We start from the raw sequence: 72,089 nt of genomic DNA on the forward strand, positions 1-72,089 counted from the left end.
AAAATTTTAATTGGAGGCTGGACAGTTCTGGAACCAATGCCTGGGTATTAACTCATTTTATCTTTTATCATCTCTGTCTTGGGACCTTTAGGGCAGGTGTAATGGTAGTTGCGGTGGCATGCCAGTGCTGGCTCAGCCATCTCTGCACCTTCCCCAGCCCTCAGCTATGACAGACCTGGCTGTTCTCTGTATGGACTTTCTCCTCAGGGCCTCTTGGAGCACGTTGCAGCCTTTAAGCTGAATTATATAGTGCTTGATTTTAAGCTTAGGGAAAATAACATATTAAAATGAGTTTATTTCTAAAAATAATGGCATAAGCCAGTTTCACATGGAACACCTTAGACAAATCCACAAGCACTCTCCAAACTCAGAAGCAGATGTCCTACCCTCTGGACCTATGGGAACTATCCACTAATTAAATTTAACACTGATGTAAATAGCTATTTCCCAGTTTCCCTACTAAAGTTCTCTAAATCAAAATGTCTATTCTCGGAAAAATAAAAATGATTCCACTAATGTTATAATTCTTCTAATTTTATATATAAAAAAAACCTTCTGAAAAAATCAACATGATTTATATTAACAAAATAAAGAAGAAAAATCATATGATCATTTCAATAGATGCAAAAACATTTTTTAAAGATTTATTTATTTATTTTAGAGAAAGAGAGAGAGAGAGAGAGAGAGCAGGGGGAGGGCCAGAAGGAGAGGGAGAGAAAGAAGACTCCCCACTGCGCATGGACCCCCCAATCAGGGCTCTATCCCAGGACCCTAAGATCATGACCCAAGCTGAAAATCAAGAGCTGGAAGCTCAACTGACTGAGCCACCCAGCCACCAGAAAAAAATGTTTTTTGAAAAAGTTTAACATGCCCATTCATGATAAAAACTTTAAGCATGCCAGAAATAGAAGAGGAATTTCTTGACTTGATTAAAAAGACATCTACCAAAAATCTACAGATAACATCATATATAATATGAAAGAGTGAATATTTTTCACCTAATATTAGGATTAGGGCAAGATTTTCCTCTTTCGCTAATCCTTTCAATGCTGTACTGGAAACCCTAGCCAGTGCAATAAAGGAAAAAATAAAAATAAAAACATACACATAAGAGAAGAAGAAATAAAATTGTATCCACTCATAGAAGGCATAAAATTCCAAATAATTGATAAAACACCTTCCTAGAACTAATACATGAGATCTGCAAGCACACAGATAATGCAAAAATCAATTGTATTTTTCTATACTAACAATGAACACTTGGAATTTAATTTTTTAAAAATAATTATTTACAACAGCACCAAAAAAAAAAAAAAAGAAAAAAAAGCAGCAGCAGCAGAGGCAAATATGAATCTAACAAAATATGTGCAAGATCCTTATACTGAAAACCCCAAAACAATGATGCAAAATAAAAGCTTTGAGTAGTCGTGTGGCTCTGGGTAAAGTCACATATTCTTCCTTGACCTCAAAACGTAAACTGTTAAACAAAATTCCCTGCAGTTCTGTGCATACACGTGACTTTCGTGCAACATCAGTCAAAGCCAATAATGATACTTCACATTTATTCAGGACTTAGCAGGCAGGAAGCTAAGTCATTAAGATGCAATGTCTAACTCAATAATTACAATAACTCTATGAGAGTGATATTATTATTATCCCCAAATTACAAATTAAGAAACTGAGGCTGAGAGAGATTATGTCGTTTGCCAAAAATCGCATGGCATCAGTACTAGGAATTGCTTCCATATGTTTCCAGCTTTTCATGCCAAGTTCTGAATGTACACCATTTGCATGGTGAGGCAATGGCAGGAGATGGGATAGGGCCCTTCAGAGTACATGCAGATGGAAGTGTGGCTTCTGCCACCTCAGGGATCATTGGTCTTAAGGTAACTTACCATTCTTCTGCCTACTGGCATTCTTTTTGGGGGACCATCATCAGCTTCTGTATCCTGCTGTTTTGGGGTGTATGTACCAGAGGGTCTTACTGTCAAAGGAGGAGATGTTATGGTTTGTATGTGTCCCCTTTGTGTGGTCTTCATGTTCTTTTCTACATCAAGTCCTTATTTGCTGTTTAACCCACATTCTCCAAATTTGCCTTCCTTTCAGATTTTTAGGGGTGGATGGAGCTCGAGTACATCTCTCAGGAATTAATTCCAAGTCTGGAAGGGGGCACTGAGCCTGCCGCCGGGATAGGGAGCAGCTGAATAGCTAGCCATCCTTACCCTCTCTCAACTCCAAGGTTGTACAAAGCCCTAGAGAGTGGCATGAGCCTGCTTCACAGTAAATATGGTCCAGCCAATCCTCCAAAGCTCCATATTTACTGTCAGAGCTTAGTGTTTGCAGCCTATTTCCCAGTCTTGAAATGCAAAGTGCGTTGTATCTAGAAACTGACAAGTGAAGATTTTTATCCATTTGCTGTGTCTGGTGTGATAGCACAAGCAGTGTGTTTTATACTTAAAACACAAGCTGGTTTTATATAAGAATGCATGCAAGTCGTAAGCTTGAGCCTAGGGGAAGCTAGTTGATGAATGCATCTTGGTAGGCAATTAAGAAAGGGACAAGATAATGCAGGGAAATTATATTTCTCTCGTTTTGCACAAGATTCAGTGTCGTTCGCTTCTAATATATCAGCTACTCCTATCCTCATGCCACATTGGAATTTTCCTTCTTGAAATTTATGGGTGCACATTGGCTATGTATCATTGCTCTTATTTAATTTCATGGCAAACACAAGCGTATCCACACTCCCCTCTAAGCTGTACCTTGCTGCAAACAACAAATCGAAGAAACATATGCATTCACTTGTAGGATAAAGCAGGAAATAAACATTGTTCCAAGGTGAGGGGGGTGGGCTAAGCTTCTCCAGATTCTTCTCTCTGGATCACACAAAGTGGAGTCCCAGCACCCCAGGGCTCCCTGTGCTAACAGGGAGTCCACTGCAACTCTGGCCATGGAAGGGTTGCTGAAAAGATGATTTCTGTAGTTATGCTAATACACACCAAATTCCCAGAAGACTAGATATGGCCTGGAGATTCAGCTACCTTTCAACTACAGCATATGTTTATCTCTTTACAAGTAAATTCCAAACCCCCATTTTGCAGGGGCTCTCATGAGACCCAGATTTTAGAGTTGGTCTCAGGGCTTTAGTAATGTCTGAGGAAACACTTAATCACATCCTCACTATGGGAAGGTGGCTGACAGCAGGGTAAGCACCCCTGCCTCAAAGTCCTGTCAGCAGTCTCCCATGGTTTATGACCTTCCTGTGCTATTCCACAGCGTTCTACCTGGGTTTCAAGGATTCATTCACATTAAGGCTGAACACACTTGTTCTCTGAGCTTCGGAGCACAATATACTGCAAAGGTGTTAATAAACAACAATAAGGGCCAGCAAAAACACTTATTTTTCACTAAAGCATTCTAAGCATTTAATGTCCATGATCACATTTAGCCCACACAACAAGTTTATATGTTAGACATTATATATATATATAGTTGAAAAACTGAAACTTGAAGGGACGAGATCACCCATACAAAGTCATTAATCTTTTAAGTAGCTGACATAGGACTCCAGCCCAGGTCTTTCTGACTAACCTCTGTGCTCAGTCATAAGACCATACTACCCCTCCGGCAACTGTCACTTCCAAAGTGATAATTGGTGTCCTAAATTAGGCTTCCGGCATCTGACAGGCTCAGGAGAAATGAGATAACGAATGGCAAGCTCGGATGGGTAGAGGAAAGAGGAAATTGTATGTTAGCAGACCCTTTGTCTTAACACAATTTGAACATCTCATGTCTCAGCTACAAAGTAATATATAAAGGATTTTAATCAGACAAGAGAGTAAGAAACAGCAATCTGTGCTGGGTGTGTGCTGGAGAAGGGCATATGCTAGGCCAGCATTGAGTTTAAGTCATGTTTTCCAACAGTTTCCTATTAGTTGCATCTGAGCTGAGAGGAGATATCGCATTGGAGCAGCAAGTGGGACCAGGGCAGGGGAAACTGAGTCCTCCAGGGCATGGAGGAGGGTAGCACTGTTCTTTGACTTAGTGGTGACTTTCCAAAATATTTGAGAGTGTATATAGCACAGGGCCTAGCCACTGGACAGACAGTGGTGCTAGGGTTGGAGAGAGGCCCTGAAGGTCCCCCGAGGGGAGCCCTAGAAGGTCATGGAGGAGAAGCTGTTGTGGTAGGGAGGTGGGAGGTTGCGTCATGGTTATTTACACACCAGGATGGAAGATTCTTCATATTTTAACCACCAGTGTGGGTGCATACCACCTGAGTTTCTGCCAGCTTGCACAGAAGGGAAAGCCTCGCGGCCTGTATGTCAGAAGGTTTAGGTCTGAACAGCAGTAGGGACAGTTGTAGATCAACATCTCCCTTGGCAGGGAGAGTGTTGCCAGACCCAGATGAGCACAGGATTCTTACTCCCCTTCAGTCACTCCTGGGTATTGCCAGGACCTGCCTCTCCCTTTCCTTTCTCAGTTGTAAAAAGATATAGCCTTCCCTGGGTCAATACTGGCAAAGCAAGCCAGGGTCAAAGCGAGCTCAGAGACCCCAGTGCAGTGTCGGGAGTCACTCTTCAGCCTTCGGTCTGAGGTTTAGTGGGCCCTGGTCAGCCCCATCCCTCTCCTCACTCTTTAAGCCTCTCCTCATTCCTGAAACCCAGCTTGGTCTCCATGACTGCACTCCCTGAAGGGCATTGGACTGCTTCTCTGGGTCTGGGATTGGTCCTCAATCCAGATGTTTTACTGGGTCCTGCCCCTATAAGAAAGGGCCCTCACTGGCCTTACCCCGGTGATTCTTGGATCTCAACAATCACAGTAAAAGAAGATGTTACATGTACCCATTAAGCTACATGGTTCAAATCCTAGCTCCAATCCTTTCTAGTCAGCTATCCTCAGGCAAGTTATTTTTTTTTTCCTTTTTAAAACCATAACTCTCCACTTCCAGAATGTAGATATGATTTGAAAAACAGTGTTTTGTTTTCAGCTTGTACCTATGATAGTCATACATTGTTAGTATGTAACTATCCCCTGAGAATCAACCACTCCAACCTACTTATAGTGGGAAAAATAATTTATGAGCAGTTATCGTGTGTCCTTGGATATTCGTCTGTCTGTTAAAAGGCACATGTTCCCCAAGATTCAGCCCAGCATTCTCTCTTCTGGGGCCTTCCACCCTCAGCACTGCCCCATAAGACATGCCTCCCATGGACTCCAAGCTTCTCCCGGTCCTGGTACACTTTATGGAGACAATTCTATCATCAGGTCATGATGTCCTTTGAAAGCAGGGACTATATCTTGTCTTTTCTAATTTCTCTTTCTCAAATACCTCACATAATGGCTGAGGCTCAGTACCTCTCAGGAAGATGAATGGATAAAAGAAAACAAATAAGTTTTTTTGGAAAGACTCCTATAGGATCCATCTTTTCCATGGAGCAAAAATTAACTTCACATGATGAAATAACTAAGAAAAAGCTAGGTGAAATGATTTGCTTAACTAGAGTCAAAAGGAGAATTATTAGCAAGATTCTGGGTTAGAACCCAGGTCTCAAAAAGTCAGCACTATAGCCAATATCTCCCACCTGCCCATCATGTACCCTTCCAGTAATATTTTGCTACTAGATACACTGTCTGAAATTTGTGTTTTCTGCTTCAATAATATTTCACTGATGTCCAATATTATCTTGAGCCAGACATATAGGGTCCTTGATGTCATGAAGTGGTAATTATTGCAACACAGGAAAAAAAAAAAAAAAGAAGTGTGCAGTGTGTTTTTGGAGGCTCGCTCCCTGTTATTAATTCAGGTGCTGAAGGTTGTGACACTTGTCATCTGAAAGATAATTTTCCTCAGATTTAATAATCGCAGTTAAGTCTCAGATTTGATTTTAATTTCAGACCTTGATGTCATGAAGTATTAATTATCTCCATTACCTACTGATAATATTCCTGCAAACATGCACATGTTTGATTGGCAGGAATTTTTTATTAATTTACAAGGATGAACTAAATTAGAAAAGCTCATTTTTCGGCACAATTCCACTTGCATATCTGCTATTTCAAATGGAACAAAATCCCAGCCAACTCACGAGTCCAAGTATAGAGGGTCAGATTGTATAAGGGTGGTCGACTCTAACAGAGATTGATTGACACGTATTTCATTGTCTGATCTACCTGAGTTTGCTTTAAAATGAGTGAGAAAAACCTTTGGGACTAATTAAGATTCTTATAGTAAAGTAATGAGAGAAATTTCCCATGTCTGCTTGAAATTTTCTCCCCATTTCCATGCCTAGGGTTTTTCTTGGGGCCGGCACACTCACACCTCACTTAGGGAACTACATTTATTTCCACATTGCTCTAATCATGTAAAGAAAAAACAAAACAAAAGAAAACAAGCACCCTGATGATCGCTAATATTTTATGTAAAGTGAATCAGTTTCTCTTAGCTACCTACCATACATCCAAGCAGAAAGGAAAAACTACCTCAGTGAAATGTCACGCCATCACTTGACAGGGTAGGAACCTTGGGATTTGAGAAAGCGTACTTATCCCCTGTCCTTTGTCACTTACAAGAGTAACATAGTTTGACTTGGATAAATTCCTCCCTATAATATGAATATTTATGAAATTAAGGAAGAGTGATTTTACTTGAACTGGATTCTCCCAACATAAGAATGTGATACGGATAGTTTCTTGACCTTCCTATGGAAGCACATCTTTGCCAAATGACTTTGTAAGAACAGTGCATTCATTCTGGTTCTGTACCAGTAGAGAAAACTCCTTACTTAGACTTGGGAAGAACAATGCGGAAAAATAAAACAAAGAAATTCCAATAATGCCTTTTACTTACAGAGCTCCTCCCTAAGGAGGGTATGCATCATATGCATACAGCATAATCAAGCCATACAACCTTAGATAGTGTTCAGGGGGAAAAAAAAAATAGTCCTGCTCTGTCAACTGGGGCAGATTGGAGTTTGGGGACATAAAGTCCAGCTAGAGTAAAAATGCTGTCTTAAAGAATCCCAAATCTATTTATAAGAGAGAATAATTGTTGTTTGTGATTTGGCGCTAAGGCAAACAACATTTTTTACTTTAAATATTTACCTTCCAAATTACTTTAGCCTCTGCTGTGATGAAAGCCTAAATACTTTTTGTCCAAAGGTAACCATATGGATTTTATGAAAAATAATACATGTTACTAGAGTTGTTTTCAAACACCTTTAAAGATATTTGACAGGGAGTTGCTAAAAACAGGGCCCCTAGGCCCTGAACACAGCTATGCTTTCCTCTGCTTCTCCTTTTCTCTACCTCTTGCTCTCCTGGCCAGACTAGTGCCTGGGTCTATCAGCTACTGCCTGAGAACTGTCTTATCCTTAGTCAGCCCAGCAAAATAACATGTTGAGGACATTTCTCTTCAAGTCATGGGTCAGACACAGGACCACTGCTAAGAAATCCCAGGAAAGGGGCCAGAAAGTGAAAGATCTTGGGAGAGGTTTACCATGCAGAGATCTCACCTCAGAATGCTTGGTTTTGCTGTTTTCAGAAAGGATTAGATGGATCTAAACAATAGAATTCTTTCCTGCCTTCACACACTGGGAGAGTCAAAGGTAAAGTATCAGGAAGGATTTGTCTACATGGTTCGTCAGGGAGGTAGCCTTCCTGCTTCTTTTCTCCTGGCCCGTAAAAGTAATCATGAGCAAGAAACCTCTTGTCACTGGACTATATCTTCCAGAAGTGAGTTCCATAAAAACTTAATTGTTAAGTTTAACTTCATGAAAAGTTAATAAATACTATGAGCAAAAATCATCTCATGTTTACATAAAATGCTCAGTAAGATAAAGTCAAATGTTTAATAATTGCAGGACTTCTCAGTGCAATTTTGTATTTATGTATTTTGTTGTTGCTGTGAATATCCAAGCACGGGTTGTATATATATTCTCCTAAACTGCTACAACTACAGATTACTTGTAATATTCAGCACCGGCTGAGAATTGTTTCCCTGGGCTTGATGTTAGTCCCAGAAAATACGAGCATGATTTTATTCTTGGTTTAGGGATGTAAATTATTTAAGATGTCTTCATTAATTCATTTATTACACTTATTTTTGTAATGTAGATTGATGAAGTGCTCAGTATCCAAAATTATGTAAAATAAGAGACTTCGTTCTTGTCCTTGTAAAGCTAGCAATCTCCCTGAAGAATCAATTTATACACATAGAAGTCAAATTCATTGCATAATAAGAGCTGTGTTTCACATGCTGGTATCACCTGTAAGACTGGGCAAATGGAAAACCATGTTTTGACTCTCTAAAAGCCCAATTCTATTAGATACTTTTGATCTAAATTGTTCTTTTAGTTTTTTTCCTCTTGACCAACCCCATTTCTCTGAATTAGATCGTCTTAGCAACTTCATAGCTCAGTATATAGTCTTCCCTAAGATCTAGAAGAGTCACCTAATACTCAGGTAATTGAATTTGGTTTCCACTTTGAATCTGTATTCACCATTCAATCTCATATTAACAGTATGCCATCTTTAGCCCATGTATCATCCTCTGGAACAATGCTATTGGATAGAAATATGATGTGAGCCATTTTTATAATTTAAAATTTTATAGTAGCCACATTAAAAAATGAAAACAAGTGAAATGAATTTTAATAATGTTACACTTAAAATATTCAAAAATATAATTTTATCAAATAATCATATACATTATTAATATGGTATTGTACATTCTATTTATGTACAAAGTCTTAGAGTCTAAAGTGTATTTTATCATTATGGCTCATCCCAGACCAGCCACATTTCGGGTGCTCAGTAGTCACACATGGCTAGTACATACCTTATTGGACAGCACAACTTTTGAAAATTTTAATTCCTGTATAGTTAACATATAGTGTTATGTTAGTTTCAGATGTATGATATAGTGATTCAGCAATTCTGTATATTACCCAGTGCTCATAATGATGTGTGTACTCTTAATCCCTTTTACCTATTTCACCCATCCTGCCACCCACCCTGGTTGCCATCCTGTCTGGTAACTGTCAGTTTGTTCTCTATGTTTAAGAGTCTTTTTCATGAATTGTCTCCTTTTTTTCTTTGTTCATTTTTAAGGGGTGGAGGTATGCAAAGGGAGGGAGAGAGAGAACCTTAAGCAGGCTCCATACCCAGTGTGGAGCCCAACACAGGGCTCAATCTCATGACCCTGAGATCACGACCTGAGCTAAAATCCAGAGTTGGATGCTTAACTGATTGACTACCCAGGTGCCCCTGTTTGTTTGTTTTTTAAATTCCATGGATGAGTGGAATCATATGGTATTTGTCTTTCTCCAACTGACTTATTTCACTGAACATAATACTCTCTAAATCGATCCAGGTTGTTACAAATGGCAAGATTTCATTCTTTTTATGGCCGAGTAATATCCCACTGTATATGAATATACATGACTTCTTTATCCATTCATCTGTTAATGGAAACCTGGACTGCTTTCATAGTTTGGCTATTGTTGCCACTAAACACAAGAGAGCATGTATCTTTTTGAATTACTGTCTTCATATTCTTTGGGTAAATACCTAGTGGTATAAATTACTGGATCATATAGTAATTCTATTTTTAATTTTTTAAGGAACCTCCATATTGTTTTCCACAGTGGCTGCACCAGTTTGCATTCCCACCAATAGTGCACGAGGGTTTCTTTTTCTTTACATCCTCTCCAAAACCCATTATTTCTTGTGTTTTTTATTTTAGCCATTCTGACAGGTGTGAAGTAATATTTCATTGAAGTTTGAATTTGAATTTCCCTGATAATGAGTGATGTTGAGCATCTTTTCATGTGTTTGTTGGGCAATTGTATGTCTTCTTTGGAGAAATGTCTGTTTATGTCTCCTACCCATTTTAACTGGATTATTTGTGTTTTGGGTGTTGAGTTGTATCAGTGCTTTATATATTTTGGATATTAGCCCTTTATCAGATGTTATTCACAAGTATCTTATTCTGTAGGTTGTCTTTTAGTTCTGTTGATAGTTTCCTTTACTATGCAGAAACTTTTTATTTTGATATAGTCCCAATAGTTTATTTTGCTTTGATTTACCTTGATGTATCTAGAAAGATATTGTTTCAGCCAATGTCAAAGAAATTACTATCTGTGTTTTTTTTCTAGGGTTTTTATGGATTCATGTCTCATATTTAGGTCCTTAATCCATTTGAATTTATTTTTGTATGTAATGTAAGAAAGTGGTTCAGTTTCATTCTTTTGTATGTAGCTGTCCAGTTTTCCCAACACTCTTTGATGAAGAGTCTTTTTCCCATTGCATATTTTTGCATGTGTAAAGGATGAATTGACCATATAATTGTGGGTTTATTTCCATGTTCTCCATTGTCCCATTGATTTATGTGTTTTTTGTTTTTTGTTTTTTTGTTTGTTTTTCTGTGCTAGTGCCATTATGTTTAGATTACAACAGCTTTTGTTGGATATTTTGAAATCTAAGATTTTGATACCTCCACTTCTTCTTTTTCAAGATTACTTTGATTATCTGGAGTTGGACAGCACAACTTCAGAACAATGGTTATCAAAATTGGTACCTGGACTAGCAGCATAGGAACCACTGGGAAATTTTTTTATAAATACAAATTATTGGTGTTCGATGTAGGCCTAGTGAATAAGAAACTTTGGTGGTGGGGCCCAGCTATCTGTGTTTTTACAGGCCTCTTAAGGAACTCTGATTGCTTATGAAAATTGGAAAACCACTGCTCAAATGTCCAAGAAAAAACACTGTGGGTAGAGTACATAAGAAAGGATTTATGCAGAAGAATCATCTTTATACTGTAATGCTCACTGTATTTATTTCACCAAAGGAAGCGAATAGTGGAGGCTCTCCCACCCATAATTTTTTTACACATTGGTGCTTACAACATTGGTCTCTATTTTGAATAAGAGCTAAGTCCAGCTCAAGAGCAAGGGCTATCTTGGGCATTTGTGAAGTGAAACAAATCAGACTGGCCAAGGCCAGGATGTGGAATGCTGGGCTCGCCAGCCTGAAGCATTTGGATTTTCTCCTGCAGAGGGAATATGGTACTATTTCTGCTCTAAGCAGTTGTTTCTTACTCTCTGACACTAACTTCCTCAAAGGGGCAAATGTTTTCCTGGGAAATTCAAACAGTTTTGTTTTCTTTGGGATAATTTCTTATTTTGATTAATATATACTGTGCATAAGTGGAGAAATAGTATGCAAACATATCTTCTTTCATTTGCCTCCTATTTAGGAACTTGAAAAGTGATGCTGGGTTGGAGCTCACCTCCCCAGTAGAAGTCCTGTTCATTAGTCTCTACATTATCACATTAGCATTGTGACCACATAATCTCTCTGCTGGGTTTAGGAATGGCAGGCTTCAACCTGCTGCCTTGTTCACTAAATGGAATCAGCAGATAATTTCACGGTGGTATAGACAGCATGAAAATCCTGCTCAGGATTCATAAATCCTGCTTTGAATTTGGCCAGCGTATACACAAGCTCCCCTGTCAGCCCTGATCAACAGGAAGCTTCAGAGTCCCTCCAGGAATGGGAAATGGAGTTTGGGGAAGAGAAATGTATTTCTAGTCTCACTACATAGTCCCAGAGGAGGGTCTAGAGGGGATTTGGACCAGATAAATGGAGAGAGAGAGTCATTAATCATAATCTATAGTTACCAAATGGAGGAAGAGCAAGTCATATCACAGGGTGAAAAAGTTATCTGCTCTGAGAACCTGGGTCACTGAGTTCTTATTGGGTAAACCTTCACTGAACAGGTGCTTCAGTCAAAGAGGAGGCTAAGTTCATCCCTGCCTCTACATTTATTTATCCCTATTCTCAATTAAAATACTCATAGTACAGGGAATGCCTTAGAGGTCTAGCTGAAAACACTGAACTTGGGATGGAAAGATGAATGAGGGGTAGGGGGAACCAGATGGCATGGAACACCTGTGAGAAGGAAGAAATCTAATGCTGACTGAGCTCCTGAAGTGTGCGTGGTTCACTTAAGTCCATTTGGATCTTCAGATCTCCATAATTTTCAGTACACAGGATATTTCATGCATGCTTAAAAATAACAATTCTGATGAAATCTTCCTAGCCCACATCTCTCTCTCTCTCTCTCTCTCCCTGACACACACACACAAACACACACACACACACACAGAGTTATAGATTTGCAATCTGCATTGATACACCAGGCAAAGTTTCCTGGTTATTTTCTTGGACCCAATTAAATTGTTTATTAAACTGACATGAGTCAGTTTTGGTGGAGAATTTCTTGAATGACTATGGACAGAATGGCCACAGAGGGGTCATCCTCACTTGGCACTATGTGGGGCCTGCTCTGTTCTGTGTGTTCACACTTAGGCAACCACAGCCACTCAACTTTGCAGTCTAATCAGCTCAACAACTGAGGTTTCTGAATCTGGGGAAAACTTCTGTTAGAAAAAGTAATGGATGATTGGTGGGTTTGACCAATGTGAAAAGTATTTAGGGAGTTAAGGATGAACAGACAATCTCAGCAAAATCTCTGAGCTCTGAGATATTGCTTCTAGACACACCATTCTGGACATTAAGTGGACAGACCACTATTGGGGAAACATTTTTTCTTCTTTCTTTTCTTAATGATTCTGTATTTATTCAGGATAGCTCATAGAAGAAAACTTCAAAGTTTAGAAGGAATAAATCCATAATTATTTACCCAGGCTGCTAAATCTAAGACCATACATCTACATGTATTAATTTCTTGATTGTTTAATTTTGGAAATGGTAATTTGTGTGTGGAAAATGAGTCCCAATTCATCTGTAACTTCTTTGGTGAAAACCCCAAGAATATTAAGATGGCTTCTAGGATAATTATACACATGAGTATGTATTAGTCTGTCAGGCTGCCTTAACAAATATCATAGACTAGAGGGTTTAAACAACAAAAATTTATTTCCTCATAGTTCTGGAGGTGGATTCTGAGATCAGGGTGCCAGCACAGTTAGTTTCTGGTGAGAGTTCTCTTCTTGGCTTGTATGTGCCCCCCTTCTCACTCTGTCCTCAGACGGCCTTCCCTCCATGCATGTGTGCTAGGGGAGAAAGCTCTCTGGTGTATTTTCTTATAAGGATGCTAATCCTGTGGGATCAGCCCAAACTTGTGTCTTCACTTAACCTTATTTTTTTTCCAATTAAAAACAATCTTAGAGATTTTCTTTAAGAAATTTTAAATGATAGTTGTATATATTTAAGGAGTACAATATGATGTTTTGATGTACAGCATGATAACTATAGTTAATAGTACTATATTGTATATTGGAAACTTGCTAAGAGAGTAGATTTCAGGTACTCTCACAAATACACACAATGGTTATCTTTTTTTTTTTTAAGATTTTATTTATTTATTTGACACACAGAGAGAAAGATCACAAGTAGGCAGAGAGGCAGGCAGAGAAAGAGAGAGGAGGAAGCAGGCTCCCTGCTGAGCAGAGAGCCTGATGTGGGGCTTGATGCCAGGACCCTGAGATCACGCAGTGGCTTAACCCTCTGAGCCACCCAGGTGCCCCTACAATGGTTATCTTAATTACTTCCTTAGAGATCCCATCTCCAAATACAGCCAAACTAGGGGCTAGGGTTTCAACATATAAATTCCGGGGTGGAGGGGATTGTGTGAACACTCAGTCCATAAGAGAGTATACCCAAGTGTTAGGGAAGGAGCAAGAGCCACTGGTAGATTTTAAGATAAAGCTATTACATGGAATGAAGATCACAAACATTTGTCTAGTGCCTCCATTTCACAAATCTGAGTGACAGAATATAAGGATGCGGGAACTGCCAACTATGGGAAGTGATTTCCACTGGGAAATGACTGCACCTGACCATAGAGTAGAGGCTGAGCCAGACTGAATTTCAGGGTTTCTATCCACCCTGTCTTGGGACCATAGTATTGTTGACCATATAAACCTTTCCAGGAGAGGCATCATTAAGTCCTAGCAAGCCTGCAAAACTCTAATCATTGGGGAATGGATTAAAGCCAACAGATGAAAATTAAAAGAGGAACATTATCATTCTTAGAGATTCTTGGATAAATTACAAAATTCAATTTAGAGGGACGCAGGGGCCAATTGCCATATGACTAATGGGTACTAAACACTCATCTTTGTGGTAGAGAAACCTTGACCTTGCCTCCAAGGAACAGAGTGAGTCATACATGTCCAAATGGGGTTGCTCAGTTCACAGTCATCTACATTCAGCTGCCTGGATCTGAACAAGTGATGTGCCTCATTTACATAGCAAAGGGAAGCAACAAGGGTCTCTATAGAAGACAGGTATTACTGCCCAAGTCTGAGTGCAATAGATGAGAGAGTGGTATGGCTAGTGATAAGAAATGCTGAATTCCAAGAGGGAAAAAAATGCATTTATTCAGAAGATGCTCACTTTCTGCAGAAAGGTTAGTTTAAACATCTGAGCTAATGTACTGTAAACTGTTAAACTATTTCCTAAACAAAGGGAGTGCATAAATGGCACATTGATTGTTTTTGGTTGGTGCATTGTGTATTTTGGGCTACAGCTTGTTTGTAACTGAAAGCAAACAGTAGCGATGTGATGGATTTGCCTATGTGTGAAATGGATCTTCAACAAGGGAATCACAAAACGTTTACACTTCTAGACATGAGCACTCCCAACACAGCACAGTCTGCCTTTCCAATTTCAACCAACTGTGATGGAAGGAAGAAAAAAATTCCATAACATCAATGTGCACTTAATTGTCAGAGGGAAATAAAATTACAAAGTTTAGTAATACCATAAAAATCTGTGCTGTTATGCAACAACCTAAAATTACATGCTCTCTAAAGGAAAGTCATTATACTACAGGGACTCACAAAAGCTTTCCAAACAGAGCTGCATAATCTCACAGTTAAGAGCAGTTACTTCTGGTTGAAAGACAAAACAAAATAAAACAGAGCAATCATTGTCAGGTTGTAAGGATGGGCAGACTCAAGGTGACTTTGGGTCTTTCTTCTGTTTTGAGTCCATGGAGTTAGGGGTGCAAAGGTGAGGATAATTTGTTTTATAAGTATAAATTTAGACTGTGTCCCATTATTTGATTTGAACTCCAGTTAGCACATTATTTTATATTCCAAAAGGTGGTTCACTCTTCTGTTTTAAAAAAGCAATTGGATGCTCTTAAAGGTGACCATAATTTAGGGAAAAAGAGAGAGAGACAGAGAGAGAGAGAGAGAAAGACATGACATGGATAATTAGCTCATATAAACTGGGTGATTTTCCTAAATGTAGGAGAGTTATCTCTTCTTAGTGAGGAGGACAGATGGAGGAAAGGGCACGGAGTTTGTAAATGGTTCTTAGAAGTAGGATTTAGAATTTGGTCTTTGTTTTGTTCTATAGATGGTGAGTAAAGCAAGAAGATGTAAGATGACTTCTCTGGGGGGCTCTGAGAATAGGGACAAATAAATGTGCTTTCAAGTCACTGCTTTGAGTTTTTCTATTCCCTGTATGTCTATGATGGCTCTTCACTGTTGGGTTTCCAGTAGATTACTTATAAGAAGCAGCACAGTGAACTTAGCTCTGCAACTTACAGAGGTCCAGGCACCATTGCTCTAACCCAGCCTAAGATCTCATCATCAATATCTGGAGGGTTTTTTTTGTTTTTTTTTTTTGCTTTTGTTTTTGTTTTATAAAATTTTTATATAAATTCCAGTTAGTTAACATACAGCATAATATTAGTTTCAGATATAAAATTTAGTGATTCAGTATTACATATAACACATGTAACATCACAATAAGTGCACCACTTAATCCCTATCACCTATTTAACCCATCTTTCCACGCACCTCCCATCTGGTAACCATCAGTTTGTTCTCCATAGTTAAGAGTCTCTTTCTTGGTCAGCCTTTCTCACTCTTCTTTTCCCTGTGCTGGTATATTTTGTTTTCTTAAATTCCGCATATAAGCGTACACAAAGATAAACTCGAAATGGATAAAAGACCTAAATGTGAGACAGGAATCTATCAAAATCCTAGAGGAGAACATAGGCAGTAACCTCTTCGACATTGGCCACAGCAACTTCTTTCAAGATATGTCTCCAAAGGCAAAGGAAACAAAAGCGAAAATGAACTTTTAAGACTTCGTCAAGATCAAAAGCTTCTGCAGAGCAAAGGAAACAGTCCACAAAACAAAGAGGCAACCCACGGAATGGAAGAAGATATTCGCAAATGACAATACAGACAAAGGACTGATATCCAAGATCTATAAAGAACTCCTCAAACTCAACATACACAAAACAGATAATCATGTCAAAAAGTGGGCAGAAGACATGAGCAGACACTTCTCCAAAGAAGACATACAAATGGCTAACAGACACATGAAAAAATGTTCATCAGCATTAGCCGTCAGGGAGATTCAAATCAAAACCACATTGAGATACCACCTTATACCAGTTACAATGGCCAAAATCAACAAGACAGGAAACAACATGTGTTGGAGAGGATGTGAAGAAAGGGGAACCCTCTTACACGGTTGGTGGGAATGCAAGTTGGTGCAGCCACCTTAGAAAACAATGTGGAGATTCCTTGAGAAATTAAAAATAGAACTTCCCTATGACCCTGCGATTGCACTATTGGGTATTTACCCCAAAGATACAGATGTAGTGAAAAGAAGGGCCATCTGTACCCCAATGTTTATAGCAGCAATGGCCACAGTCACCACTGTGGATAGAACCAAGATGCTCTTCAATGGACAAATGGGTAAAGAAGATATGGTCCACATATACAATAGAGTATTATGCCTCCATCAGAAAGGATGAATATCCAACTTTTATATCAACATGGATGGGACTGAAGGAGATTATGCTGAGTGAAATAAGTCAAGTAGAGAGAGTCCATTATCATATGGTTTCACTTAACTTAGGGAGCATAAAGAATAACACAGAAGACGTTGGGAGATGGAGAGGAGAAGGGAGATGGGGGAAATTGGAGGGGGAGACAAACCATGAGAGACTGTGGACTCTGAGAAACAAACTGAGGGTTTTGGAGGGGTGGGGGTGGGGGGTTGGGTGAGCCTGGGGGTGGGTATTAAGGAAGGCACATATTGCATGAAGCACTGGGTGTAGTGCATAAACAATTTTGGAACACTGAAAATAAGCAAAATAAAATAAAATGGAAAAAAAAGAAAAAAAGTATATATTATTTAGTCTTTATGAGTGTGTGTCTAAGTATTTAGGTATGAATGTTTATGTACATATGTATGTTTTACAAAACTGAGATTTTACCAGCTATACTGTTTATAACTTGACTTCTTACTTAAAAATATCATGGACATATATAAATAAATAAATATATATATAAATATACATAAATAAATAAATTCTGCATATAAGTGAAATCATATGGTATTTGTCTTTCTCTGACTGCTTAGCATAATACTCTCTAGCTCCATCCACATCATTACAAATGGTGAGATTTCATTCTTTTTTATGTCTGAGTAATATTCCATAGTATATGTATACCACATCTTCTTTATCCATTCATCTATTGATGGGCATTCAGGCTTTTTCCATAATTTGGCTTTGGGAGATAATGCTACAAATATCAGGGTTTATGTATTCCTTCAAATTAATATTTTTATATTATTTAGGTAAATACCTAGTAATGCGATCGCTAGATCTCAGCATAGTTCTATATTTAACATTTTGAGGAATCTCTATACTGTTTTCCAGAGTGGCCGCAGCAGTTTTCATTCCCACCAATACTATAGGAGAGTTCCCATTTTTCCGCATCCTTACCAATACCTGTTGTTTCTTGTTGATTTTAGCCAATCTGACAGGTGTGATGTGATATCTCATTGTAGTTTTTATTTGTATTTCCCTGATGATCGGTGATATTGAACATCTTTTCATGTGTCTGTTGACCATTTGTATCTTCTTTGGAGAAATGTCTGTTCACGTCTTCTGCCCATTTTTTAGGTGGATTACTTGTTTTCTGGGTGTTGAGTTTTATAAGTGCTTTATGTATTTTTTATACTATCCCACTTTGGTCAAAACTCCTCAATCAGTGCAAAAATATTACCCACTCACCCACCCTAACACAGCACTAAGTCTTTGAATTTCTCCTTTATTCTTCCTAATTGTATGGTTAAATGGAAAGAGAAGGACTTTGGTCTCAGACTACTTCATCTTCTAGGATTGACTCCACTGGGGAGCTCTGTGATCCCAGGAGCAGTTTTGAACATATGAACTTCAGTTTTCTTCTTTAGACATTGGGGATAATGATACCTATATCACAGTTATATTATAATTAAGGGGAAAAAATGCATGTTCCCTTTTTTTGTCTTGGCAGCAGATTTCAGTTTATGGGCAGTGAAAAATTATCAGAAGAATGAGACTCAGTTTTGAGGACAGTGAACAGAAAGAAGAGAATAATAAGTATGAACAGTGCTGTTGTTTAGAGGCAAGGCTAATGTGGAGTCACAGGCAGTTGCCAGATGTAGTATAAGTAATATTTGGGATGTATTTATACTAAAAAAAAAAAATTATCTCAAATTCAAATGTAACTAGATTTCTTATATTTTATTTGATAAAACTGATCACAAAGTGTCATGAATATGTGGCAAAAAAGGATTTCTGTCTATGTGAAGATCACCATGCAGTGTTAAATACACACAGAGAAATTGGTGGGTGATTTATAATTGAGTTGGAAAAGCATTAGATTAGGAGATACTTGCTGAAGTTATTTTAAAAAATCAAGTCTAATTGATTATTAGGATATATTAGCATTTAGTCAACCAAAAATTGATAATTGATAATTGATAATTATTAATTATTAACATAATTAATAATTGATATTATTAACAGATCATAATTATCATATTATGTTTAATCAGAAACAAATTGGCAGTAAAAGATTACTATTGATTTGTCATATCCAGTAGTATGATGTGTGTTGGTTTATCCGGAGTCCCTTGTTTGTGGCTTAGGAAGGAAACCTACCATATTCCGGGTTTACTCTCAGGAAATAAAAGATGATATTTTAAATAAAACACTCACACCCAGGACATCATTGGGCAGCATTAGAGAGTGAGATCTCCCAGGAAGACAGAATCTGAGGTCCTCAAGATACTCTGGGCATCTGGCGACAGCCATGGATTGAATTAGGTAAGGCCTATCCCAACCTTCCTGCTGCAAGGGAGTGGAATTCTTGTCTTTTCTTTTCTTTCTTTTCTTTTTTTTTTTTTTTAAAGATTTTTTATTTATTTATTTGACAGAGAGAGAGATCACAAGTAGACGGAGAGGCAGGCAGAGAGAGAGAGAGAGGGGGAAGCAGGCTTCTTGCTGAGCAGAGAGCCCCATGCGAGACTCGATCCCAGGACCCTGAGATCATGACCTGAGCCGAAGGCAGCGGCTTAACCCACTGAGCCACCCAGGCGCCCCTTTGTCTTTTCTTTTGTTGTTGTTTCTAGATTTAAATGAAAACACACTCTGAATGCCAGCTGACCTGGCATTAGGATGAACTGATTTTGAGAACTGTACACTTACTGTATTTCTGCTGCCATGTCTCCCATCTGAGTTTGCACCCTCATTGGATACCGTGCTAGTGCCAAGGGGGTCTGGGTTTCTTTTGAATATTGCATTGCCATCTCTGGTACAAAAGAGAACACATCTTTCCTAATAGGTGCTAGTCATTAAAAAAAATTGTTTTTGCCTTTCTTATGATGTAAAATGTTATACCATACTTTCACTTGCATGTCTCTGCTTTGTAGTGAGTCTGATAGCTTCTTCTTGTACTTATTAGTCAATTTTGTTTTCTTCTATTACCTATTAATATCTCTGTTCACATTTATCTCGGGGTCCTCTCTTTATAGATACTGTTGTATGACCTGCCCTCTCCCTTCTTTTATATTTCTGTGTTATTTGTGTCAAGGAACAGAAGTTCATTTATCCAGATTTTCCATATTTCTATTTATTTTGCTTTCTGTATCCCTTTCTGTTATAAGTATAATAAAATCTCTTCCAACAATTGATAATTTATTTCTCTCTTTAGTTTTTCCCATTTTGGCTTTATATATTTTGTGATTTTATTGTATTAGTGATAGCTGTTTATGATGATTTTATGATCTTGTTCAATTGCACTTTTTGCCAATATAATCCCCTTTCATCTCTTATGATTTTCTTTGCAATTGTATTTTGCTAGATATTGAGAATACTTCCCCATATTTCTTTTGCTTAATATTTGTATGACATATTGCTCATCCATTTTTTACTTTCAACTCTTACTTTATTTTCAAATATTACAGATGATATATTGTTGGAACTGTTTTTTGTTTTCAGTCTGAGTTATTCTGTTTTATTGGTGAGTTTAATCTTATTTTCGTAATTACATGGGGAATTGTTTCTGTGATCTTATTTAATATTTTCCCTTTAACGTCCTTTATTTTTGTTTACTTTGGTCAACATTGGTCATGTTAGGGTTTCTTCTATTGGTTTTGAAATTCTAGGTGCTTCTTTTGTTTTTATATTCCTTGTTTCTTATTCCTTATTCTTTCAATAGAGTATCCTCCTGTTTATATTCATATTGATTTTTTTGAAGATTTTATTTATTTATTTGACAGAGAGAGAAACGGCGAGAGGGAATATAAGCAGAGGGAGTGGGAGAGGAAGAAGCAGGCTTCCTGCTGAGCAGGGAGCCCAATGTGGGGCTTGATTCCAGGGCCCCGGTATCACGACCTGAGTGGAAGGCAGACAATGAATGACTGAGCCACCCAGGTGCCCTTCATATTGATTTCTTAAACTTATTATTTTCTCATCTTTCCTCCAAACAAATAAAATTATGATATTCTTGGGATGTTTTGGTCTTTTCTCCCACTTACCTCCCTCTACATTTTTGTCCTAAATGTATTGTACAACACAGAGTACTGCTTTCCTCTTTTATCCTTGTTTTAAGAAGTAAACCATAATCTGTGCTAAAATAGTTAATCATCCTTACTTTTCAGATGGGTTGCATCATCCCCATGGATATGTATTTTTTCTTCTTTGAATGTGTCTTCCAAGAGTGTTTTCCAAAGGGATTTTTGTATTTTGAATCTCTGAGACCAACATGCTTGAAGATACTTTTTTTCACCATCATATTGTAATGGTGATTTTGCTAAACAAAGAATTCTAGGATCTGATGTCAGTCTCATCCAGTTTCATTATAAGTAACCTATGTTCTTTCTGGAGGATAGTGTTCATGTGTGTTGGCTGTTTCCAACGTGTATAGGTACAGATGTTTCTTTACCTTACATTCCTTATGGATGTTTCCCTTCCTTACTTGGTTCCATATGGATGCTTCCAGCCTGAGGTTTCTTATCATGGTTTTAATTTTAGATTTATCTTCATTCTTTTTGCAAATATCTTCTTTCTCCTGCTTATTAATTTTTGTTCTGAAACTATTACAGTGATTAGCATTCCTATTTCTAACCTCTGTATTCTCCAGCTTTTCCCTTACATCTTCTATTTCTTTTTTATTTCTTTTTTGTGTTTTCTGAGAGTGTTCTTTAATCTTTCAGCTTGCTCATTCACTCTGCAGTTGTATTCATACTAATTAAACCATTTAAAAATGTTTAGCTACTATATCCTGCAAACTTAATACTTCCAACTTTTTATGACTTCTTGTCCCTTCTCTATATTAATAGTATACTTCTTCCTATCTTTGAGAATATTTAGTGTGCTTATTTTATATTCATTGGCCATCTGTTTCAATAATTCTGCTTCATGGAGCATATGCTGTTTGGTTTGTAGTCTTTCTTATACAGTGATTGTACTTTGTAAGTGCTTGAAAATTTGGCATGCCAATTCATATTTTCCTGAATGTTATCACTTGTGGTAATGGACAAGCTCAAGTTTGAACCTACCTTGGCACTATAGTAGTATGAGGAAATAAGATCAAGGTGGAAACTCCTGGGCACCTGTGGTAGACACACCTTTTGGTCACTTACTACAGATCATGTCCTTGTAAATCCTTGTAAGTCCCCTCCCTCTTCAGTGCCAGCAGAACCTGCATCTTGCTTCGAAGCAATAGACCTTGGCAAATGTTATGGAATGTCTTCCTATGATTATGTTTTGTTATATATGATTTCATCTTTGCAGACTGGAGAGAGACATTTTCCTGCTAGTCTTGAAGAAGAAAGCAGATATATTGTGAATTGCCAATGGAAAATGTCATATGACAGGGAATCACAAGTGGCCTCTAGGGATGGAAATGAGCACTTGCTGACAGCCAGCAAGAAATTGGGAATCTCAGTCCCACAACTTCAGAAGCTGAATTCTGTCAACAATCTGAGAGAGCTTGGGAGCACCTCTTTCCCAACCAAGCCATTGATGAGATTGCAACCCCACTTAATGCTGGATTGCTGCCTGATGAGAATCTAAAGCAGAGGACCTAATTAAGCTGGGTCTACACCTCTACAGAAACTGGGAAATAATTAATGTGTGCTGTTCAAAGCCTCTAAATTTGTGACAGTTGTTTATGCAACAATAGAAAACCAGTATATCCTTGGTCCTCTGTTGAGTATTCCTTCTGGCTCCCATACCACCAGGCAACAACACTTCTGGACAGTTTTTTTGTCTTTAAGTGGTTGGAGGCAGAAAGCATTGAGAGGAGTCTTTTGCTTTAGATTTTAAATCACAAGCCAGAAATGTTCGAGAAAGATGGAGAAACCCAGTGGATATCCCCACATGGTTCATAAACTATCTTCTGTTTTCATCACTACTTCTCCTAAGTTTTCATTATATTCTTTACTTTTAGATAATCATAAACTTTACTAAGTTATTTGATTACACTCATTTCCCAAATTTCACATAGCATTGTCTAGGATTAATTTATTTTCTTACATTTTTTCAAAGAGGGGTTTAATTATTCAGGGAATCATCTGCACTCTAAAATAAAATAAATAAATAAAACAATTGGTAGATACAGGTTTAAAGATCTTTAACACTTTGAAAATGTTAGCCTTCTGACATCTTGCTCCCAGTGTTGATAGTGAAAAATTTGGTATCAATCTGAAACTTTTTCCTTTAAAATAACTTCACTCTCTGAAAGCATGTAGAATATTTTGTTAAATTTCCTTAAGATGCACATATGTGTAGGGGCTTTTCTATCTATACTATTTTGCACAATCCAAGGTCCTTTATCTTACATGGTCATATTTTTAAATCCTGGGAAATACTGGTAGAATATTATTTTATCTATTTTGACATCTTCATTTATTTTATTTCATTCTGAAACTGCTATAAATGGCCATTGTGTTTTTATCATCTATGATTATTCTCTTTTATACTTTCCATTACTTCATTGCTTTCTAGCATCCTTTAAATAATTTCCTGGATTTGATCTTCCTGTTGACTAATTTGTGGCTCTATCAGTTTTATTAACTATCCATTTCATGTGATTTTAAAAGTATATTTATTTTTATATCCAATTAATCTATTTCTTCTTCTTGATAATTGTGTATTGCTGCTAGTGTCATCAATATATCCTATCCTAGCTCTTTTAATATATTTATGTTTGTTTTTATTATTTATTTATTTGTTTTTTAAAAAAGATTTACTTATTTGACAGAGAGAGACAGTGAGAGAGGGAACACAAGAAAGAGGAGTGGGAGAGGGAGAAGCAGGCTTCCTGCTGAGCAGGGAGCCTGATGTGGGGCTCGATCCCAGGACCCTGGGATCATGACCCAAGCTGAAGGCAGATGCTTAACCATCTGAGCCACCCAGGGGACCCCCCCCCCCCTTATGTTTGTTTTAAAATATTGATCTCTATATTCCATTTATTCTGAATCATGGAATATACATTGCTCTGTGTGCCTACATTCTGTTTTAAAGGCTGTACTCAGATAGCTTCTTATGTTTCCCTTTTAAGCTCATTTACCTTAACTAGTCATGTTTCCCAGAGGATAAAGGCTTCTGCTCCCTCTAGTGAGTTTAGTGTTGGATAACCTCAATATACCCATTTGCTTTGTCATTACCAGTCTTTCATTCTCTTTTGGAAAATCTAGAAGTTTTCTAAGAATTTCTTTCTCCTGGTTGTAACTGCCTATACTTAGGGCTTAGAAGAGAAGATGGAAATGCTCAGCAGCTGCTGTTTCATAAAGATTTTTTATCCATTCCTCACTCAGCCAGACTTCTGCTTTGCCTTGTTATTATCTTGGGAACAGAAAAATGCTTAGTATGGTTTCTGATAAGTGCCTGGTTTGGAATTCTGGCTCTTCTACATATTAGCTGAGGGATCTTGGATAAGTTTTTCAAGTTCTCTGTGCTTCAGTATTCTTGGGTGTAAAATAGGATAGTAATAGTTACTGACTATTAGGATTGCTGTGATATTTAAATAAGATAGTGTATATGAAGTTATTAGAAAGAACAGTACCTGATACAAATTAGGTAGGGCTTACTAAGCATTTGCTATCATTATCCTGACAGCACTTACAGGGCCCAGCACCTGTACATGTTCAATAACTGTCTATCATTGCATACTGCTTACACATATCCAGAGAGTCATATCTGAATCTGTGCACAGGTTGCTATCAAGATGCACCCACACTTCAGATCTCCAGGACTTCAATGTGCTTCCTGCCATGATTTGTGCCTCTAACTATCCTAGTGATCTGATTTTTTTTTTCTTTGACACTGTTTAGGGAAGAATAGGAAATCAAATCTTGGTGGAATGGAAAAAAAAAGGAGACAAACATTTAAAATCTCTAATATTGCCATTATTTCCATGCTATAACTGTTTGCCTCATAGACAATATGTGAACCAACTGTGCTTGGGTATATATAGCCATTCACAGTTACCAAAAAAAATCACATTTATTATTACATTTAATATTGCACGACATCATAAAAGGTAAAAAAGACTTACTGAACTTATTTTCAAGAGGAAAAAAATTCTCAGATTGGAGAGAAAATGAACTAAATTTGGATGCCTTGAGTATGGAAGATGTGAAGTCAACCCAGATGTTCTGACTCCTAGTAGCATACTTTTTCCCTGTTCCCCTCTCTGCAAAGGAACCTCGAAGAAATAGCCAGAAACCTTAGCTTCTCTAGAAGGTATATGTATGGTCAAACATGAGTGGAAACTTAGATATTTATGGTTTTTTTTTTAAAGATTTTATTTATTTATTTGACAGAGAGATCACAAGCAGGCAGAGAGGCAGGCAGAGAGAGAGGAGGAAGCAGGCTCCCTGCTGAGCAGAGAGCCCGATGCGGGGCTCGATCCCAGGACTCTGAGATCATGACCTGAGCCGAAGGCAGCAGCTTAACCCACTGAGCCACCCAGGCGCCCAGATATTTATGGTTTTTATCCCATTCCATATACCTAGAGCTTGGGGTTAGGTATACACAGACTTTTCTATAAAGAGGAGTACTAATGTTGAGTTATTTACACTTAGCTGGGTGCAGTTAGTGTTGTGTGGTAAAGGTTGTAATGGCCATCCCAAAAGGCATCAGATTTGAGAGTCCTTTTTGGTAGTTCAAGCTCTGACCAAAACATTGAACTGTTGTGAGTCACTTACCAAATGCTTTCTAATGGTTGTAGTTTGTGGAATCTGATACCCACCTTTGTGCTGTTACTTGGGTAATGAATATGGTTTCTTCAGCTCAAGCATTCAGTTGTTATCACATGAGATAACACACTCGGTTTTTTGTTATCGTTTTTGCTTAAGATTTTATTTATCTGAGAGAGAGCAGGCACAAATGGGAGGGGTAGAGAGGGAGGAAGAAACAGACACTCTGCTAAGCAGGAAGTCTGAGGATGGGCTCTATCCCAGGAACCAGGAATCATGACCTGACCAAAGGCAGACACTTAACCAACTGAGCCACCTAGGCACACCCCTGCAGGAGGTTTTATACAGTTGACAGTATAGTGTGCTGTCTGTTTACTGGAGAGATGACATGTGGACACATGCTGAGCAAACATGCCATTAGCCATCATTAAGTATGTTGAACACTAACTCTGTGGCTAGTTCTATGAAAGACATTATAGCAGAGACCAAATAAGACACAAGAAGACACAAGTTCTATTAAAGACATTATAGCAGAGACCAAATAAGATATAAGAAGAATATTTAGCAAATATTTGTATGGGAAATCCATGTTTCTCAATGTATGTGAACATGCAAAAGGAAGTCAATAAGTCGAAGCTGTTAGCTCTGATTACTTAGACAAGAGCTTATCACATGTAGTTATCAAGATATGTTTGTAGAATGAAGGCAAGATTATAACTGTCAGAGTTTCTGTAAGAGATAGGATTTGAGGTATTTGAAAAATGCTTAGAGGAGAGGGCAGCCATCCCAAATGAAGTAGAGAAATAAAAACAAGAATAGCAGTTAGAGAAGAAGGTGAAAAATGTAGGCATAATATCACCCATTATTATAATAAAGACATTGTATAAAGCTCCACTAAATTTACAATAGTCATATAATAACTTCCTTGAATCTGTAACTCATGTCATCTACTTTGATTTTTGAGAGATGATTAAGCCTTCTCATGCTGATATGATATGGCCACTTTCTTTTTCTTTTCTTTCTTTTTTTTCTTTGTTAACATGTGTTTCATGAGTGTCATTTACTTAATTTTTTAAGGAAATGGTGATGATGTAATGTTCTCTCTTTATTTTTTATGACTTCAAAATTACATATAGTTAAAAGACAAAATGAAACACTCCAAGCATTCATTAATGAGTGAATGGGTAAATAAAATGTGGTACATACATACAACAGAATATTATTCAGCCTTTTATTAAAGAGGAAGGAAATTCTGACACATGTAACAACATAGAACCTCATGTTATGCTGAATGAAAAAACATTACAAAAATATTGTATGATTCTACTTATATGAAGTTCCTAGAAAGTAGTCAAATATATAAAGACAGATTTTATTGGGGGAAGACTTAAAGATTCTAGAGACGGATAATAATAATGATTGCTCAATAATATGAACTGACTTAGTGCCATAGGACTGTGCACTTACAATGGTAAAAATGGTAAATTAATTTCACATATATTTTATCACAATTTTTAAAAATAGAAAAAAAATATAAAAAAACCAGAATAGTGTTGACAGGGAAAAGGCTAAGAGTTAGTGTTAAAATTTCTTTTATTCCAGGTGTTTGTATTTATTTTAGGACTCGTTCATTTTTTTTAAATAGACTTTATTTTTAGAGTGGTATTGAGTAGAAGGTATAGAGATTTCCCATATGCTCCTTACCCAGACACATGAACAGCCTCTAGTCATTTCTTTTGTATCTTTGAAAACTCAAAAATTAATTCTTTCTATAGCAAGTTATATACCCCATTGGGAAAATATTAACTTTCTGTTGTTCCCTGAATATTCTATTACATAAGTTAGAAAATATTACATAAGTTAGAAAATATTGGCATGAGTGTTAAGTAGCAACCAGCATTCCTAGAGTCCACTCTAAGTTTGCCATCGTAAAAGAGATTGTCACATTTCTAGGGACATGGCATCTTAGTGGCCTCTGGAAATGTAAAGAGTGGAAGACAGGGCAAAGTTGTCTGCTATAAAGAGACCTAGTGATTCATGGAGGGATGTCAGTGGGGACAAGTAGCTGGCCAAAGTGGATCAGTCTCCTCTAGCTAAAATATTTGACAAGTTAATGTTGATGAGCAAGAATGTGTCCGTGACCTGGGTCAAACAAGGATCTGCTTTAATTCTAATAGAGGCTTTCTTGAGCTTCATCTTTACCTGGGATAGGAGATTGCTAGAAGATGGTTACAGAAGGCCAAAAGGATCAAGTTATCAAGCACAGGACAGAAAGTGTAAGTCTTGGTGGTGTGGGGGGGGTGGTCCCTGGCATATTGATGTGAGAAGTTCCATCTCCTTGAAAATTCAGAAGGAGAATCATGTACAGTTAGTCTCAAGAACTGAGGAAGAGTGAGATGATCATGAAAATAAGGAGAGGTTTACTATTTTATTTAGATCATTAGACATTCATCAAAAGGATCAGAGTTGGCTTCATCTGGCTTCTTTTAGACTCTTTAACACACACTCAATCCTAATATCTCTTCCATTAATCTCGTTCCATTTCAACACATACCTTATCTTAGTGATGATTATTGGTTTGGGGTACAAGTGGCCTCCATCTGAGTTGGGTGATCTTATGCTAGAGGTTTGTACATTGAGCCAGGTGCAACCATAGACATTCTGAGGGGTCTTAGCAATTGTTCAGGGAAGAGGAAGCTCTTGGGCTGGGGAAGGTTGGCTCAGAGATCTCCATAAACATTTCAGCCAGAGTCCTCTGGTTTATTCATTTGAATATATTGGATTTGGGGGATTATTTCAACTGATGAGAGGTATCTGGAGTAAAGCACAGGTAGAAAACCAGGGCTGTTGTGGAATTATTTGTTGATTTTAGACCTTGTTAATCCACTCATGTAATGTGACTAGTATCTATTTTTGTCTTTTAATTGATAAAACTGACCACTCACTTTGGAAATACTTCGGAAATATGTGTAGACACAATGTGTGGTTGAAGTCTATAAAAATGACTTGAGTGAGCTGAGCGAAAGGAAGGCTAGTAATAGCATTTTAACTTGCTTTGCCTTTTGCTGAGGATGGAATAACGGAAAGGCAAGACAGAGGTACAGGCGCAACCTCTCTCTCTCCAGGCTTAGGTGGTAGCATGATCCCATAGCAGTTTACATTGAGAATTTATCCAGACTGTTTTGTTTTTTTTTTTCTTTCCTGAGTCCTGAGTAAGGTTGGCTTAAGGCCTAGAAGCTCTGCAATTTTTCATGTTCTGGCAACCTAGGAAGAGAAGGTATTTTGCAACTTAGCTCAGTTGTTTCTTAATGTTTGGAGAGAAATATGTCTCTTGTAGCTTGTTTTTTTAAGCTGAAGAGAAACACACTTTCTCAATGTACAGAAATGCCTATTCCATATTCATGCTAGATTTGCATTTGAGTCCAAAAACAATATAATGATTTTGTTCCCTGATAATTCTTCAAGCTCAAAAATTAGTGTGAGGCACACTCCCAATGGGATTCCAATGAAAATTGGATTTGCAATAACTAGGGGGAAACACAATAAAACCTTCAGTGTTCAAAGACAAGATTTATGCTCTCCATTTACCTTTATTTTATGTCCTGGGGAATAATCATCTTTGACATTTGTAAACTTCCCTGCCTCCAACAGTCCTTCAGGACTTCCTCATTCAAGAGCTGCTCTCCCAATGTCACTTCTCTACTCAACAACATGCTATTATTCAGTGGTAAGAGGCCAAGGCCTTTAAATGAAGGAGGGCAGTATGATGTGCATAAAGGTAAATTTGAAAAACTTTCCTCAGGGGAGAACCTCTGGGACTATGAATTCCTGTGCATATAAACTAACTTGCCAGCCTGTGTGGCTGGTTGGGACAGTGTGACTTGCAGTACAGCTTCACCCCAGAGAAACTACTAAGTGCACCTTTGGTAATTTCAAGCCTTTGGAAGAGTCCCTTAAAGACCTACCTGGTTTAACTTTAACACTTCAGTGTTACTGATAGGAGACCAACAAACTGTGGTTCATAACAGGGCAAGCATTTCTTAAAATCATAACCTTCTTGAACACAAAATCAGACATGTAAATTACCAGTAGGTCTATTTTGGGAGCAGCTTTCAAAGTAATGAATACAAATGACAACAACCATTATCCTAGCTTATTTGTGGCATCACACTGTCCTGGGAAACTACAGTTATGGAAATCAAGGGAATATTGCTTAATATTACTATTAATAAATTACATGCTAGAGCAGCAGTGGCAATAACTCACCAAGTTGATGTAACAGAATATATAAGTATGCAGATGATTCATATTCTATGGAACCCAATCTAACTTTTAAGTAATTTGTGATAAAAGATGTCCAGTTATAATTTTGCCTTTCATACTTTGAATTACAGTAACTTAACTGTATGTTGGCCAATTTATAATACTTCGAGTATATACATACATGCATACATATCTCTGTTTATCTATCTATCTGTCTATCTGGGGAAAAGCAAAACAAAACAAAAAAGTTTCCATTAAGTTTCTTTAACTGTACAACCAGAATAGAATTATCTACTTCTGGGTACTCATTTTTCACTCTACAGCTCCTAAGATGCCAAAACTATTCTGTTTTGCCTGTGGTTTCACTGTATGGAGAGGGAATCATTTTTCATCTTTCACTCAAATTCTCAAACCTTTTTTAAGGAGGAAAAGTCATATTCTTTTTCTTTTGGAAAAAGCATTCTGTAAGGATATATTCTCTACAACTTCTTCAAAATATAAGATGTGCCTGCTTTTTTCTTCCCCTTAAAATTTCTAGTTAGTATCAGTCCAAATTTATAGGAAAATTTGATTTAGGGCTTCATAAGTGAACCCAAACATCTTATATATTTTTATACTACAATGAGTACAAAAAAAGTTGTAAATTAAAAGAAATAACTTAAAAGCATGTTTATGGCATTAATATTGATCTAGTACAACTAATCTTAATACCTGAATTCAGAAAATAGTAATATTTTTTTCACTTAATTTGAACTAATTGCTTTTTAAATCTTTGAAGATGGGTTTAAAATTAGTGTTACAGGGGGACCTGGGTGGCTCAGTGGGTTAAAGTCTCTGCCTTCAGCTCAGGTCATGGTCTCAGGGTCCTGGGATCGAGCCTCACATCGGGCCCTCTGCGCAACAGGGAGCCTACTTCCTCTTCTCTTTCTGCCTGCCTCTCTGACTACTTGTGATCTCTGTCAAATAAATAAATAAAATATTAAAAAAATAAAAAAAAATAAAATTAGTGTTACTGTTTTTAAAATTCCTACTAATTGAGAAAGGTCAAGTTGCTCATCCGGTTCTGGACTGTTCCACAGTTGGGATTTGGAAAGGGCTAAGACCAGTATTTCAATTGAATGTACGAACTGTCCCGGTCAAATACTCCTTTTTGACTCTCTCCAGTATTGAATCGATAGCATTTATGCCACTTGAAATAAGCATCTTATTCTGTAAGACAAGGAGAATTAATCAGGCAAGTAGTTTTAATGCTAGTTTTCTCTCTTACATCTTGTTGGAACATATACTTGACATACTAACATTCCAATTGGAATACCTGTGGTATATCCAATAAAACATGGATTCCAAAAGGACCTTAAATCAGTTCTAAGTTACCTCCCCCTATCCTGATTTAAAGTTAAAAACAGAGTTTGAGACCATATAATAGGAGCACAATTGTTAACCCAGATGATGTTGATTGGCTTAGAATGAGAAGTTAACCTTAGGATAAAGCACCCATTTACAACTGATACTTCTTAGTGAAGAATGAATGGATGTATTCATTTCATTATTTGCTGCAAAGATAGTCAAGCAATTTTGGATTCTAGCTGTAAAATACCAATAATGTCAAAAGTTCAAGAAAGATGAATAAGGCATTTTCTGCTCATAATGCATTAATGACAGAGAATATAATATAGAAATGTAAACAGGTACTTAAATTCCAATATAACAACTTCCACATCAGGTTGACAGAGAACCATAAAAGCAAATGAATTTATCCTCCAAATAGTCAAAAGACAAATAAAATGTATGAAACATGGTTTTCAAGGCATTGGACTTAAACTTCACCATTTCAAAATCATATTGAATGTAAATGGTTTAAAAATAATCCCAATAAGGGGTGCCTGGGTGGAACAGTCAGTTAGGTGTCCAACTTTGGGGCTCAGGTTGTGATCTCAGGGTTGTGAGATCAAGGCTTGCATCATCACCACGCTCAGCATGGAGTCTGCTTAAGCTTATCTCTCCTTTTCCCTCTGCCACTCCTGCTCATGCTCACTCTCTCTCTCTCGCTCTAAAGTAAATAAATATTTTTTAAAAAATAATCCCAATAAAAAGGCAGATTATCAGTTTGAAGAAAGCAAGACCCTAAAGAAATGCACTTTCTTTTTAATGACATAAGTAAGTTGAAAAAAGGAGAGAAAAATGTATAGCAATGCTAACATTAATGAAAATAAAGCTATAGTGGCTATATTATGGTCCCATGAAGTTGATTGCAGGAAAAAAATATGTTTTTAGGGAAACAGAAGATTACTTCATAATGGTGAAATGTTAATTCATCAAGAGGTCATCACAATACCAAACATTTATATCCCAAATAACAGAGCTTCAAAATACATATGAAAACTTGATGTAACTGGAAAAGAAATAGACAAGCCACAATTATATTCATTTACTTAATTATTCCTACCTCAATAGTAGATAAAACAAGTAAAAAGAATAATATCATTAAGTATATAAAAGACTTGAATAACACAATTGTGTTAGTTAGGATTCTTCAGGAAATAGAACCAGTAGAATATCTATGAAGAGATACATAGAAAGAGACATTATGAAGGGTTGGTTCACATGATTTTGGAGGGTGACAAGTCCCATGATCTACCACCTTCAAAATGGAAACCCAGGAAAGCTGATGGTGCAGTTTCAGTCCAATCCAAAGGCCTAAGCACCAGGGAGCTAATGGTGTAAGCTCTAGTTTGAGTCCATAAGTGCTGATGTCCAAGGGCAGAACTAGGTAGTCAAGCAGGGAGCAAATTTGTTCCTCCTCCATCTTTTTGTTCCATTCAGGCCTTTGACAGATTGTATAGTGCTCACCTGTATTGGTAAAGGTGGTCTTTACTTTAAACTTTACTCAGTTTACCGATTTACATACTAACCTCTTCTAGAAATACCCTGACAGACACACCTAGAAATAATGTTTTCCTAGCTTTCTAGGCATATTTTAGTCCAATCAAGTTGATGCATAAAATTAATCATCACAAGTGAACCAATTTGAAATTCTGATATTAATAGAATACTCCACCTACCAATAGCAAAATACACATTTTTTTTTTCCAAGTGCACGTGGGACATTTACCAGGAAAAAAACATATTCAAGCCTTAAAGTAGGTCTCAGTAATTTTATTTTTCAAAAACATGGTCTCTGCCTCATATCAGGGAGATCATATGATAGTTGTCTTTCTCTGATTGACTTATTTCGCTAAGCATGATACCCTCTAGTTCCATCCACGTCGTCGCAAATGGCAAGATTTCATTTCTTTTGATGGCTGCATAGTATTACATTGTGTATATATACCACATCTTCTTTATCCATTCGTCTGTTGATGGACATCTAGGTTCTTTCCATAGTTTGGCTATTGTAGACATTGCTGCTATAAACATTCGGGTGCACGTGCCCCTTTGGATCACTACGTTTGTATCTTTAGGGTAAATACCCAGCAGTGCAATTGCTGGGTCATAGGGTAGTTCTATTTTCAACATTTTGAGGAACCTCCATGCTGTTATCAAGAGTGGTTGCACCAGCTTGCATTCCCACCAACAGTGTAAGAGGGTTCCCCTTTCTCCGCATCCTCGCCAGCATCTGTCATTCATGGGGGGTTAAGGGGGTAGGAGAAGAGTAAATGAAACAAGATGGGATTGGGAGGGAGACAAACCATAAGTGACTCTTAATCTCACAAAACAAACTGAGGGTTGATGGGGGGAGGGGGATTGGGAGAGGGGGGGTGGGGTTATGGATATTGGGGAGGGTATGTGCTATGGTGAGTGCTGTGAAGTGTGTAAACCTGGCGATTCGCAGACCTGTACCCCTGGGGATAAAAATATATGTTTATAAAAATAAAATTTAAAATATATTGAAAAAAAAAAACCAAAAAAACATGGTCTCTGACTATAAGGGAACTAAATCAGAAATACAAAGGATCTATGGAAAGTTTCCAAATATTTAGAAACTAAATACCATGCTTCTGTATAACCCATGTCAAAAAAGAAGCAAAAAATAAATTAAAATTTTGTCCTAAATGCAAATGAAAACACAACATATCAAAATTTGTGGATAAAGCTAAAATAATAGCTAGAGGGAAATTTATCACATTAATGCCTATATCGGAAAATAAGAATTTTATCGAGCTAATGACCTCAGCTCACCCTAAGAAACTAGAAAAGGGAGAGCAAATTAAGTACAAAATAAGTAAAAGAAAAGAAACATAAATATCAGAGCAGAAATCAGTATACTAGAAGGAAGGAAAAATATAGAGAAAGACATGAAAACCAAATGATCTTTTTTTGGTCTTTGAAAAGATTTTGAAAAATTGACAAATCTTTAACCTGACTAATCAGAAAAATGAATGAAAGATACAAAATTGTCAGTGTTGGAATTGAGAGAGGTGACATTGGTATACATTCTACACATATTAAAATGTTAATAAGATAATATTTTGAATAACTTTATTCCAATCTCTACAACTTAGGAGAGACGGACAAATTCTTTGAATAACTCAAACTAGAAAACCTAATTTAGAAAGAAATGTAATAGCTCTATATCAACCACAGTAGTGTAATTTCTAGTGAAAAATCTTCCCACATAGAAAATTCTACACGCAGATGGGTTCATTGGTAAATTCTACTGATCATTTAAGGAAAAAATACTGCTGATTCTACAAAAAAACTCATCCTTTAAAAAATTGAAGAAGAGAGCATACCTCTTATGTTTTGAGGACAGCATTACCCTGATGAAAAAACTAGACAAAGCTATTATAAGAAAATAAACCTTTGGACTATAGCAACATTTTTCTAGATAGGTCTTTTAAGGCAAGGGAAATCAAAGCAAAAATAATCTATTAGGACTGTATCAAAATAAAAAGCTTTTGCAAAACTAATGGAATAATCAAAATTAAAAGGCAACCTACTGAATAGGAGGAGATATATAGACGTGTCTAATAAAGGGTTAGTATCCAAAATATATAAAAAACCAGTGCAACTCAACACCCATAAAACCAAATAATCCAATTTTAAAATGGACAGAAGACATGACCAGACATTTCTCCAAAGAAGACATACAGTTGTCCAACAGACACATGAAAAGATACTCAACACTTATCATCAGGGAAATGCAAATTAAAACCACAATGTGATATCACTGTGCATCTTTCAGAATGGCTAACATCAAGAAAACAAGAAACGATAAGTGTTGGTGAGGATGTGGAGAAAGGGGATACCTCTTGCACTGTTGGTGGGAATGTAAACTGGTACAGCCACTCTGTAGAACAGTATGGAGATTCCTCAAAAAGTTAAAAATAGAACTACCCTGAGATCCAGCAATTGAGCTACTAGGTATTTACCTAAAGGATAGAAAAATAGTAACTCAAAGGGATACAGGCACCCCTATGTTTGTAGCAGAATTATCTACAATAGCCAAGTTATGGAAAAAGCCTGAGTGTCCATTAATAAATGAGTAGGTAAAGAAGATGTAATGTATATACAGACACACATATATACAATGAACTATATTATTCGGCCACAAAGAGAATGGAACCTTGCCATTTGCAACAGCATAGATAGAGCTATGAAGTATAATGCTAAACAAAATAAGTCAGAGAAAGACAAATATCATATGATTTCACTCATATTTAGAATTGAAAAACAAAACAAATGATCAAAGGAAAAAAAGAGAGACAAACCAAGAAACAGACACTTAACTACAGAGAACAAACTGATGGTTACCAGAGGAGAGGTTGGTGGAGGGATGGGTAAAATAGGTGATGGGAATTAAAGAGTACACTTATAATGATGAAAAAATAAAATAATAAAAAAAAAGAAACATTTTGATCAATATCTTTATGACATAGATACAGATATTCTAAATCAAAATTTTAGCATAGTGCAGTCCACAATATATAAAATGAATAATACATTGTGATCAACTATTTGAATAGGTAAATATCATATAGATTTTTAATATTCATTATAGGATTACAGTTTTCCTGATACAAGTCTTATGTAAACAACATCATATATTTTTTTAAGTCATCCACTGGATTTCCTACCACCAGAAGAGCCCCTTGAAATATTAAACATCCAAAGCTTTTCTCCACTTTCAAGGCTGTGGAAAACAATTGTCACGGTGTCTTTCTTTCCATATCAGTGTTAGTCCAGCCTCCTTGCTTTCTTAGGAAATATGTCTCTTTTGTTGGAAAGAGTTTTCCCAGGGTCATATCTAAAGATACATGAGTTCAGCTGTTCTTCTAGTGAGTATATCCCAGGCTTATCCTCTGTACTTCTTCTTTAGGAAATGCAAGTTATTATATTTTAACCATTCAGTACTTCCAAAAACCAACTCTAAACATTTTAATCTAATGCATATGACCTTTATTAAGACTTCTGAGACTTTTAGTCTTGATTGTTCTTGAAAGTGCTTCAGATTAATGTCCTGGGATTCCCATCTTGGTACACCATGCATTCTCAAAGGCCATAAACTGGGATTTTGTTTCCAGGTACCTAAAGCTTTGTAAAATATAACTTTCTTTTATCTGTGCCACATTTGTCTCCAGTTTCTCTCTGTGCCTCATTGTCATCTTTTTCTCCCAGATATCCTTATTTCTAGGTCATTGCCTGTACTCGCCAACACACCTATCCTAAAATGTTGTCTGTGGCTCTGCTGGTCCTGCCTTTTCTTTCTTTTTCTCTGATTCACCACCTGGAATAACATAATTACAACCAACAAAAATGAGCTATTCCAGTAAATCAGAAGCACTCAGAAATGTCCTATTCCTCCTTTTCTTTCACTGTAAGGCTAATAGTTCAGGAAGCCAAATACAGGAAAAGGAAGAACATAAAGTTGGGATTCCCGTATTTTACAGGTTCTAATTTCTTATAGTCCCTAAGTAATAATTTTATGATCATCATCCATTGTGTTCTGAAAAAGGAAATAACCAGAGTTGGTAAACACATACAACCACATATACACACTCACACACATTAATCACATGTGTAATACCAATGGACAGCCAAGTATGTACAGGAAAGATCATAATATCACATCCAACTGCAGTAATAAATGCCAGATCCAATTTGTAGATACCCTGTTGTATCTGAACCCATAGAAATGTGGCCATTTTGGAATTACACTTTACAAAAGGCCCATACTGTTATTTGGGAAGAGGCAAATCTATTTTTCATAACTTTATATATTCCTATTGAATATTTTCTTCAGCTAAGAAAATTAATTGCTCTATTGCTCTAAAGAAAGATGGAAGTGTTTTGTTGTTGGTTGGGTTTTTTTTTTTTTGTTTTATGTTTTTTTTTTGTTTTTGTTTTTTTTTCTCCAGTGCTGAACAACTACACACTGACAGGGTGACTCATTAGCTGAATCCATTAATCTCAGCCAAATAGAAAGATCCAGATGGGATTGAGAGGAAACAGGCCATTCCTTTCCAAGAGTTAGCATAAGGAATACTCAGCTCAGGGTGGCAGATTTTATATTTAGTTTTGGCTAAGGAACTATAGGTCAAATTTTATGTTTCTTTTGAGGATTACTAAAGAAATGAACACTGCAGAGACCATCTCTTTTTTCTTAATTCCTAGGGATGTAAGAAAAATAAAAATCTTAAAATCTGCAAAAAAATACAAATATTTTCAAATTCCTTTTAGTATAAAAGGGTTAATAATTTATAGTGAACTCAGATATAGCATGTGTATGCATACACACACAAAACTTCTTTTCCTACAAAATATTTATATTCATGTATTCATAGGGGATACAAAATGTTCCGTAGCAAAGTTCTCACAATAAAATTCTGTAAGATTACTTTAAGGGAGTTGAATCTCCTTTACTCAAAACTGGTACTATTTCCTCTTTCCTTGAGAAACAAAGGGTTTTGGTAGGTGTAGTGTAAGCAACACAGGGATGGGTTTGATACAATTTGGTTTAAAGTTTGAATGGTTGGTTTAATTCAGAATTGCTTAGGCAATTCACTTAATCTCTTTTATCTGCAAATAAAGTAAATAATAACAGCTGATTCAGTGTTATGAGGATTATATTAGATCACGTCTATAAGCTGCTAGCTCTTGCCTGGCCCTTGTGGTGCATATCCAAATATGCCTGGCCCTTTGTTTATTTTTCCATCACGGATAGAGGAGAGCATGAAGCTAAAAAACAACCTTTAAATGAAGAATATTGAGTTTCTGAGAAGCAAGATCTTTGAAGATATAATAAACCAGTTTTATCTCTTGGGAGTAGTAAGAAAGGAAAGAGTTATTATAAAAGAGAATCGACCATCATTGTATTGGGGAAACTGAAATGGCTGACAGTAAGGGGATGCATAAGCTACTTAGGAAGGAAATAAGAGCTTGTATTTCCTGTAGTAAAGATGATGGAGAGCTCAAGGATCCCATTGTGATTTTCCTCTAAACCTTAGGCATTCTGAGACAGCCTTTGGAAAGTCATCCTACTCTCCACCCTTCTGTTTTTTCCACATTTGGTCCCTTTAGTCCTCAGGCAATTCTTTAGATAGTGATCGGGACATGGCTGCTGGTAGACAATGGATGAGTGCTCATAGGACCATTTTAACGAATACCCTACTTCATGCTAATTCAGACCAATAGCATGCCCAGCAACATTTGATTTCAGGCTAATGGAAGCAGTCTGAATTGAGTAGAGAGTGGACAGTACCACTATAGAGGCAATAGTCAGAATTCACTTAAAATAAATACACATAGAATATACATGTAACCATGTCTTTGCCCTATGCTATTCCAAAGCCACTGAGGTATTCTAATACTACAAACTGTCCACCAACTTTTCCTATATATACATAGCTGTCATGATCTTCTAAAACATAACTTGATTGAGCCTGGAACCTGTGTAAAGCACCATTCTAAGTTTATAGAGGCAGTGAAAACAGAGAAGCCTTGATGGTTATTCAAAATATCTCAAAAATAGATTTCACAACATAATTCATTCTTAGTTATATCCCATGCCTAGAAGAATGTTATATGTGTGTGTGTGTGTGTGCGCCTGTGTGTGTGTGTGTATGTCATAAATGTTCAGTAATATTTGTAATTGAGTGGAATAGCTTCTTTATATTTACTGCCATATGGGTGTTGTGCTGTTTCCTCGTAAAATAATTTTTAAATCGTAAAGGTTAAGACAAAGCACTATTGCCTTAGTTTCTTCTAATTGAATACATATTAGATGCTCAATAAAACCTCTTCAACCCTGAGGGACTATATCCCCTGGTAAACATTACTATTGAAATGTCTGTTGCTGATCCTGAGAAACAAGGATATTATCTTGGTTTCCATGAGAACTGGTTCTAGGAATCTTGGACCTCTGTTTAACCCTCATCCAAAGCTAAAGTTATTCTTGATGTATTTCCTTATGTGACCAGCATTTTCCTTGGGGAAGAAAAAAATCTTACAGAAGTCAGGCCCCAAATGACTTACTTACCACTTAGGGCTATTTATCTTTCAAGGGTAATAGGCATCTTGAAAATGTAAAGTGACCAGCTAGTCACCACCTCAATCAATGATTTATAATTTAATTAAATGATTCCTAAGCACTGGAGATGAGTGAGGAAAATTGTCTTTCTAGGATCAACTTTTTAAATACATGAGTTGGATGTGAATGTAAGATGAGCAAAGGGAGGCATTGCACATACCAAGAGAAAGAAGGATTGAAGCAAGACTTGGAAGCAGAGATGTACATGCGTACTAATAAGAATGGTAAGAACTTCTGGCCATAGCTGTAGAAGTAACACCAGAGTAATTTGTAATCGTGATGAAATTCCCAGTCATTTCAGTTTTAAGTTCCTCATTCTCCTCTTCTTTCTCCTTTCAGAACTTGTCAGTTTCCACCTCCTCCAGAATGACTCTGGTGGATATAAGAACATAACTCTACTTCCAAGTGACAATCCATGTAATTTTCATTGACCATCTACTATGAACCAGACACTGGATATGGAAAATAAGAGAAAATACCCACTTTATAGAAACTTGCAATGCATTAGGGAGAGAGAGGGAAGCAAAGTGTCTTCAGCATATTATGTAAAGCATGATAAAGACTGGTTTGCACTCGTAGAAGTCAAAGGAAGGTGTCTATGTATGTATTTGGGGGAAGGGTAGAGAAAGACAGTCCTTAGATCCACCATGGGTTTGATAAAAAAATTTTGAGAGTATAGGTAATTACAAGGATTAGCCAGGCAAAAATAGGAGAGAGCAGTATTCCAAGCAGGACCAGCTTGTGTACAGTCAAATTGGAAGAAAACTCAGAGTCTGGAGTAGATGCCTTTCCTTCACTTTAACTTTTCAAATTAAATATTGGGTGGATACATATGAGTATTTATAAAAATATAGATAAGTTATAAAGGATAATAATATATCAAGCACTCGTATACCCCCTGCTCCATTTAAAAATGATCATGACTCTTGAAGCCCATGTTATACTCCTTCCCATTCCATTGTTTTCTGCCCTACTCAGATAACATTGTCCTCATTTTTGTATTTATCAGATTCTTGATTTTCTTTATTCTTTTTCTTTTTTTTTCTTTTTTTTTACCACATATTTCTGACTCTAAATGATTTTTGTTTAGCTTTCTATGTGTTTGAAAATGTGTATAAATGGGTCATACTACATATTCTGCACCTTGTTGTTTCAGTTTATGGTTTACCAATTTGTTACACTGTATTAATAGATCATAATGATAGTTAACCATTTTAACATCTTGCTTATTGACATTTTGTCCACTATGAATATCCTAGTATATTTTTCTTAGTGCATGTATGGGAGAGTTTTCCCGATGGAGCATGTGTAGAAGTAAAACTTGGGTGTGAGGGTGTGTCCATGTCCAAGGCTACTGGACTGGGTAATCTCAAACTGTTTTCTAAATTGGTCATATCAATTTACATTCCCACCAGCTGTATGTGAGAAGATCTGCTGGTAGCAAATTCATACTTTTTTCATGTCAAAAGCTGTTTTTATTGCAACTCACTCTTGAAAGATACATTCATTGTGAATACAACTCTACATTGATAGTTATTACCTATTAGACAATGAATATTTTATTACACCGTATTCCCGTTTTCATTGTTGCAGATCAGAAAGCAGCTGTCATTCCAATAATTGTTCCTATGTTAGTAATCTATATTTTACTATAGTTATTTCTACAGTCACCTCCTTGTTTCTGATATGTAGCAGTTTGCTATTGTGTAAAATGGGTGTGTGGTTTTCCTGAAGCTATTGATTCATAACTGTTACTAGTTCTAAAATTTTTAGTTATTTTCTCTCAAAATATAACTTCTATTCATTTCTTATCAATTCTCATTCTAGAATCAGATTAGATATATTATGGATATCCTTACTTTGTCTTACAACCTCTTTCTTATATTTCCCGTCTTTTTAAGCTACATTCTAGAACAATTCATCAGTTACTTCCTCAATCATGTCTATTTACCTTTAAACCTTCCATTATAGATTTTTCAAAATGTATTAGTTCAAAGATGTATTTGGCTTTTTCTTTTTTCAAATAAGCTTGACATTTTATATTTTCTTACATTAAAAATTTCCCTTTTAATATATTAACATACTTATTTTATATTCAGTATTTCATAATTCCACAGTTAAAGTATCTGGACATCTGATCCTATGATCTGTTGTTTCTGTCTACTTTTGTTCATGGTGCCTTCTTTTCTTGTGTGTTTAGTGTCTTTTGCCTATGATGTCATAATCTAAAAACATATCTTTTTAATTTGAGGCTATTGTTGAAGGGAAGTTCTGAGTGTACAGAGTTTGTGTTTGCTTTTGTTAATGCCTGAATATTTTCAAACTGAGACGTTTCATTATCTAGTATGTTGTATTACAGGAATAAGTTTTAAAATTGGCAAAGTTCATAGCAAGGTGAGTCAAAGAGCAAACGTGGTAGAAGGGGCATGGTATGCTGAAAATACAGCACTTTATCCTGTAAGTAATCAAAGGCTACCGGAGGTCTGCAAAGAGAGAAACACTTGGCACAGTCATTTGTTGTATTTTAGGTAAATTTTCTGGATTTCTGAAAATTTCTGACAGTGCAAGGTTTCAGGCAAGACTGATTAGGTGGCTCCTCACTGCAATATTTTAGGCAGAAACTAATGAAATCAACTAGAGCGCCAGAGGTAAAACAGAAAGGAGAGAATAGATTTAGGAGTTACCAGGGGGTGAAATCAACAGTACTTGCTGATAGCATGGAGAAGAATGATATGGAAAGAGGATAGACAATCAAAATGGGACTGGTTGAAGAGAAATAAAATATAAGAGAAAAATTATGGGTTAATATTCAAGATTTGAAGAGATGGGGACAAGAACACAAGTGGAACAAGTAAGAACAAGGATGCCTGTCATCAGGGATGCGGGTGACACTTACAGAAGGGCAGGGCAGAAAGTTGAGGAATTTTATACCTGGTCAATTCTACATAATTCACTCATATTTAAATGAAAACACAATCTCTTTCCACCCTCATAACTATTACTGAGAAAATAGCTAAAACACAATATGCCAGGATGGTTCTAAGCAAGTGCATCCATTATCTCATTTAATCCTTTTACTGGTTGTATGGGGTAGCAGTTCCCCTCCTCTCCTCTTCTTGTTCTTCACGTGATGGAATAATGGAGGCATAGAAATTTTCAATAAATTTCCCAATATCATAATAAGATGAACCTGTCAGAATTTGATCTGAAGCAATTTATTACAGAGCCAATCTCTCCTAATCTAAGAATTTATAAATATTATCTTATTTAATTCTCAATCTTACAACCCTAACAACCTCTGTTGTTGTGTCTTCAACTGTTGTTTACCTCCTGCCTCAAGTATGATTCAGAGAAAACACAATTCCTTGTGCCCCAGAGTTTAGGGATTTTCTGAATTTTAGGGATGAGATGATAAATCATGAGTGCTGGGAATGGATGTGGCTGTGGGCTTTCCCCAGTACCCAGGAATCCAGCCCTCTGAGGGCCAAAGACAATGTTATGATTTGAAGAAAATGTGCTTCAAGAGAGCAGGAGAAAGAGGATTTGGGGGAGGATCCTGTGAAGAAGAAAGCGATATGTTTAGGGAAGAGGAGGACATGTAACCCAAATAAAAAATCCCAGATGACAAATGCTAGCAATTTTGTGAAATGACAATTTTTTCAGAATGAATAATAAATTGTATGTTTCACCTCCCACATGCAGATGGTATAAATGTTTTAATTACTGAGGTGATGTAGCAATATTCAAGATAATATGTGATTTAAAAAATTACCTGTCATTTCATCATCCCAATAAAGCAGTTACTTTTATTTTTTATTTGTATTATACTCTGTGAAAGAAACATTCCATTGTCTACTTGTATTAAAACTGTGACATAAACATTTTGATGTGGCAACTTAGTATGATTTTAATGAGTCTATCTTACCCATCAAGTAAATGCAAGTTTAGTATTGGGTATTTTGCTCTTCTTTCTTCTATTTTTAAACTATTTTAACTTACTCTTCAATAGACCTGTTGATTTATAAAACAATTTCCTTATGTTGAATGATTTCTTTAGGATAAATTCTCATGAAAACAATTATTAGGTTAGAGGGAATGAATATCTTTATGGTTTTTTCTATAGACTAGATATTAATGTTTAAGTTTATTCAGTATATTTTAAGTATTTTCCTTCTTTTATTTGCTCTTACACAGATACTCCAAGGTCCTCACACTTTTTCCAGGAGACCAAGAAATGGCAATTCAAAGGCAAATGAGTTGTCACAAAGAATTTCAGAGACTAAGCAGACACAAAGAAGAATACAGAAGAGGTAACACCTTTTAATATATCTCTGTTCGTGCGACCACCACACTGAGTTTCTCTATTTATTATTTCCCCTCCCCAGCACACTCCCAGTATCCTGCAAGCTCTTGGGCATGGGGGTGGTTGTGGAGGTTCAAATCCAGGATGTGACCAGGTGGACAATGTATGTGTCAGTGGCTGACTGAGGGAATTGAGGCATGAGGCATAAATTTTTCTTTCGAATTTTCTTTGTTGAAGCTATAATTTACCTAGGGGATTTTTAAAAAAATATTTTATTTATTTATTTGAGAGAAAGAAAGAGAGCACAAGCAGGGGAGGAGCAGATGTATAAGAAGAAGCACAGAGCCCAGAGAGTGATCTCAGGACCCCAGGATCATGAAGTGAGCTGAAGGCAGATGATTAACTGACTGAGCCACCCGGGCACCCCTACCTAGGGAATTTTCTCATTTGTTCTACCATTCCCATATTCTCCTATGAAATTCCTCTTTTTTAATTTAAATACAAATTAGTCAATTTACGTAACAGAAACTGGATTATCAACCCATTTTCTCTTGTCCCTTATTTTCCATACTTACTCTCGAGTGAATATAAATAATTCAGTGGAGGAGTGAGAAAAGGCCCTCAAATGTGATGGTGACACAGGTGTAAAGAACTAGGATCCTGCTCAAGAAAAGCCAGGGGATGGGAATGCAAGCTGGTGCAACCACTCTGGAAAACAGCATGGAGGTTCCTCAAAATGTTGAAAATAGAACTACCCTATGACCCAGCAATTGCACTGCTGGGTATTTACCCTAAAGATACAAACATAGTGATCCGAAGGGGCACGTGCACCCGAATGTTTATAGCAGCAATGTCTACAATAGCCAAACTATGGAAAGAACCTAGATGTCCATCTACAGACGAATGGATAAAGAAGATGTGGTATATATACACAATGGAATACTATGCAGCCATCAAAAGAAATGAAATCTTGCCATTTGCGACAACGTGGATGGAACTAGAGGGTATCATGCTTAGCGAAATAAGTCAATCGGAGAAAGACAACTATCATAGGATCTCCCTGATATGAGGGAGAGGAGATGCAACATGGGGGGTTAAGGGGGTAGGAGAAGAGTAAATGAAACAAGATGGGATCGGGAGGGAGACAAACCATAAGTGACTCTTAATCTCACAAAACAAACTGAGGGTTGATGGGGGGAGGGGGTTGGGAGAGGGGGTGGGGTTATGGATATTGGGGAGGGTATGTGCTATGGTGAGTGTTGTGAAGTGTGTAAACCTGGCGATTCGCAGACCTGTACCCCTGGGGATAAAAATATATGTTTATAAAGCTGTAAAAAAAAAAAAATATATATATATATATATATCCCCTACTTTCCAAACATAAAAAAAAAAAAAAAAAAGAAAAGCCAGGGGACTGTGAGATAAGTGGGAATATGCTTCTATTGTGTTAAATTGCAGAGATTGAGAAATTGTTAGTCTCTGCAGCTGTTTACTCTACTCTCCTAATACACTTTATACAGTAATGAGAATAAATCCATAGGACTTTGTTAAATACTGCTTGATGCTCATCACTAGATGAGACAGTTGAATGAAATCTTTAAGGAACTCAATCTGGGATTGAGGATTTGGCTTTGTTGCTTGAGTGCACAGGGCATGGGACTATAAACTTCAGCACCTAATGAGATTGTCATTTATTTCCAAACTACCTGAAGAATCCAGGCTGTTGTGTTTTGAATATAAACTGTAATCCTTCTTAGGTATAAGGACTTGGCAGTCTTGCCTTCAGAAATAAGCCTTATTCTAGGAAGCTTTCTGTTTTTTGTTTTGTTTTGTTTTGTTTTAATATCAGCATTCTTCCACCCTGGTCAAAGTGATTAGGTGCTAAGATTGTGGACATGGCCTCTAGATCATTAAACATAAATAATGAAAATTATTTATGTTTGCATAATAATCTGAATTCAATATATGTAATGCCACAAGAGATAAATCACTGTGAAATCCCCTGCATATGGTTGTTCAGATGTGACTTCGGGGGCAAGCCACCTCACATGGAAAGATATCTGCCTGAGGTGATTAGGCTGGAATTTAATTTTACTTAAATGTGTGAACACTTTTAATAAGGCTCTGAAGGTATTATGAAGTTTGCAGAATCTTTATATTTGAAAAATGTTTTATTTTGCTTGATAACATGTAGAAAAGCCCTTATTGTGATTAGCATTTCAATAGGAGGATCATGTTAATACTCTTGTTATTAATATGACAGATTTTATTTTCCCAAAGGTGACAACTGAACCCAGTTCTCAGATCAGTTAATCCATGTATTTATGTGAATTGAACTTTTCTACCTTGTAATTTGGTTCTGGAGTACATTGGATTTCCTCCTGCCCTGTGGGGTTCATGCATCAATTTAAATACCTAAGTTATTGTCCTACTTTTTTTTTTGCTAAATATAAAAACAGTTTTTTTTTTCCTCTGTGTTTTGATGGTTTTCTGCATGTTTTATGGTGGTAACAGTCTCTATTGTCATTTGTGGGCTCTTAAACTTCTGTGAAGTTGCATCTGTTTCTGAGATACGTTTCAGTTGGGTCCCCATCTGCTTTAAAGACATTTGTAACAAATTATAGCACCTGAGTCTTTTACATGGAGGGGAAGTTGAGCCGGGGGGAGACAGAAGAGGAAATGATATATATGTATTCTTTTTTAACATACTCTTCTTTTTACTTATCTGTAGTTTTGGACCCCTCAAGTCCCCTCTTTTTGTAAACTTCTCACTGTTTCTTTTCCTCGCTGAGTTGCCTTGATTGTGTTCATGGCCTTCAGCTTCTTTCTTGCATCAATTAATGCAATGCTACTTCTAGCTATTCCAGAGTACTTCTGGGAAGTCAAGTCTATGGTTCCTGAGCCTGCATTTTGTGTTACTGCTCAGTACATTTGGCTTTCAGAGAAACTACCTTCCCATATGTGACTACAAGCTTCATTTAGAAGCTGCAGGGAATGTGTACCCACCTTTGAGTACAGCAAGACCATATAAATTATGACCGCAAGTTTGTGTCAGATATAGGGCTGAACAGAAATGCAGATTCTGAGAAACTCCAAGATCTCTCTCTCTCTCTCTCTCTCTCATTGCCAACAATTTTGTGCCTTGGCCATTTATCTAGGCTAGCTCCCCTTGAGTCCAATACACTTAACTAGCGTCCCCTCTCCAATAAGCTTTCAAGAGCCCCACATTTGGTCCTCCTGACTTCTCCAGCCTGGGTTACAGCTTCTCTTAAATACATAGTAATAAAGTTACTATCACCAAATGTTCCCACTCTTTTCTCTTCTTGGACCATTCTTTAAAACCTTTGTCTTCTTTTGTTTGGCCTGCATCTCACTACATTCTTCAAAGGTCAAAGGTCAACTCAAGTCCTACCTTCTTCAAACCAGGGTTAGAAATCTCCCTAAACTTCCGGGCACCTGGGTGGCTCAGTGGATTAAAGCCTCTGCCTTCGGCTCAAGTCAAAATCTCAGGGTCTTGGGATCGAGCCCCACATCAGACTCTCTGCTTGGCAAGGAGCCTGCTTCCCCCCCATCTCTCTGCCTGCCTCTCTGCCAAGTAAATAAATAAAATCTTTAACAACAACAACAACAAAAAAAAAAAAAGAAAGAAAGAAAAGAAAGAAATCTCCCTAAACTTCTTGACAGCTGGTTCCCAGCTACTGTTTGGACACTGCTAGTAATACAAAACCACAACACTTCCAAGATAAAATCATCTTACCTTGGTGTAGCATATATGGGCTATATTGTTAAGAACCATTTAGTCTATGCCATGGCGTTCAGGTATTTGCAAGATGAGTACAGAGCCTGACAGTAATTATGTACTAGCAAATCTGGATTCTAATCCCTTTTTTAGACATTAACCAGATGTATGATCTTGGGAAACTTAATTATCCTCCTTGCATTTTAGTATTCTCTGCAAAAAGATAATACTATATGAGTGAATGGATTCTCATGTAAAGCTTCTATCAAAAAATGTTATTTCTTAAAAATTTAGAATAAGTGGCATTTCATATTAACTAGATTTTGTAGAAAAATTGCAGTGTGTCCTCCAATTTTGATAAACAAAATAAAATTGGTAGTGTTGATGCAATTTTTATAAAAATGAATCAGATTCTTAAGGAGATATATATAAGCTACACTTGAAAATCAGTTTCATTATTTTAGAATCCCACCATGTATTCATTCTTTAAATATATGGTACTTCTCCTGTGATTCTGACAGAAAACTTTTTTCTCTCCTTACATGTTTTTTTTTCCCCCCAACAAATAGTTCCCTGCTATGCCTATGTATCAAATGAAAATAAACCTAAATATAAAATTTAGAAGAAAACTTGTATTGGAAGAAATGGTGCACAGGTTATATGGGTGTTATATTGGCAGATCAGAACTTTTTTTTTTATTTTATATTTTATTATTTTATTTTATATTTAATTTAATTTAAGTTAAATTAAATTAAATTTTATCTCATCAGAGAGGGAGAGAGCACATGCACCAGCAACGGGAGCAGCAGGCAGAGGGAGAAGCAGGCTCCCCACTGAGGAAGGAGGCCCATTCTGGACTGGATCTCAGAATTCTGGGATCATGAGCTGAGCCAAAGGCTGATGCTTAACCAACTGGGCCACACGTGTGTCGCAGATCGGGGCTTTTCCAAAGGAAATGATTATGGCATGCCATCCAAGTCTCACAAAATAGGACTGGTACTACTGAGAACTACTGTTACTTTGAATATCTCAGGATTTGCACGTTGGTGGCTGCATTCCCTGGCCTCTCTGAGGCTTGTTAAGTCTTGAGAAGCAAGAAGCAGGGGTGTTGGTGCAGGAATGATAGCTCAGTGAAGGAATGGAAGGTCTTCAGAGTAAAGTTTTGATAAAGTGACCCTTCCAAACAGCCAGCAGAATTCTGCTGGGCATTTGGAGAAGTAGGTGGATATGGCTTTCAAATATCAAAAGGAGAGGAAGTTCTTTCTTCTATGAAGGGAGAGTGAAAGGGCTCTGCTAGGGCAGTAGAGGTAGGAACACAGCTTACTGCTGACCGTGACTGCTAACGGGCTGAAGTTTTGTGCCGCCACACTGCCAACATCCACCCTATTGCTGACAAAGACATTGACCTTAGGTAGACTTCATTCACTAAAATAATGAGAGGCCAGAAGAAAATGCATTTGCATAATGTAAAGAGTGTATGTGTTACTGCCGAAGAAGAATGTCATGTATAATAAAAATGCTAAGCATTCTGTCCTCCCCATCTAAATGCATAACCCTAGGGTCAGTCACAACCAAAGTACAAACACTCAGAGCATAATTTGGATGCAGATCTGGTGGAGATTTCAGTCTTTTCAGGCATCTCTGAAGCCCTCCTTGGTACACAGGAGGGCAAACAACAGACACAGTGGAAAGTGTTTAGAGTTAGAAGGCGAGTTCTATTTTTACACTTGCTTATTATGATCCTTAGCATAAGTCACTTATTCTTTCTGAGCCTCAGCTCCTAATGCAAAAAATGGGGGCAATGTTGTATGTGGGCCGGATGATGTAACAATAAAACAATTTTTTTAGTTTTTTTTTTTTCAGTGTTCCAAAATTTATTGTTTATGCACCACACCCAGTGCTCCATGCAATATGTGTCCTCCTTAATACCCACCACCAGGCTCACCCAACCCCCCACCCTTCCCCCTCCAAAACCCTCAGTTTGTTTCTCAGAGTCCACAGTCTCTCTCTCATGCTTTGTCTCTCCCTCTGATTTCCCCCATCTCACTTCTCCTCTCCATCTGCCAATGTCGTCCTTGTTATTCCTTATGCTCCACAAGTGAGTGAAACCATATAATTGACTCTCTCTGGGTGACTTATTTCACTCAGCATAATCTCCTCCAGTCCCATCCAAGTTGATACAAATGTTGGGTATTCATCCTTTCTGATGGAGGCATAATACTCCATCGTGTATATGGACCATATCTTCTTTATCCATTCGTCCATTGAAGGGCATCTTAGTTCTTTCCACAGTTTGGTGACTGTGGCCATTGCTGCTATGAACATTGGGGTACAGATGGCCCTTCTTTTCACTACATCTGTATCTTTGGGGTAAATACCCAGTAGTGCAATGGCAGGGTCATAGGGAAGCTCTATTTTTAATTTCTTGAGGAATCTCCACACTGTTTTCCAAAGTGGTTGCACCAACTTGCATTCCCGCCAACTGTGTAAGAGGGTTCCCCTTTCTCCACATCCTCTCCAACACATGTTGTTTCCTGTCTTGCTAATTTTGGCCATTCCAACTGGTGTAAGGTGGTATCTCAATGTGGTTTTAATTTGAATCTCCCTGATGGCTAGTGATGATGAACATTTTTTCATGTGTCTGTTAGCCATTTGTAGGTCTTCATTAGAGAAGTGTCTGTTCATATCTTCTTGCCCATTTTTTGATATGATTGTCTGTTTTGTGTGTGTTGACTTTCAGGAGTTCTTTATAGATCCTGGATATCAACCTTTTGTCTGTACTGTCATTTGCAAGTATCTTTTCCCATTCCGTGGGTTGCCTCTTTGTTTTGTTGACTGTTTCCTTTGCTGTGCAGAAACTTTTGATCTTGATGAAGTCCCAAAAGTTCATTTTTGCTTTTGTTTCCTTTGTCTTTGGAGACATATCTTGAAAGAAGTTGCTGTGGCTGATATCGAAGAGGTTACTGCCTATGTTCTCCTCTAGGATTCTGATGGATTCCTGTCTCACATTGAGAACTTTTATCCATTTTGAGTTTATCTTTGTGTACGGTGTAAGAGAATGGTTGAGTTTCATTATTCTGCATATAGCTTTCCAGTTTTCCCAGCACCATTTTATTGAAGAGACCATCTTTTTTCCACTGTATATTTTTTCCTGTTTTGTCGAAGATTATTTGACCATAGAGTTGAGGGTCCATATCTGGGCTCTCTACTCTGTTCCACTGGTCTATGTGTCTCTTTTTATGCCAGTACCATGCTGTCTTGGTGATCACGGTTTTGTAGTAAAGCTTGAAAGGTAATGTGATGCCCCCAGTTTTATTTTTGTTTTTCAACATTTCCTTAGCGATTTGGGGTCTCTTCTGATTCCATACAAATTTTAGGATTATTTGCTCCAGCTCTTTGAAAAATACTGGTGGAATTTTGATCGGAATGGCATTGAAAGTATAGATTGCTCTAGGCAGTATAGACATTTTAACAATGTTTATTCTTCCGATCCAAGAGCATGGAATGGTCTTCCATCTTTTTGTGTCTTCTTCAATTTCTTTCATGAGTGTTCTGTAGTTCCTCAAGTACAGTTCCTTTACCTCTTTGGTTAGGTTTATTCCCAGGTATCTTATGGTTCTTGGTGCTATAGTAAATGGAATTGATTCTCTAATTTCCCTTTCTGTATTTTCATTGTTAGTGTATAAGAAAGCCACTGATTTCTGTACGTTGACTTTGTATCCTGCCACGTTACTGAATTGCTGTATGAGTTCTACTAGTTTGGGGGTGGAGTCTTTTGGGTTTTCCATATAAAGAATCATGTCATCTGCGAAGAGAGAGAGTTTGACTTCTTCATTGCCAATTTGGATACCTTTTATTTCTCTTTGTTGTCTGATTGCTGTTGCTAGGACTTTTAATACTATGTTGAGCAAGAGTGGTGAGAGTGGGCATCCTTGTCGTGTTCCTGATCTCAATGGGAAGACTGCAAGCTTTTTCCCATTGAGGATGGTATTTGCTGTGGGTCTTTCATAGATAGATTTTATGAAGTCCAGGAATGTTCCCTCTATCCCTGTACTTTGAAGCGTTTTAATCAGGAACGGATACTGGATTTTGTCCAATGCTTTTTCTGCATCAATTGAGAGGACCATGTGGTTCTTCTCTCTTCTCTTATTGATTTGTTCTATCACATTGATTGATTTGCGAATGTTGAACCATCCTTGTAGCCCAGGGATGAATCCCACCTGGTCATGGTGGATAATCTTTTTAATGTGCTGTTGGATCCTGTTTGCTAGGATCTTGTTGAGAATCTTAGCATCCATATTCATCAGTGATATTGGTCTGAAATTCTCCTTTGTGGTAGGGTCTTTGCCTGGTTTGGGGATCAGGATAATGCTGGCTTCATAGAAAGAGTTTGGAAGTTTTCCTTCTGCTTCAATTTTTTGAAACAGCTTCAGGAGAATAGGTGTTATTTCTTCTTTGAAAGTTTGGTAGAATTCCCCAGGGAATCCATCAGGTCCTGGGCTCTTGTTTTTTGGGAGGTTTTTGATCAATGCTTCAATCTCGTTACTAGATATTGGTCTACTCAGGTTGTCAGTTTCTTCCTGGTTCAATTTTGGGAGTTTATAGTTTTCCAGGATTGCATCCATTTCATCTAGGTTTCTTAGCTTACTGGCATATAACTGTTGATAATAACTTCTGATGATTGTTTCTACTTCCTTGGTGTTAGTTGTGATCTCTCCCTTTTCATTCATAATTTTATGAATTTGGGCTTTCTCTCTTTTCTTTTGGATTAGTGTGGCCAATGCTTTATCGATCTTATTGATTCTTTCAAAAAACCAGCTTCTAGTTTCGTTGATACGTTCTACTGTATCTCTGGTTTCTACCTCATTGATCTCAGCTCTAATCTTGATTATTTCCCTTCTTATGTGTAGAGTTGGTTTGATTTGTTGTTGATTCTCCAGTTCTTTAAGGTGTAGAGACAGCTGGTGTATTCTGGATTTTTCAATTTTTTTGAGGGAGGCTTGGATGGCTATGTATTTCCCCCTTAGGATCACCTTTGCTGTATCCCATAGGTTTTGGACTGAAGTGTCTTCATTCTCATTGGTTTCCATGAATTGTTTCAGTTCTTCTTTGATCTCCTGGTTGATCCAAGCATTCTTAAGCAAGGTGGCCTTTAGCTTCCAGGTGTTTGAGTTCCTTTGGAACTTTTCCTTGTGAGTGAACTCCAGTTTCAAAGCATTGTGATCTGAGAATATGCAGGGAATAATCTCAGTCTTTTGGTATCGGTTGAGTCCTGATTTGTGACCCAGTACATGGTCTATTCTGGAGAAGGTTCCATGTGCACTTGAGAAGAATGATTATTCTGTTGTTTTAGGGTGGAATGTTCTGTATGTATCTATGAGGTCCATCTGGTCCAGTGTGTCATTCAATGCTCCTGTTTCTTTATTGATTTTCTGCATTGATGATCTGTCTATTTCTGAGAGAGGCATGTTAAGATCTCCTACTATTAATGTATTCATATCAATATGACTCTTTATCTTGATTAACAGTTTTCTTATGTAATTGGCTACTCCCATATTGGGGGCATAGATATTTACAATTGTTAGATCATCTTGGTGGATAGTCCCTTTAAGAATTATGTAGTGTCCTTCTGTATCTCTGACTACAGTCTTTAGTTTAAAATCTAATTTGTCTGATATGAGAATCATTACCCCGGCATTCTTTTGAGACCCATTGACATGAAAGATGCTTCTCCATCCCTTCACTTTCAGTCTGGGTGTATCTTTAGGTTCAAAATGGGTCTCTTGTAGACAACATATGGATGGGTCCTGTCATTTTATCCAATCTGCAACCCTGTGTCATTTTATGGGCGCATTTAGGCCATTCACATTGAGAGTGATTATTGATAGATACGTTTTTATTGACATCGTGTTACCTTTGAAGTCTTTCTTTCTGTAGATTGTCTCTATATTTCTGTTCAATGCTATTCTTAAGATTTTTCCTCTTTTATAGTACCCCCCCTTAATATTTCCTGCAGTGTCGGCTTGGTGGTTGCATAGTCTTTTAAGCCTTGCCAGTCTTGGAAACTCTTTATCTCTCCATCCATTTTGAATGTCAGTCTTGCTGGATAAAGTATTCTTGGCTGCATGTTCTTCTCATTTAGTGCCCTGAATATATCTTGCCAGCCCTTTCTGGCTTGCCAGGTCTCTGTGGACAGGTCTGACGTTATTCTGATGGGCTTTCCTCTGTAAGTAAGGAGCCTCTTTGTCCTAGCGGCTTTCAAGAGATTATATCTACAATTATGATTCCTCAATTTGACTATCAGTTGCCTTGATGTTTTTCTTGAATCTATAATCTTGGGTGGAGACCGTTCGGCCTCTAGTACATGAACGCTGGTTCCATTCACGAGATTGGGAAAATTTTCATGAAGAACTTGTTCCACTATGTCTTCTAGACTTCTTTCTTTCTCCTCCCCTTCAGGGATTCCAATAATTTTGATGTTGGAACGTTTCATGGCATCATTTATTTCCCTGATTCTGTTTTCATGGCTTCTAAGCTATTTGTTCCAGGCTTCCTCCTGATCCTTTCTCTCTATTTGTTTGTCCTCCAAATCACTAATTCTATCTTCTGTCTCAGTTACCCTAGCTTTGAGAGAATTTAGATTAGATTGGAACTCATTGAGAGCTTTATGAACCTCTTCCCTGGTAGCTTTCAGCTCAGCCCTAACATTGTGAACATCTTCCCTGGTTGCTTTCGGTTCAGCCCTAATCAATTCCGTTTGGTCATCCATGGCTTTCTCCAACCTAGCTATTGCCTGGATAATTTTTATTAGCCTGAATTCTCTTTCCGACATATTGTTTGTGTTGATAGCTGTTAGCTCTGTTGCAGAAGGCCCATCCTCTGTATTTTTCTTCTGTTGGGCATTCCTCCTCCTAGTCATTTTGGTGAGAGATGACTGAATGGATGTAGCTGGATATATCGACCGTGGTGCAGTCAAGGTGCACCTTGGAACGCTTCTGAGCAATCAGGATTCCCCACCCAAATGAGAGAAAAAAGAAAAGAAAAAGAAAAAAAGAGAGAGAGAGAGAAAGACAGGAAAAAAAGGGAAGATAAAAGAGAAGGTTCAGCCCAAATGGGCCCCATGGTAAGATTTAGGAAGTATACAAACAAAAACAGACAAACAAAAAGACTGATAAAAGTATATGACAAGAGAGAGAGAGAAAAAAAAATATATATATATATATATGTATGTATATATATATATTTATAAGCAAATAAAGGAAGAACCTCGCAAAAAGAACCCCAAGTATAAGATTTATATACTATCTGGACAAACACAAAAACACAGAAACACTGGCGGAAGAAAAAGATGGGAGAGTGGTAATAAATTCTCAGTGTGGGCGAGGAAGGTTGTTTTGATTCTTCCTGGATGTATCTTGATATCTTTGTTAAGTTCTCAACTTTCCTAAGATAAAGGGGGGTTAAAAATTGGTTTACCTATAGGGGTAGCATTGATTGGGGAAAGGGGATTACCTTGAAGTTTAACTCTATATGAATATTTGAAAGTAAAAATAAAAAAGGAATAAACTAGACTAAACTAAAATTTAAAAAAAATAAAATAGAAATGCAAAAGAAAAACACAGGTGTATGAATCAAAAAGTTAGGTTAGAAGGTTATTATGGAATTTGATGTACTGGACATCTCACTGTGATGGTAAATAGGTTAAAAAAATTTTATATATATATAAAAAAAGAACCAGAATAGTGGGAACTAGTTAAAAATAAAAGTTGTCCTATGAAGTAGTGGTGGTTGTTCTCTTGTCTTTTTTTTTTTTTTTCTTTCCTGGTTGGTTTTCTGGGGGAGGGGCCTGCCACGTGGGTTTTCAGTCAATGATGTTCCCTGAGTTAAGTCCTCCTGCCCCCCTCAAGAGGGTGGGCTCTGAGGAAACTGGTTTTTTCAGGCTTTTGTTCTCTGGAGGTTTTTATGTTTGTTCACTTTTTTTTTTCCCCTTGCCTTGACTGCTTTTGATGGTTTTTGTAGGTTTAGAGGAAAACTGCACCCTGACCTCCCTCTGAGAGAGAAGCCTCAGTCTGGCCACAGAGCCCAAATAAATTCCCCCTTGGTTGCTGGCAGAGCAGGTTCTGAGTCGCAGTTCCTGGGGACACAGGATCTTCTGTTTGTACCCAAAACCACGGCAGCGGTGGCTGTCTGGGCAGCTCCAGACTGCCAGAGAGGTTCCAAGCAGCGATCACACACTGAGATTTTCCCACTGGCCCGGGCTGGGAGTGCCTGGTCTTTCTGGGTCTAAGAGCGCCGGGCTTGTGTGCACTGCTCTCAGGGGAGTGTGTGGGGCACGTGCGCGAGACTCAGGCTCTGGTGGAATGGCATGGGTCTAAGAGTGCAGGGGAGTGGGGGGCGCGTCTCAGGCTCTGTAGCACCTGCCCTCTGGCTCTGGAGCCTCTGCCTTCTGGGAGGCTCCCAGCCCCTCACAGGAGCCAGACCCCACGCAATCTCCGGTGCGCTGGCGGCTCAGGACCAAGACCTGGTTTCTCGGCTGCACTCTCTCTGGCTCAGTGCCGGGGAGGCTCTCCTGTGTCTGAGGACTTAATCCCCTGTCCCTAGCTGCCCCGATTCCCGAAATTTCCTTCCTCGATCCTTTGCTCTCTTTGAGTGCTTTCAACCAGACTCCAAGTTAATGCTGGTCCCCAGATGCAGGGCACTCTCGGATTGGGGTATTACTTTCCAATCAGTAGCCTCTGGTGGCTCCCTCCCCCTTTTGTTTATCTTCTGATATCAGTCCGAAGTTCCCACTCTGCTTTACCTGCCCACTGGCATCTTCTGCCCCTGTAGAGATCCAGACGTGTATAATTCTGGTCTCAGGCTGTTTTCATGGGTGATCAGAATTCTTTGGTAGGTAATCAGCTCACTTTAGGGTACAGGTTGAAAAGGCGCCTCCTCCTACTTACCCGCCATCTTGTCTCCTTATAATTTTCTTATATCTAATTATGGACTTTTTTTTTTCTTTGACATTTCTCATAATGCTGGTTTAGTGGTGATAAGTCCTTTTGTTTGTCTGGGAAACTCTTTATCTCCCTTCAAATCTGAATGATACTCTTGCTGGATGGAGTATTGTTGGTTGTAAGTTCTTCCATTTTGCACTTTGAATAGATCACTCCACTTTCTTCTGGCCTGCAAAGTTTCTGCTGAAAAATCAACTCACAGCCTTATAGGTTTTCCCTTGTACGTAACTTTTTGTTTCTTTTGCTGATTAATGATTCTCTAACTTTACCTTTGACATTTTAGTTATTATTTGCTGTGGTGTGGACCTCCTTGAGTTCATCTTTTTTGGAACTCTCCATCTTCATGGACTTGGGTGTCTTTTTTTCCTTCCTAGATTATGCGAGTTTTCAGTTATTATTTCTTCAGGTGCATTTGCTATACATTAATTTGTTCTGATAATGCAAGTTCATTTAATGTTATCCAAGAGATAGCTTAATCTATCCTCATTTTTTTAAATTCTTTTTTTTCTTTGCTATTCATCTTGTGTGCTTTCCATTACCCTGTCTTCCATATTGTTGGTATGTTATTCTGCATCCTCTAGTCTAGATTGATTTCCTCTATTTTTTTAATATTAATTATTTAATTCTTCAATTCCAATCGATTCTTTTTTTTTTATAATTTTTTTTAATTTTTTTTTCAGCATAACAGTATTCATTATTTTTGCACCACACCCAGTGCTCCATGCAATCCGTGCCCTCTCGATTCTTTTTAATATTTTCAATTTCTTTGTTGAAAGTCTTACTGGGATCTTCCACTCTTTTCTCCAGCCTTGTGACTATATTTATGATCGTTACTTTAAATTTGTTATCAGGCATATTGCTTATCCATGTGCCATTTAGTTATTTTTCTGAGTTTTTTTTTTTTTTTTTCGTTGTTGTTGTTGCTGTTTATTGTGGAACATATTCTATCTACCCATTTTGTTTTAATTTCTTTGTGTGTTTCTATGGATTAGGTGGAATGGTAACTTCTCTTACACTCAAAGGAGTGGTTTTGTATTAGTATCCCTTATATAAACTGTGCACTTGGTGACTTTTGCTGGCTGCCTGGAACTATGGCTGTATATTCTAGTTACTTTCTTAAAATGCTGCTTTTTTCATAATGAAGAAAAATTAATAAGAAAAAAGAAAATAAGAGAAGGAAAAAATTAAAAGGGGAAGAGAAAAAGGAAAACAGAAAACAATACCAAAGAGAACAAAAATTATACCAAAATTAAATCAATTAGAAAAATTAAAAAAAAAGATACAATAAAATTTTAATTAAAAAGACAAAAACAAAATCTATTTTAAAAAAACCACTGCTGGGGCGCCTGGGTGGCTCAGTGGGTTAAGCCGCTGCCTTCGGCTCAGGTCATGATCTCAGAGTCCTGGGATCGAGCCCCGCATCGGGCTCTCTGCTCGGCAGGGAGCCTGCTTCCTCCTCTCTCTCTGCCTGCCTCTCTGCCTGCTTGTGATCTCTCTGTCAAATAAATAAATAAATAAATAAATCTTTAAAAAAAAAAAACCCACTGCTTTTTTTTTTTTTTTTCCTATGCACTAGCACTACAGAGGGTGGTGTGGGCTTGAGGACCCCTGGCTCACTGTGGTTGCAAATTCATTATGAACCAGACTCCATTCCAGTCTGGTCTTTTAAGGTGGATGGGGAGAGTGTTCTAGAATTTTCTTAGCTCCATTTAAAACTTGGCTATTTTTCTGTGTCCCAATGCAATGTGGGCTGGTGTGGCTTATGGACTCTGGGCTCACTGAGGTCACAAGCTTACAGTAATGAGTTAACCCACCCATTATGGTGTCCAGACCCTGCTCCGGTTTAAGCTTTTAAAGTGGAGTGGAAATGTAAACTGTGTTGTTTTCCAGTCTGTCTACCCTGGACAGCATTGCCACAGTTCCTTCAATGCTTTGCAGAATTCTAGTGTTGTTTCCTTTTTATGATAGTTGTTCTTTTCAACCATAGGTTTTTGTTTGTGTGTTTGTTTTGTTTTGTTTTTGTTGTTGTTTTTTAATTCCTAAGGACAAAAGAATTTGTTCCTGTCCCTCAGTAGTATCTTCCCCCACTCCTGTTGGCAGTGTTGGAGGGTGGGGTAAAAGTTCACTTTGTTATTGTGTCTCTGTCTCTCTTGTTGGTTTTGGGGTTTTTATTGTTGTTGTTTTGTTTTGTTTTTAAGATTTTATTTATTTATTTGACAGAGAGTTCACAAGTAGGCAGAGAAAGGGAAGGAAGCAGGTTCCCTGCTGGGCAGAGAGCCCAATGTGGGGCTTGATCCCAGGACCCTGAGATAAGACCTGAGCTGAAGGAAGAGGCTTTAACCCACTGAGACACCCAGGTGCCCCTTTCTTGTTCTATCTTTGGTTATTCAGTGGCTGTTCATTCAGTCCTCAGTTCTTCAGGAGGAATCGTTCTGTTAATAGGTGTAATTTGGTGTGTTCAATGGAGGAGGTGATTTCAGGGTCTTTCTACATTGATATCCTGGACCACAACCTCTATAATGCGTATGTAGTTGTTGTTGTTGTTGTAGGCAAGTGAGTAGACTGATCTTAGCTATGATATTTTTAAAGATTAGCCTCTCTGTTGTGTTTGGGACAAGAGTAGGGGAAGGGGGCTAGTTAGAAGATCTAGTAGTGGTGAGAGAGGCCATGACGTGGAAAATTATACTCATTATGGAAGTCAAGGGAGTTAACTCATCTGGGGAATATTTTAGAAATTGAGTCAACATGACTCTGATAGTTTAGACTTTCTGATAGATAGCCTCCAAAGGAAGAAAACATTATTCAAGGATTATGCCTTATTTTTGGCTTTAGGAACTCTGTGGACAGGATTATATTATTAAGAGTGGAAGAATAAGGGAAGAACAGATTTCAAAGGTGGGAAAATCCAATTTTCTGAGTTGGACATGTTTAACTTAAGATACTTATTACACATATAGCATTCATTAAAAATGTTAAGAAGGGGTTGCCTTAACCAACTCAGTTGGTTAAGCAACTGCCTTCAGCTCATATCGTGATCCTGGGGTCCAGAGATCAAGTCCTGCATCAGGCTCCCTGCCCAGCAGGGAGTCTGGTTCTTCCTCTGATCCTCCACCTTTCATGCTCTCTCTCTCTCAAATGAAGAAATAAAATATTTTTTTAAAATGTTAAGAAGGTAATTAGACTAGAGTTTGCAACTTAGGATATGAAGTCTAGAGATATGATTTTGGAGGTCACTGACATATGGATGATATTTAATTCTGTGGTACTATATGAGATTACATAGAGAAAAAAAAAATGACCAGAGAAGGTAAGATGTTATAGGACCAACCCTTGAAGCGGTTCAACTTTGAGAATTCTGAAAGAGAGGGAAAAAATAGCAAGATAGACTGTGATGGGATACCCAGTGGTGTAGAAGAACCAGAGGAATATGGACACCTAGATAAAAACCACTGAAAATTACTGAAATCAGTGATATTCTATGTCATTTTGGGACTAAGAAGATTATAGAAGAGGCTATGTAATACTCTAATATAAAAGTAACTATTATCCTCCTGATATTGGCTTATAATGGTTTAATGATTTGTGAAGGGCCATGCTGCTGATATATGGTAAATCCAGGATTCACATGCAGCTCTGTTATTTTATATTATATATTATATATTATATATTATATATTATATATTATATACATTCTATATAATATATTATATAATATATATATTATATATATTTATATCTATATATATTATATTTATATACACACACACACACACACACAGTGATAGTATCATCCATGCCTTCACCATTGCTACAATTGATCCCTCTGAAGTTTCAGTATTATCTCCTCAATCATATTGGAAGCCCTTTAAAGAAGGCATGGTGGGATACACACCTGCACAATTCCCTCCAACATCTAAGCATTTTGCTCCCAGAAGGTGCTTTTAGTTTGGTAGTTGGTCAGGGAAAAGTTGCATTACATGGTGAATCATGCTAGAAATACAAGCATAAAGAGCCAAAATCAATAATTGCCATACTGCCCATGTAGGTATCCCATCTCACTAGAGAGAAAAAAAATAATTTCCCATGACTGTCTTGCATTAAGTGAGTCTAAAGGCCACTTCTGAAACAAGTAGAAACTAGTTGGAGAAACTTAGTATTTTTTGAACATCCTAAAGCACTTCCTTATTCCCAAGTTTTCAAAAGTAAAATTTTGGAGTACAAATATAACTTAACTTTGTGACAGAATATTACCTATAGACACATTTGCTATTTCATGGTTCAGTTCATTTGACCCACAATTCTCATAAAATCAATGTTTTATAACTGGTACTTATCAACCATGAAAGTGTAATTGTGATTCTTTAAAACCGATATACACCTGGAATGTATAGTATATTTTCTGTTTGAATAGTAGAAGCAGAGCATGTATTTATCAATAGAGAAGTCCTCGCTTATCCATGCTAGGCTTTTCTTTCTTTCTTTTTTTTGTTTAAAGATTTTATTTATTTATTTGACACAGAGAGAGAGAGAGAGATCACAAGTAGGCAGAGAGGCAGGCAGAGAGAGAGGAGGAAGCAGGTTCCCCGCCGAGCAGAGAGCCCAATTCGGGGCTCCATCCCAGGTCCTTGGGATCATAACCTGAGCCGAAGGCAGAGGCCTTAACCCACTGAGCCACTCAGGCGCCCCCACGCTAGGCTTTTCATAGTTTCAGTTACCTTTCATAGTTTCAGTCAATGGCAGTCTGGAAGCAGATGATCCTTGCTCTGCCCTATCAGAAAGTCAGTAGTTGCCTAATGCTTTATTATAGTGCCTATGCCCTTCCCTTACTTTATGTCATCATATAGGCATTTTTTTAAAAGATTTTATTTATTTATTTGACAGACAGAGATCTACAAGTAGGCAGAGAGGCAGGGAGAAAGAGAGGAGGAAGCAGGCTCCCTGCTGAGCAGAGAGCCCGATGCAGGGCTCGATCCCAGGACCCTGGGATCATGACCTGAGACAAAGGCAGAGGCTTTAACCCACTGAGCCACCCAGGTGCCCCTCATATAGGCATTTTATCATCTCACATCATCATCACCATCATCAGAAGGGTGAGTACAGTACCATAAAATATTCTGAGAGAGAAAGAGACCATGTTTGCATAACTTTTATTACAGCATGTTGTTATAATTGTTATATTTTATAATTAGCTGTTGTTAATCTCTTACTATGCTTAATTTATAAATTAAACTTTATCATAGGTATGCATATACATGAAAAAACATACTATACATAAGATTCGGTACTATCCCCAGTTTCAGGCATCCACTGGGGGCATTGGAAGCCACTGTACAATGATATAAATTTGAAGATGAATCATTTGATTTTCCATATACAGTATGCCAGTGGAACCCCAGGTGTAAATGTGACCAGGATTTTATTTTCTACCATTTAGTATCTGAAACAGGTGTTAGTAGTTTGGAAATGAAGGATACATCATCTGTGTTGCCATAGTCCATTGATTCTGAGACAGCTAGGACCTAAGGGAGTTTGGCCTGGAGAAAACACTGGTGACATGCAAACTGTCAATAAATATTTAATGCGCTGTCATGTGAAACAGGAAGCAGGCTTGCTCTGTTTGGCTCCAGCAGGCAGAACTAGAACTAATATATGGGAATGACGTGGAGGCAGATGTGGACTCAAGATTAGGAAGAACTTTTTATTTTTTAAGATTTTGTTTATTTATTTATTTTTCATTTATGAGAGAGTGAGAGAGCAGGGGGAGGAGAAGAGGGAGAGGGACAAGCAGGCTCCGTGCTCTGAGACTGATATGGGGCTTGATCCCATAACCCTGAGATCATGACCTGAGCCAAAACAAAGACTAGGCCACTTAATCAATGCCACCCAGGTGCCCCAGGAAGCGCTTTCTAATAATTGGAATTATTTGAAATTGGAAGAGAAAATTGTATGAAGCAGTCAATTCTCCATTGCTTGGAGTATTAAAGGAGAAATTGGAGGATTTCTTTACGAGGATGTTATAGAAGGGTTCTTATATTATATGCATGCTTAGAGTAAGTGATCTACATCCAATGTATCTATTATACCAGACCAAAGTAACTGAGGTCTTTTAAGGTTGTTTTTGTTTTGTTTTGTGGAGCACAGTGTGGCAGGGTTTGAATTCACGACCCTGAGATCAAAGATCTGGGCTGAGATCAAGAGTCAGTCACTTAACTGACTAAGCCACCCACATACCCCTCTTTTAAGTTTTATATAAAGTTGGAGCTATAATATGATTAGAAGGCACCATTTTTCCCTCTCATTCCCCATGCATACCACTATCAGTACATCTCACTCTCTCCAAATACTTTTGGAAAGTATATATTCCACAAACTGAATAATCAAAGTTAGACTTACCTGGCTTGAGATATCTTCAAAAGTTCATTATCCTTGGTAATATCTAATATTTTGGCTCCTCTGTTTCTCTGCACCTTTGTCTCTCTCCTCTAACCCTACATACTACCTTTTACTCCTTTCCCTCTCAAATCTTTCTAGAATTCTCTCTGGCACCCGTTTTCTATGAAACAAAGCATTTCCTAAATTCCTAAATGTATTTCTACATGTCACCTCTGTTTCCTACTATAACAAAAATATAGCTCTATCCCGAGTCTTTTATTTGACCTCCATTCCTCCAAAGTTAGGGATCCTTATTTTTCACAACCCATTTGTCATATTTTGGGGAGATGGACTCTCTTTTTTTCCCCATAATTCTGATTTCAAATATTTACTTTTCCCTGTCCTGTTCAAAGCTCTTACTCTTTGCCAAAAGCTACCCTAGGAATATTCTCAGGAATATTGCCTGTCAAGCTCTTCATTCCACTGTATTCATTTTAGCAGCTGACTTATAGGCTTTCTCAAGTTCTAGCTTTATGTGGAGGAGAATCAATGTCCATTTAAACAGTGTATCCAAAATTTGCCTGCTTATATCCTTGAAATTCTCAACTCAATGAATATTACCTCCATTCTAATTCTGCTATCTATTATGGTCAAAAATTGGGCTTTTCCAATTCCAAGAAGTGTAATTATTTTTAAAGAATTTTATGGACGTATAATACACATACAGAAATGTATATATCATACATGTATAGCCTGAGTTTTCTGAGCTAAACAGGCTGTATCAAGAGTATGAGATAAAGAACATTACAAACACCCCAGATATCCAGTTAGTCACTACTTCTCTGAGAATGAAACCCATGTCTAATTAGTTTTGACAATGCTATAGTATTTATAAATGGGATCATATATATTTCTTTGTGTCCAGATACTTTTGTTGAACACTGTTTATAGATTGTATCAATACTATTATGTATAGTTCACTCTCATTGCTTTATAGTATTCCATTATGCTGGTCAAGGTCAGTTAGGTACTTTTCAATGTTGTCTATTTTCAGATAGTGTAGATCTGAACATTTTAATGTTTGTCTTCTACTGAACATACATGATTTTGTCTTTGGTTTCTGGAAACTTTTGTCTGCCAACATGTGTTTTGTTTTGTTTTTACATTTATTCTGCTTGGGTTTCTCAGAACTTATTGAATCTGTGGGTTGATAAATTTCAGTATTTTTGGAAAATTCTCAAGTGATATGGCTTTAGATATTGCTTTTGCAATACATATATTATTGAAATTAACAAAAGAAAAGGACAACTAGGTCAAAAACAATACCAAATATAGTTTTCTATTCCTGTATCACCACCAAAGGTTTTGATAATTACTCTTTCCCATAGTATTGCCCCTTTCTTTGGCTCAGTACATGCCCAGATTTGATAAATCCCCCATGGAGCAAAATGAATGGCAATTGGTAACAGTTTGTTTCAAGATAGTTCTCATTCTGGAATTTTAGTTCATCTAATTTTTGTTGCTTCCACATACCATACACAGATGTGTTTAAAAGTATGATTTTTTTCATATTTACCCAAGCTTATAAAACAAATATTTATCTTTACATTGTTAGAATATTTATTCTGTTAATTGTTTCCTATACAACCCTTACCTATAAAAGGGTATTGGAAATTCTTATTCAGAAAGTTTAACTAAGTTGGCTTTGTACATCAACAGATCTTTTAGTAAAGCTAACCTAATAACCAAAAACAAAAGACCATAGACAATATTTATTTAATTACTGATTGATTGATTCATTCATTTACTTATAAAATTAATGCTTACCAGGGACTAAACAAAGTTGTTAGTTTATCTTGATGAACAAACTTAAAATTAATCCTGCCTTCATGAAGTTTAAATTCTGATGAAATGAAGCAAATATTTTCACATATTTTGGGACTGTTTTAATCTGTGATTTGCTCTTCTTGTATCTTGCTTATTATGCAATTAGATTTTTATTTTCTTCTAATGATTCCTGAAATCTTTGTGAATTATCATTTTTCTATTCTGTGTTGGAATTATGCTTAGAAAGGTCTTCTCTGTGTTAGATTTAAATAAGCCAGGGACTATTCACTCTTGGTAATTTAATGTTTAATCTTGTATTTAAATGCTTAGTTAGAATTATGAAAATGATCTATATCTCATTCCTTATCCAAATGGCTATTTATTCCAACATAACATGTTAACTGTATTATTTTTACTCACTGATCTGAAATGACTTCATTATTGCCATATACTAAATTTTGACATATTTTCAGATGTTAAAGATGATATTCTTTTCATTTGTCCATTTTTTCATATGTTTTAATTAACACAGATTTATGGTATATTTAATACTTGCAAACAAATTTTTGGCAGGTTATTTTTAAAAACTGGAATTTTTAAAAGATATTGCTTTTTTATTGTTGTTGTTAAGGGAGGAAGAATGTGGGGAGAGGCAGGGGGAGAGAATCTCAAGTGGGTCTACACCCAGTGAGCAGAGCCTAACACAAGACTCAATCCCACTACTCTGAGATTATGACTTAAGCTGAAATCAAGAGTCAGACAATGACTGAGCCACCCTGAATGCCCCAGGTATTGCATTTTTTTTTAATTGAAGTATAGTTGATGCAGAATGTTACATTAAGTTCAGGTATATAATATATTGTTTTGGCAACTCAATTCATTATCCTATGCTCACCCCAAGTGTAGCTACCATCTATCATCATGCAACTCTATTACAAGGATACTGTGTTTTGATTCTGAATGATACATACAGAAAGAGGTAATAAGGAGAATGGAGAGGAACAACATTCCTGGTGTTACCGGCTGAATATTTTTTGGGTGATGATTAAGGTAACAACCTTAGTAATGGAATAGAGGAATGAAAACATATGGGCTATATGACTGAAAATAAGACTGGTAAAAATATGCTAAGTTTATAAAGAATCTTTTGGCCATTTATCAGAGAACTCACTGTTGGCTACTAAACAAACTACACCAAACTTCAGTGGCTGAATGCAAAAAAAAAAAAAAAAAGTAAGTTTAATCTTCACTCACAAAAAGCCCACTGTGGATCAGATTGGACTTGGCAATTCTTCCATTTTCTGATTCTACCCTCTTGCTCTACTCAGTGATGATGAAAGAAAGAACAGGGAGGAATATATGAACTATTTCAGGGATCAGAATGATTCAGTCCCAACTCTTACTTTTCTTTTTGTGTTTTGGTTTCCAACTCTCAGATTTGCCTGGCTGTGGAGAAAGTGCATTCTGACTGACTCTTCTGCCATGAGATATTTTCATTAAGTCAGTATCTTCCTGTCCTGTGGAGGCCTGAAATTGTACATGTTGTCAGGGATAGGGAAAGTAAAGTGGTTTAATTTGGCGAGGGAATATCTGTAAGCCCATTCTGTCACAGTCCCAAGATCACATTCTGTAACCAGCTTCATCATTTTCATAGTCATCTCCTATATTTTATTTTGTATTGGTTCCAGAGCCAAAAGAAGTTCTGTAGACAGATCTAAGGTGGCCTCCAAGATTTTCTACTCACTCTCCCTGTGTACATGGCACAGTTTACCTTAAATAAGTTAATCAAGGGGATCATGTGTCAAGGAATATAGGTGTCATTCAGGGATTGAGAGCAGGCCCCTGTTGGCAACTGGCAAGAAAATAGGGACATAGCCCCACAACTGTAAGGAACTGAGTTACACCAAAAAATAACAAGCTAATAAGCAGATAAATAATAATAATAAGCAGAGGGATGTTATTCAAGGGTCTCCAATCATGGGGATGTGGTGACCTTCTTATAGAACCCCATTGTGCACAGAATACATGTCTATAAAGCATGAATGTTGTATCTTCCAATATCCATTGTTTGTTTCTTAGCAAAATTATGGGTCCTCTAGAAGTATCCCATGATTTTGTTGAAAATGATTTCCTTGAAGAAAAAGGTTCAGAAGGTCACAAAGGAGTTACTTCTGAAAAGTAGAATTGGTGGAGGGATATTGATTGTGACAAGAAACTTTCACTCTTTCCTGAATATGTATTTATTGCATATCTTTAAGATTAAAGCTAAATATATACATAAATATATATATAATATATACACAGTATATATACACAATATGTATACATTGTATATATGCAATATACAATATAGATCATAATATAAACTATATATACTGTATATATACAATATACAATATGCATAAATATATGTATTTAGTTTTATGTTTATAAAACTGTATTTATAAATTATATATTAATACATGCTAATAATGTATTATTATATATATTATATATGATTTATATATGTTATATATAAATTATATAAAAATATATTTTATTTATATTCATATAGTTAATGTGGTATTTTTTTGATGGAAGGAAGGAAGTAAAGGGTGACTCCTTAGTAATACAGAGCTATACTTAGGGACCTCAATAATCATTTGTCATTCGTGACGGTGATAATGGTGAATAATGAAGACCATCATTCCCTTCAATTTTACTTTGATTTGAACAGCATTTGGGCTTGGATGTTCACTACCTAGATACCCATCTTTTGGTTGAAGCTTTGCTCAGCCTTCTTTGTTAAATACCAATGAAATTCATAGATCTTTGCAACCTTAAGCTCTAAGAAAATTCAGTGCAAAAGCCTCACTTATGTAACTTTGAATTCAGACCTTGACAACTAGACAGGATTTATCTCATGCATATGTATTAATTTTAAGTGCTTTTCTGTAACAGTCATTTGACATTTAATATACCATAATTGTATTATTAAATTTAAATGCATATTTGCAATTCTAAAAGCATTACTGAACTTTATGGGTGAAAAATACATTCTCCTTCACCTTGGTTCCTTTTCACCCACCGGTTTTCTAGCTTTATCCTCTCTGCTACCCTCACCTTAATCAGTGTCCTCTCTTCTTCCTTCACCCTCAGTTTCTCAACTTCCTTTCTTTTTCCACTTCTAACAGTCTCCCTCTCCTCTCTGCAATCCATGTTCACTCACTCTTGCTGCACCTTCTTTCTTCTGGTGGGAATGTCCAGTGCACCTGTTCTCTGCAGTCAGTCCTTCACACAGTGGTACCTCTCAAGCACCTGCAGGGGAATTTGGAGATGCCACAGAGGCTGTCATGTCTCATCTATGATTTTTCATCACAGTCTAAGGAGCATTTCCAGACAGCAGAATGGTCTATCACTTAATAAGGCTGCCCCCAGTGGTAATGAGCTCTCAGACACAATTCTTTCAGTAGGTCAGTAGAAAGGATACCGAATGTGGGAAGTTGGCGTTAAAAAATAAATGACCTGAACAACCTTTGAGCTACCTTCTTCAGGACTTGGTATGTCTCCTCTTAGTGCCTTTGCTCTAACAGGTAATTAATCAGTGCTGCAGATGTCTAGCCCTCCACTGAAAATTTTTCACTTTGACCTTTTATAATGTCAGGTATCAAGGGGTTCTGAGAAACCAATTCTGTCAACGCCATAATTTTTCCCAGAAATAAAACTGAGGCCCAGAAAAGTTGAATCTTGGCTCAGTTTCAGCTTCATAGTGGCAGAGCTGACACATGGACTCCAGCCTGTGATTCACATTTGAGTGTTCTCCACTCACCCCCTCAGCTTCAGCCACAACAACACAGCTTATGCTAAGTTTCCTGAATATGGCCTTCCATTTAATGGCTCTAATATCTGTATGCACTTGCATTTGCTCTTTGCCATGCAAAGAGGTGCGAATTTTCTAACTTTTCGTCATATAGTCTTTTTTATCCTTCAATATGACAGTCAAGTATTACCATCCTAGGAAATCTCTCTTGATCTTCCTCCATTACTTTTGTCTCTGTTTGCCTAAATGCCATCCTCCTATATTCTATTACCATCTTGAATTTAATTCTGTTTGCACTTAATCACACAATATTAAGTGTTTCTATTTAATGACCACTACCCATATTAGAATATAAGCTTCTGGAGGTAAGGGTCTGTGCTCTATTCAACTTTCCTTTCTCAGGACCTGGCACAGAGCCTATCATAGAAGGATCTGAAGATTTTGTTGACTTGAGAAAGTTAGGCTGCTATTCTCACTGCTTCTCATAATCCCTTTTTTAGTAATGCCAAATTTTTAAATAAAAGCTCTCCTTCACCTGACTCTTTATCATCTTCCAGTTCTTACCCAGGATCCATTCTGTCTGCTGCCTTCACCCCACCTGGAATTTCCTTTATTCCCTCTCAACCTAAGCTTCTGTTTCCTTTATTTTTCCATTTCTTAGTGTTCTATGTTCTTCTTTCTCTTCAATTCACATTCACCCACTCTCAGCTGCTGCTTTCCTTTTTGGAAGGAAAGGGAATTTTCATTCTACATGGAAATGTCTAGTTCTTCTCTTCACTGAAGAACATTTCCCCCAAACACTCCCTTGCACAGTCCTATCTCTTGCTCACCATACAGGGCAGTTTCCTTCTCAAGAGGCAGGCCATCCTTTGCTGATCCTCAGCCTGGGGAAGAGCTGATTTCAAGCAAAGTCCAGGGTCTCTGATTTTGTTGTCCTCTACAAAAACTATTCTGGGAAGATTCTCCAAGGTCTAACAGTTTAAACCCACCATTATCTCTTTCCTGCTCTGCTGAAATTCTTAACATGTGGTAAAAAGGTACTGCTGCTTTCTTCCTCTTTTCTAGAAATTCCCTGTGTTTATATTCATCACAAACATAATTTTCCCCCAATCAGTCCACTACACAAACACATCTTATCCTAAGCACCAGTTTTAGGATGTTTCAGTGGCTACTTTACTCTTGCTTCTTTGTGTTTTCATCAAAACCTGAGGGATCATGTTAGTTCTCTGTCACAGAAAAGATTCCATTTTCTTCCTGATGGTCCTCCCTCCTTAAGGGAGGATTATTGACTAGTACATATTGATTATATGCCTTGCTTCAGCTAAAGAAATTTGAGCAGAAATGTGTGTCACTTCTGAGTAGCCATTTCATAGTTTTTGGTATGATTCCTTTCCCATATACCACAAGACAGGCAAAATTCTAGAGGTTATTCCATTAACATGGCCTTAAGAGTGAAGATGATATGTAACAGAGCTTCACCTGACCCATTACAAACATGCAGCCTGAGCAGGAAATAACCTTTGTTGATGGTAAACTGCTGCAACTATGGTTAACCAACATATGATGGGGGGACCTAAACATTCTGTCTATGACACCCCAAGCCTATGTTGATACATACAGGTGGGAAGAATGCAAGAGTGAACTTTTAACTGATGTGACAGGTGGAAGCATTTGTGCAGTCACTTTCAGGCAATGTGTGTGATGTTCTGCAGTCATTGAAAGGGTTTGATAATTCACCACGGCCATTCTCTCTGATAGGTTGTGCATTGCCAGGGAAAGTCCTAGAAATAAAGCTGGTCTCCTGTTTGTGCTGAACTACACTGAGTCTCAGGAACAAGACTAAATCATGATTGAGGCTACTGCACCAAAAAATAGTCCTGAAAGCCTAATGAATGAAGTCCAATTTCCTAAGTCTAGTTTTCATAGAAAATGTCTTACAAAATGTGAAATATATTCTTCTAGGATAAATAAAAGAAGCTTGATATTACAAATCATTTCCCCAGTGGGTCATCTAGATTAAAAAAATATCTACAAAATGTATAGAGCTTCAGTGAAGTCGAGAGAAGTTCATAGCAGGCAACCCCATAAATATTGATTAGAAAAAGACCAGCCAACCTAATTGAAACTGAGCTTCAGAGATTAAGAACAGTTAATACAAGCTCACCTTGGGCACCCCAACTGAAGCAGCACATTCTCCACAGGTGGACTTCTAGCTGAAACTCAGGTGGCATTTACTCTCCTCTTAAAATAGCAAAGGATTTTGTCATTCAATTGGTAGCAGGTTTTCTTTTTGCCTTTACACTTGCCACACGAAAGCTGCCTTTATATGAGTGTCACCAGCCTGTCTTTTTATAAATCACTGCTGCCTTGCCAAATAGATACGTGCATCGGTAAGACTGTCCTTTTTGCATAAGTCTCATAAATCAACATCACTGAACAATTCCCAGCATAGGTAGTCTTTTAAATTTAAAATTGAGGAACATAAAAAAAGGAGACTATGATACAGAAAGAAAAATATCTTGTACGAAATTCTGTGTGTTTGAGAGAGTGAGAGAAAGGGAGAGAGACTGAGCCAGGGAGAAAGTTTGCCTCATTCAGATGTTCTGACTTATGAACCAGAAGGTGCAGCAATGCTTGGAGGAGAAATATAGAGATGGAGTTTTCCTTTGTATCTTGGCAAAGGTTTGGGTTTTGTGGGTCCTGGCAGGGAGGCTGTCTTTGATGCTACTTCAAGTGTCACTGGACTCACAGGTCTACCCTAAAAAGCATGTTCTTCAGAAAAAGAACATAGCTAATATGATGTCCAAAGAAGATGACAAATAGATTAACTTCAATGGAAAAGAATACTAAAATCAGTGTTCATTGAATGTATGTATACTCTGTCGGGTACTTTATAAGTACTGTACATGTAAAAACATATTCAGTGCCCACAAGAACCTCGAAGATAAGCACCATAGTTACCATCTTTTTATCAGGAAGAAAACCGAGGCATAGAGAGATGAACTTGAGCAGAGTCACAAAGCTAACAAGTGTCAGGGCAGGATTTGAACATGGACAGTATGGTTCCCAGTTCTATGTTTCTCTAGCAGCAAAGCTACAAATTTAACTACAGATACTCTCAAGTTAAGAAATGAACTCAATGAACAGGACTCTGCCTTTCAATGATGATCAGTGGGGATATTCTTAGAATGTGGGCACAGATTTGGCAAGGCCTTTGACCCGGCTTTAAGGTACTTTCCAAAACAGGTTCTATCTGGTGTGTAAATAAGACCATGACTACTAAGGGTCCATGAGGTAGCCCAGGTTCAGTCTAATAAATTGCTGAGATCTATGGGCTCTGCCCAGAATGCCCTCTGTCATCTATTTGGTGCATGATACGCGGGAAAATCACTTAGTTTACTTATCCATAAAACAAGGGAGATAGGGGCGCCTGGGTGGCTCAGTGGGTTGAGCCGCTGCCTTCGGCTCAGGTCATGATCTCAGAGTCCTGGGATCGAGCCCCCCATTGGGCTCTCTCCTCAGCAACGAGCCTGCTTCCTCCTCTCTCTCTTCCTGCCTCTCTGCCTGCTTGTGATCTCTCTGTCAAATAAATAAATAAAATCTTTAAAAAAAAAAAAAAAACAAGGGAGATAGTAAGACTGGTCTCATAAGGTTTGTTGGTGAAATTATATATTCATGGCCATTAGTAGACATCAATGAATGACAATCAGTATTAAATTTTA

This window comes from Lutra lutra, chromosome 9, assembly GCF_902655055.1.
Source record: "Lutra lutra chromosome 9, mLutLut1.2, whole genome shotgun sequence".
Classification (NCBI taxonomy): Eukaryota; Metazoa; Chordata; class Mammalia; order Carnivora; family Mustelidae; genus Lutra; species Lutra lutra.